At 43.2% G+C, this 72,089-nt stretch overlaps 2 protein-coding genes across 3 annotated transcripts; one reads left to right on the plus strand and one right to left on the minus strand.

Moving 5' to 3' along the window:
- Nucleotides 1-30,400: 30,400 nt before the first annotated feature.
- Nucleotides 30,401-32,248, plus strand: LOC123398668 (the record flags this gene model as incomplete). The annotated part of the gene is made up of 2 exons (XM_045093118.1): nucleotides 30,401-31,434; nucleotides 31,837-32,248. Coding segments are annotated over exons 1-2 (1,446 nt in total), but the record flags the coding sequence as incomplete, so codon positions are not given.
- A 34,221-nt stretch (nucleotides 32,249-66,469) lies between these two features.
- LOC123451796 (disease resistance protein RGA4-like) lies at nucleotides 66,470-71,107 on the minus strand. Of its 2 annotated transcripts, none has more exons than XM_045128337.1 (3): nucleotides 70,030-71,107; nucleotides 67,020-69,770; nucleotides 66,470-66,906 (listed from the first exon to the last, which is right to left on the minus strand). In XM_045128337.1, exons 1-2 carry the CDS (start codon nucleotides 70,881-70,883, stop codon nucleotides 67,634-67,636), a joined length of 2,991 nt encoding a protein of 996 aa, XP_044984272.1. In that variant the 5' UTR covers nucleotides 70,884-71,107; the 3' UTR covers nucleotides 66,470-66,906; nucleotides 67,020-67,633. The 2 variants fall into 2 exon arrangements, with proteins under 2 accessions (XP_044984272.1, XP_044984271.1); XM_045128336.1 differs by having other exon boundaries at nucleotides 66,470-66,912.
- Between the last annotated feature and the right edge of the window lie 982 nt (nucleotides 71,108-72,089).

A 72,089-nucleotide genomic window follows, 5' to 3' on the forward strand; every position in this document is an offset into this window, starting at 1 on the left:
CCTTCAAATAGTTGTAGTGAAACAATTTTGATTAGTTGAAGGGGAGCACAATCTAATTGGAATAGTGTTCCATAATCTGAAAAATCGTATTAGAATCAACTAGTGTTTAATATGTTCCATTGGAATCATAGTTGGTTCCCTTCAAATAGTAGTAGTGAAACAATTTTGATTAGTTGAAGGGGAACACAATCTGATTGGAATAGTGTTCCATAATCTGAAAATCGTATTAGAATCAACTAGTGTTTAATATGTTCCATTGGAATCATAGTTGGTTCGCTTCAAATAGTTGTAGTGAAACAATTTTGATTAGTTGAAGGGAACACAATCTAATTGGAATAGTGTTCCACAATCTGAAAAATCGTATTAGAATCAACTAGTGTTTAATATGTTCCATTGGAATCATAGTTGGTTCGCTTCAAATAGTTGTAGTGAAACAATTTTGATTAGTTGAAGGGAACACAATCTGGTTGGAATAGTGTTCCACAATCTGAAAAATCTGATTGGTTCAATATGTTCCATTGAAATCATAGTTGTAGTGATACAATTATATGCGGTGTTCTTTGATCCAAGGTTATGAAAATTGAATATACCTAGTGATCTCTCTAGGTTCCAATGGATAGCAATACGATATGTCATAGTCATGAAAATTGCATATAGCTAGTGATCTCTCTAGGTTCCATTGGATAGCTATAGTGATCTCTCTAGGTTCCATTGCATATGTTCTATTTGAATCCTAAAGATAATTTTCTCTTTAGTTGTAGTGAGACATGTTTCCTTATTGCAGCAGTATGTAACATTTGTTCCATTTTAATTTATTTCTGTTGCAGGAGTGACAAGCATTGTCCAGAACTCATGGACTTCCTTCACAATGGCATCACTTTTGCTTCCGTTGACATAAGGAACGACAAGCTGAAGATGAGGCACAGCTTCGGTATTGAGATACCAGCTGGTTGCCTTGTTGATCTCCAAACAATATTCAGGCCTCGACATGACAGGACTTCGATGGCTCATATGGCAGTTGCCTTGATCGACGATTCATATGCTGATATGAAGACCAGTTTCCAAAAGTCTCAGCACAAACTTTGGGAGAAGGGCCCACTTGATGATATCAACATTGAGTATGCAGCAAAAGATGCATACGTTTCATACGAGTTGTACCGCAAGATTCGAGTCGTCCACTATGGCCAGCGTCACCTCGAGGAAGGTGGACATTCTGATTTAGATGATTCAGACGAGTAGTGTTCTGAACGTCGAACACTTGTATATATATCTATGTTAGCTATTATTATGTACTGTTTGGACTAGTATCATGTACTTCTTGGACCAATTTATATATGTCTAGTTTCTGTTTGTGCCATTATAGTTTCCAAATTTGAATGGTTTAGCCCTTTCTAACTTCATTTGCTACTTTTGAATGGTTTAGCCCTTTCTAACTTCATGGTATCATGCATTTCGACCACATATATATACAAAAAGTCTTCAGTTCAAATAAGTTCAAAAAATGAAATCCCTTTTGTAACAGATCTGTTTTTGATTAAAACAGTCATTTAAAAATGAAAGACCATTAGTCCCACGTGGCGCGTAGCGGAACCACGTGGCGTGCCGCGGAACCACTTTTGTTGTGGGGGTCGCTTCTCCTTCTTCTCCTTGTGCTAGATATTGGTTATGCACTAGGGGAAGTAAGAGTAGCGACCATCATCGACGGTTGAAAAATCAGGTGAGCTAGTCTCCACCATATATGAGAGAAGAAGAATGTCATCTCTTATTGTGGGGGTCGCTTCTACTTCGAGAGAGATTGTTGAAATTTTGTGATGTGCCTTTGAATGGTGCATTTTGAACACACAAAAAGTATGGAGTTAAAATAAGTTCAAAAAAATGAAATCCCTTTGTAAGAGATGAGTTCTCGTTCGAAACCCTGCTACTCCGAGAGAGATTGTCCGTTTTGTACACGAACTGCATCCAGTTTTTGTCGTAGCCCTCTCAACTTTTTAACACATGCTATGTGGGTGAAATGATGATAGCATGCCAACTTTCAACATTTTCAGAGTTCATTTGTAGTGCTTTTCAATTTCAGGGTCAACTAGCTCAAAAAAAAATAAGTAAATGCACGAAATATACCAAATGTAGTCAGAAATTGTTGAAATTTTTTGATGTGCCTTTGAATGGTGCATTTTGAACACACAAAAAGTATGGAGTTCAAATAAGTTCAAAAAAATGAAATCCCTTTGTAAGAGATGAGTTCTCGTTCGAAACGCTACTACTTCGAGAGAGATTGTCTGTTTTATACACGAACTGCATCCAGTTTTTGTCGTAGCCCTCTCAACTTTTTAACACATGCTATGTGGGTGAAATGATGATAGCATGCCAACTTTCAACATTTTCAGAGTTCATTTGTAGTGCTTTTCAATTTCAGGGTCAACTAGCTCAAAAAAATAAGTAAATGCACGAAATATACCAAATATAGTCAGAAATTATTGAAATTTTGTGATGTGCCTTTGAATGGTGGACTTTGAACACACAAAAAGTATGGAGTTCAAATAAGTTCAAAAAAAGAAATCCCTTTGTAAGAGATGAGTTCTCGTTCGAAACGTTCCTACTTCGAGAGAGATTGTCCGTTTTGTACACGAACTGCATCTAGTTTTTGTCGTAGCCCTCTAATAAAAGTTTGGATAGTCAAAATTATTAATTATGAAAATAACAAAATAATTGCTGCTAAGAATTTTTAATAAACATAGTTTTTTAATTGAAAATAACAAAATAGATAATAGTTTGGATAGTCAAAATTATTAATTATGAAAATAAAAAATAGTTTTGCATTATTTATTCAATTTGAAACACTTTTCATTATCATAGTTTTGTCAAATTCTCAAATATGCAAAAAGAATTTTTAATAAACATAATTTTTAATTGAAAGTAACAAAATAGATAATAGTTTGGATAGTCAAAATTATTAATTATGAAAATAAAAAATAGTTTTCCATTATTTATTCAATTTGAAACACTTTTCATTATCATAGTTTTGTCAAATTCTCAAATATGCAAAAAGAATTTTTAATAAACATAGTTTTTAATTGAAAATAACAAAATAGATAATAGTTTGGATAGTCAAAATTATTAATTATGAAAATAAAAAATAGTTTTCCATTATTTATTCAATTTGAAACACTTTTCATTATCATAGTTTTGTCATATTCTCAAATATGCAAAAAAGAATTTTTAATAAACATAGTTTTTAATTGAAAATAACAAAATAGATAATAGTTTGGATAGTCAAAATTATTAATTATGAAAATAGAAAAAATTGAAACTATATTCGAAATCATAGAGAAAATTCAATCTAAATTCTCATTTGAATTTAGATTGAATTTTCCCTATATTTCTAATATAGTTACAATTTTCAGTGAGTTTAGGCCCGTAAGCGTGCTATAGAGAGGAGCTCGATGGAGAAGCTGCGACAGGGCTTATAAACAAGTGTTAGTCCCCCTCGCTGGGAGAGGTGGGACTAAACTTATCGTACAGCCGAGGAGGGGCTTTAGTCGAGGTTGGAGCCATGCCCCGGGACTACAGACCACCTTTAGTCCCGGTTGGAGCCACGCCCCGGGACTAAAGACCCCTTTTCGGCAGGCGAGGAGGCGGGAAACGAAGGGCTTTAGTCCCGGGTCGTGGCTCCACCCCGGACTAAAGGGGGTCTTTAGTCCCGGTTCGAGCCACGCACCGGGACTAAAGATCCACCTATATAAGCGGGACTTCGAAAAATTCCAACCCAAATCATCCATTTCTCTTCTTCTTCCTCTCGTTCTCCTGCCCGGCGCGGCACAGCGACGAAGTCGACGACGCTGTCAGGCTGCCCGACGTCCTGCTCGCCGCCGCCTGCCATCCTCCTCGCCGTCGCCGTCCTCCTCGCCGCGCGCCGCCCTCCTCCTCGCCACGCGCCGTCGACACCTCCGGCCGGTAAGCCCCCCGCCCCCTCCTCTCCAACACTTCGGCCAGTAGAAGAAAAGAAGAAAAAGGAGAAGAGAAGAAGAAAAAGGAGAAGAAAGGAAGAAAAAGGAGAAGAAAAGAAGAAAAAGGAGAAGAAAAGAAGAAAAAGAAAAAGATTTTTTTTTGTCATTTAATTCCTATTGTTAATAGGTTTGTACTAGATTATTAGGGTTAGTAATATTTAGAATTAGGTTAGGGTTACAAGAAAAAGAAATATGAACAAAAATAAGAAAATAAGATTAGGAAAAATGAAAATAAGAAGAGGAGGAGAAGAAAAGAAGAAAAAGGAGAATAAGAAGAGGAGGAGAGGAGAAGAAGAGGAAAAATAGAAGAATAGGAGAAGTAGAAGAAGAGAAAGAAATTAAAAGAGGAGAGGAGAAGTAGAAGAAGAGAAGAGGAGAAGTACTACAAGAAGAGGAGAAGTAGAAGTAGAAGAAGAAGTAGAAGAAGAGGAGAAATAGAAGAAGAGGAAAAATTAGTTTAGGGTTACAAGAAGAAGAAATATTTTTTTTGTCATTTAATTTTGCTATTGTATAGTGTATATGCTTAAGTGTTAACAGTGTTTCTTAGATTATTGCTTAATTTTGCTATTGTATATGCTTAAGTGTTAATAGTTTAATTTCGCTACTGTATATGTTTAAGTGTTAATAGTTTATTTTTAGCAAGAAAATTAATAGAACTAGTTTATTTTTTTAGTTCATTTTACGATGCCTATCCCGCATCCTCGTCGTCGACTCGGCGGAGGATACCTGCTTGATCAGAGGGGCCATGTCCGGGACTGGGCTCCGCCCGGCTGGTATTGGGAGGTGCTACCTTCCGAGGGGCGTAGGTTGAACCAGCTGAATCTCCGTCGTCATATCTAAACCAGGACGTTGGAATGGAGGTCGAGCGACACAAAGATGAAGCCGATGGGGCAGGAGATAGGTCCAATGACGGAGAAGGTGATAGCTCCACTGATGGAGAAGCCAGTGAAGAGGAGAAGTCCGGCGAGGTATACATATGAAGTTCGACAATCACTTGTAATATGTGAAAAATATTGGAGATAGCTCTATAATGTATACATATACATTCATTTGACGAATGTTTCTCCCTCTTAGGCCTCCACATCGAGCAAAACTACGAAACGAGGCCCGACTGGAAAGTTGGATGCACGGACGCATTACACATTTGAGGTGATATTTCCTACGGGCGAACCCAAACTTCCTAAGAATGCTGCTGACACATTCAAGAAGCAATGCGGAGTTCTCGTTAGGGATCACGTCTCGGTCAGCGTTCGGGAGTGGAACAAGCGCAAAGGGGCAGCCGATAGTGACTATGTCCCCGAAAGGTACAAAGATAATCTTTGGAATGATCTCATGTCACATTTCAACCTGCCAGAATGTGAGAATGAAGACGCCGCAGACAAACTGAGGGCCAAAGTCAAGCAGTGGACTCTGAAGAAGATGGCCGAACTGTTCCGTAGCTGGAAGAAGAAGCTATGGAAAACTATCTGAAGTCAAAGAAAGTGTCAGTATTCGACGGGTATCTAGCCAAGCAGGCGAATCACTGGAAGGCATTTCAAGAGTACAAGGAGTCAGAAGATGCCCAGGCATTATCAGAAAAGAACAAGATAAATGCCGACAAGAAGAAATATCACCACAAGCTGGGGCCAGGGGGCTATGAGACTGCCATCCCAAAGTGGGATAAGAAAGAGCAAGATCTGATAGATAAAGGCATCGTACCTGAACCACTCCATGATGAGTGGGAATTGAGAGCAAGAAATTGGTTCCTTGCGCATGGTGGGTCGTACGACGAAACAACAGGGAACCTCATCTGCAATGACGATCTTAGGATACCCAGGGAGAATTGGAAAAGGATAGTGAAAGAAATTAAGGAGGGACAAAGAAAGTTCACTGCAGATAGAGATAAAGATTTGCTCACACTGGTCCTCGGCAATGACGAACATGGAGGACGAACGCGAGGCTTCGGTCCTTCTTACCCATGGTGGCTTGGGTTTGCCAGAGACCAAGACACTTACAGAAGCCGAGAGAGAGCAAAGAAGCGGCAGCAGGATGAGGAGAATGACAAGTTCAACCAGTTGATTGCCAGGATTAACGAGCAACAGAAGCAGATTGATGAGCTTAGAGGAGTACCGCGCCAGGAAGATCCTGCACTTGATATTACCGGCGCCCCATCTAAGCGGAAAAGCAGCGTGACTGAATCTGAGGCCCCGCCCGACGATGAACGAAGAATGATAGAGGGCGGTCCCGGCTACCCCATGGATGGAATCAAGGAGTCAACATCATGTGAACTCCATCAGAAATTTAAGAACATATCCATGAAGGTGGCCGTCGGACAAGCTTTACCTTCTGGCCCTGATCACGCTGGCATGGCCCTGAGATTCCAGCTGGCTTTGCTAAAGTCGGGGTGGATGAAATCATGACGGGGTTTAATGATATGGAGCTCGACATAGCTGGACCCGAAGATGAGAGGACACTCAGAGAAGTACTAGGTGGAGTCATCCTATGGGACAAGAACTACATCAAGCTTCTAGGCTCGGCCCCAAGGACAACACCGCCTCCGAGTCGTCGCAGGTCACCTACACCTCCATTACCTCCAAGCCCTCCACATGACGTCAGCCAGCACAAGACGAGTCCATCTCGATCACCGCCACCGGACTTGGGTCGTCCGTCTCCGCCGCCGCCCGCACATGATACTAAGCGGAAGCATGCCAGCAAGAACGCTCCGTCGATGATTTCTAAGCGACGGAGCTCCCCAAAGCGCAAACTGTCGCCCCTCCCAAAGGTACCTCATGCTAATCTTCCTATCAAACCTTATGATCGTACCCCCGAGGAAAACGCCAGGATAGCAAAGGAACAGCATGATGCGCAGATGAAAAAGAAGGAACCCGAGCCCCGCCCGGAATACACCGAGAAGCAAATAGCATGGGCAAAAGACTTCATAACCTTCCATCACAGTATGACTTACACTATAAGCCTGATGACTATACACGCACATTGCATAAGGAAGTGAAAAAGAGCAGCTCACGTGCAAGTGCAAGTGGGAGAAAATCAAGTTCAACTACAAGCAAGAAAAAATCAGACGTTCCTCAGGTTGGACAACAGGCCAAACAGTCGATCCCACCCCTCAAGGTGTTAACCGAGAATGTTCCCCCTCCGGTGCAGGGGCAAGCTTTTGAAAGAGCAAAGGAGTTGGCGGATGAATGTGGTATCTCGGTTGAAGATTTGCTGGCTTCCCAAGACGACAGGATACGTAAGGCTGTGGTAGCCCCTAAGCCACAGTTTGTCATGGGAGAGCCTTTGGTCAGCAAAGATGATCTCCCAACAAATATGCGTTACTTGCATAAATGGTACTTAAGTGAATCAAAGAATAGGAGAACGATGATCGTGCTGAGTGTCCCACGGGAGTACTACGGCCGCTCCGAAGAAATCCATATCGACTTTGATGAACTCTTCCAGATATACAATGGCGACGCCCTCGACAAATCGCTTATGAGTTGCTATTGTCTGTAAGTTTTTCAATTCGTTGTCTACATATAACTTGTTTAGTTATTTCAATTCATTGTCTATATATAACTTGTACTCTATTATGCAGAATGAAGATTCTGGATTGTAAAAGTAAGAGCATCCTAAATATTGGGTTTATTGACCCAGATAAAATACATATAGCGACGCTAACTGACAAACCCAAGGAGACGGAGGAAAACCTTCTAAGGTTTCTAATAGATCAAAATTTCTGTGACCACATACTGTTTCCATACAACTTCAGGTGAGGGTCTTTACTCTGTTGTGTCCATTCACTTATAAGTGAAATTGATAAGTTACTGACACACACACACACACACACACACACATATATATATATATATATACATGTGCAGCTTCCATTGGATTCTGTTGGACATTCAAATTGATAAGGGAAGAGTTGATGCCTTCGACCCATTATCAAGACCCTTGGAACAGTTCCAAAGCCTGCAGGACATGCTCCAAGGGTAATTTTAATCATTCTTGCGCTCTATCGGTCTCTTTCGATGATTTTCTGATATATCAATTAATGAAAAACTTAGCAAATCATTATCCTTGTCGGGCAGGGTGTGGAAGCGGTTCAAGTGCGTGACTCCCGGTAACTTTCCTGAGAAGCTGACCTTTAGAGCGGCTCAGGTAAGTAGTAGTATGATATACTTCTATTAATTTTCAATACATTTATGATGCTAGATTATTATTTTGATTATATATATTCTATTCTCGTAAAGTGCGACCAGCAGCCACGGGGAACGCATCTATGCGGATACTATGTTTGCGAGACCATTCGCACGTTTACCTCTGAGTTCAAGGATCACAGATTCGACGTAAGCAATGAACATTCACACCTCTATTTTTACGCGTCATTCTTTGTTGTCATGATTGATATTCATATTCATCTCCTCTTCTTATATAGCACACTGCCATGAGGACGAAGGTCCTACCAGAGCAACGCGCGATTGCTGTTGCAGAGGAGCTTGCGGGATTTCTGAGGACGGAAGCTATAGAAGACAAAGGACGATTTAGTGTAGCTAAGGGCCATTACTGATGTTCGTCCATGTAATCGAATAGACGGGCTCTAGTCCCGATAATTCATATCTCCATATAATTGTATATATATGATCGCTTGTAAGATAAGTTAATCTTATATATATATGCATAATCATTTCTGTTTAAATTATATGAAAACTAATTCCCGAACACCAAACGAGGCATCACGTTAATCTCCCGAACACCTAAACCCTAAAACCCTAAAACCCAAAAATAATTTAATTCAAAAAAAACCCAAAAACCAGCAAAATCTGAAAATCTTTAGTCCCGGTCCGTGTAACGAACCGGGACTAAAGGGCCTGCCCCTGGGGCGCTACGAGGCGCCCACGTGGAGCACCTTTAGTCCCGGCTTGTAAGAGGGGCCGGGACGAAAGGTTAGGCCTTTAGTCCCGCCCCTTTAGTCCCGGTTGGTGAACCGGGACTAAAGCCCCTTACGGGCCGGGGCTAAAGGCCCCGTCCCCACTAGTGCCTGTTCTTCATCTGGAGGGCAGATCTGGAGTCCGTTTTGGGCTCCGGATCAAGGAAATCGTCGCCATCGTCATCATCAACCTTCTCCCCTCTCCAATTCCATGAAGCTCTTCATCGTTCGTGAGTAATCTATTCATAGGCTCGCTGGGCGGTGATGAGTAGGATGAGATCTATCATGTAATCGAGTTAGTTTTGACGGGGATTGATCCCTAGTATCCACTATGTTCTGATATTGATGTTGCTACTACTTTGCCATGCTTAATGCTTGTCACTAGGGCCCGAGTGCCATGATTTCAGATATGAAATTATTATGTTGTCACCAATATATGTGTGTTTTAGATCCGATCTTGCAAGTTGTAGTTACCTACTATATATGTGTTATGATCCGGCAACCCCGGAGTGACAATAACCGGAACCACTCCCGGTGATGACCATAGTTTGAGGAGTTCATGTGTTCACCAAGTGCTAATGCGTTGGTCCGGTTCTTTATTAAAAGGAGAACCTTAATATCCCGTAGTATCCATTTGGACCCCGCTGCCACGGAAGGGATGGACAATAGATGTCATACAAGTTCTTTTCCCTAAGCACGTATGACTACACACGGAATGCATGCCTACATCACATTGACGAACGGGAGCTAGCCACATATCTCTCCTTATAACTGTTGCATGATGAATGTCATCCAACAAATCACCGATCCATTGCCTACGAGTTTGTCCCACTACCATTGTTACTTGCTTTGCTCTGCTGCTGTTACTAGTGTTGCTGCTACTGTTACTTGTTGCCACTGTTACTTGCTCTGCTGCTACTGCTGTTACTACTGTTGCTGCTACTGTTACTTGCTACTGATGTTACTTGCTACTGTTGCTATTTGCTACTACTGTCACTACTATTGTTCCTTGCCACTACTGTTACTCATTACACTGCTGCTACCTGCTACAATACTTTTCTGGCGCCATTGATACAACCGTTAGGAATAGTCTGCCTCGTCAACAGATCGTTGCTGGCACCATTGCTATCATACTACCTTGCTTGCAGATACTAATCTTTTAGGTGTGGTTGAATCTGACACATTCAACTGCTAATACTGCAGAATATTCTTTCACTCCCATCGTGTCGAACCAACAAATTTGGGTTGAATACTCTACCCTCGAAAACTGTCGCGATCCCACGCGCTGGTGGGCTATTGCAAGACAATTTCTAATTGTTGAGCAACTCGTAGCAGCTCTTCTGTGGCTCCGTTGCCGTGGAGGCATCAAGTCAGGAATAGTTGCACGTCAACACATACCTAACCTAACTTGGCTTATTCAGTCGGGATCGTGACTTGTTTCATGGAGAATCCGACAACCGAGCACGTGAGTGCTTTCAATCAAATCTTGCACTATGTGAAAGGCACCATTAATCTTGGTTGCATGTACAGAAAGGGAAAGGAAGGATTCATCCTTCGTGGATATTCAGATAGTGACATGGTAGGTGATGTGGATGACCGGAAGATCACAACGGGCATGGTATTCTACCTTGGTTCGAATCCTATTAGCTGGAATTCTCAGAAGAAAAGGTGGTGGCACTGTCTTCATGCGAGGCAGAATACATAGAGGCAAGCACGGCGGCTTGTCAAGGAGTCTGGCTGAGAAGACTCCTAGCTATTCTTGCAAAAGAGGGAGGTGCAGAAGGTGTCATTGAAGATTGACAACCAAGCTGCAATCTCATTGTACAAAAATCCGGTTCATCACGAAAGGAGCAAGCACATAGATACCCGGTTTTATCACATCCGGGAGTGCATTGAGGAGGGGTTGATCGAGGTTCAACATGTGAACACGAAAGACCAGCTTGCCGATATTCTCACCAAGTCCCTCGGTCGACAGAAGTTCATCGAGATGAGGAAGAAGGTCGGAGTGCAAGAAGTGAAGTCAAGCAACAAGATTAAGGAGGTGAATGTAGAAGTTAATCATGTTGCTCCTGTACACGTAGGATTAGGAAAGAAAGCCAAACCGAGTCCTGATAGTATTAGGATACCTAGTCCTAGTCAATTTCCATAGTCCCTTGTAAACATGTATAAAAGGCACCCTAAGGGTTTTGCTTGTAGATCAAAAAAGTAATAGAAAGCACAGGAACGTGTTCCTGTTTGCAACCACATCGTGAGTTCGAGTGTTTCGTATGCCTAGCTAGCCAGCGGGTCTTCTTGTAACATACGGGTACGTACTAGTCTTGCTGAAGTATACGTGTGTGTAGGCCAAAAGTGGCTGGCCAAAACGCAAAAAGCAGCAAGGCAACGTGCGTATACATCCTCGACGGAAGTACTTGTACGGACCGTAGCCAACAGGGGAAAACTGTTTGACAGTAGTCACCGTCATCTGGGTCCCACGCCGACATGGACTATGGGTCCCGTCCGGCTTCACCTCATCGTGATAGATATTGTGCTTAAGGGCCATGTCACGCCTGACACTAGTAGAAAAAGGGTCTTTTGTCCCGGTTTCGGAACCGGGACAAAAAGGTCGTTACTAATGCTCTTGGCCTTTAGTCCCGGTTCTTAGCTGAACCGGGACAGATGGGCCTCCACATGGCCGGTGCGGCGAGCCCAGGCATGAGGCCCTTTGGTCCCGGTTGGTGACACCAACCGGGACCAATAGGCATCCACGCGTCAGCATTTCAGGTGCTGGTGTTTTTTTTTGAAGGGGGGGGTTTGGGTGGTTAATTTAGATCTTTCATATATTGTGTTAGCTAGCTAATTAATAGAGAGAAGTGTCCTCTATTATCTCCGTGCTTGGTCGACGCTACGTACTATACGTATAGAGAGGACTAGACACGCTAGCTAGTAAGCAAATGAAGGAAACAGAAGATCGTCATGAACATATGCATACATAGAGAAGTGATATCGGCCACCTCTCCTTCTTTGAGAGATTGGTCGAACAACAAGTTCTCGTATATCTATCCGACGCTACTGGCTACATATATACAATATAATTATCTCTTGCAATATAATCTACTAATTAAAATTCAACTGATTAGGGTTCACATGGTATTCTCCGTCTTTAGCGATCACGTGGTCAAGAAAGAATGTTGCCAATTCCTCTTGAATTCCTCGCATACGATCTGCTAGTAGGAGTTTATTCCGCATCCTAAATATCTAATTTGAAGAAGGGGGTCAATACATATATATGAATAAATGAAACTGAACACAAATGATGGTAATAAAATAAGATTGTGAATATTATTATTTACGCACTTCATATTGTTTGTCAGAGTAGCCCTGCTCACACGTCGTGTGGCGGATGGACTCGCAAATGTAGTATCCATAGTAATCATTCACTAGTTCCTGCCACAACCACTTAACAAGAAATAGAGGTCAATCAAACTGATAGTTAGCAAGCATGCTAAATGGTATTGATGAAACTAGCGCTTGAATCACTAGGAGATGCGTGGAACATGCTACTATAGTACTTACTTTCGGGTGTCTAAATTGCAGCTTCTTTGGCAGTCCCGGAGTTTTTGAAGTAATTTTTTTCCAAACCCTGCCACACAAAGAAAACAATTACTTGATATCACGAAATGAACAAAGTTGCCGATATGGTGCGATAATGATCGATTTAACTTACTTCTATAGAATTTCAGTCATGTCCGCATACTCCTTGGGATCTTTTCGTCTCGAGTCTAAGACAGTTACTATTCCCTACTCAAGCTTAATCTCTAGGAGAATATAGTGGAAGCTGCGCACGCATGCATAACTCATCAATTACATTACTATAACCTTGACTAATAAGGGAAACCGAATATGCACAAGACAGTAATACTCACTGGAATTCGTAAGGGAAGAGTATTATAGCTTTGTTTTGATTCAATACAAACGATTGTAGCAGGTTGGCCTCGGTATCTTTGGCCTGAAATTCAACCATGAATGCATCTACGAGATTTGTGTTAATGAACCCAATATCACCGATTTGTCTTTTTTCAATTCGACGATCTTCAATCTGTATATAATATAGTGAGGATAATTAAAAATACATGCAATGAAAGAGTTGACCTATATATAGAGACTTAATGATAGAAGTAGTACTACTTACAGGCAGTAGAAAGTGATCATTAATTTATCGAGGGACAGGAGATTGAAAAACGGGAAGAACTCCTCAAATGGAACATTCAACAGTTCAACTCCAACGAGGTCATGCCCCTCTCTAACTCTCGGCGTCAAAATATTACCCCCCCCCCCAAACTCTCTGCAGATTTTCATGTACCAATCATGGAATCTTCGCATCATCGTTGTTAGAGATCTTTCATCTTTGACGAGAGGCTTCCCGTACACGTATTTGTGTTCGTCCACCTCCAAGAAATCAAAATGTGCATCGTCGGGCAGGTAATCTGTAGGATTGGTACCGGGCAACAAGATCCCCGGATGATTAGCGACGATATCGCTAGACACCTTGAGCGGGGGGAACGATCGGTTCGCTTGTTCACCGAGCTTAGCAACTTCTTTCCCAGCTTGTCGTTCTGCTAACCTTTGACCACTGACAGTACTTCCCGACCTCTCCGCTATGATAAGTTACTTTGTAATAATGCGCTCATAGTTGCCTTTCGCCGGAGACTTTGGTGGTTTCTTCAGGGCAACCAGAGTACGCTTCGCTTTTACTGGATCTATCTTCTCCTCCGGAGGTGGATGTTTCTTTGCTTTCACCCCTTCAAAGAAGTTTTTCACTTCGACTTGCACGATCTTCGCATTTTCCTCCTGGCTCCTCTCTTATGGTAATTTCTCTGGAGTCTTCAGAGAAGGACCGTATTTGTATTGCCTGCCTCTAGCTGTACTGCTAGACGCCGGAGCAGACGGAGCGGCTGCGGCTGTCTTTCCTTTCTTACGAGGCAGAGTAGAAGGAGTACGCGCCGGAGCAGCCGGAGCGGCGGCAGGTCTCTTCCGCCCTTGTTGACGAGGCGGAGAAGGAGGAGGTTGGCTGCTCGGGCGCGCCGGCGCAGGCAGAGTGCCGCCACGCGCCGGAGAAGGAGACTGAGTGCCCTGATCACTCGTCGGAGGAGGAGGTGGAGGAGGAGAAGGAGACTGAGTGCCCTGATCACTCGCCGAAGGAGGAGGCGGAGGAGGAGGCGGAGTGCCCTGACTTGGCGGAGGAGGCGGAGGCGTCCAGTTCAGAAGGTTCATGAGCTCCTTCCGCCATAGGCATGAAGTCTTCAGAGAAGAACCCAGCCGAATCTCCCCTTCGCCCGTAGGGTGATCAAGCTCAAGGTCCTCAAACCCATCCGTTATTTGATCCACCATCACCCTAGCATATCCTTCTGGAATCGACCGGCCGTGGTAGGTTGTGCCGGGTTCAGTAGGTAAAACAGCTCCAACAGCCGCCTTGACTTTCATTCTCATCCATCGCAGCATAAGGTGGCAATGTTGAGACTCCGTGATAGCATCCACGGGGTAGCTAGCAGGAGCCGTGAAGACAGGCTCCAGCTGCTGAGTCTGCTCGGTGGAAGCCACACTAATTCTCCGCTGAGATGGCGGGGTAGCTTGAAGGGAAGCTTCGGCTGGTCGTTTGCTGCGATCTACTTCTCGTTCCTCTAGCCCTTGTACCCTTTCGTGCAGCGCCTGCAGTTGGCTATGCTCCACTTTCTTCCTCCTCTCCTGGCATTTGTAACCCCCTGCGTCCGGAAACCCAACCTTCCATGGAACGGAGCCTGGCGTGCCTCGTGTCCGTCCAGGGTGCTCAGGATTCCCGAGGGCCATTGTCAGCTCGTCCTTCTCTCTGTCTGGAACGAACGTCCCTTGCTGCGCTTTCTCGATATACTCCTTAAGCCTCGTGACGGGTATTCGCAGTTGCTCTTCCGTCCAAACGCACTTCCCTGATACATGGTCCAAGGTTCCGCCAACCCCGAAGAACCAAGTCCGGGAACGGTCTGGCCAGTTCAATGTCTCTAGTTCGACCCCTTTAGCAATCAGGTCATTCTCAGCCTTGTCCCACAAATGTCGGGCTTTGAGGTAGCCACCTGACCCCGCGCGATGGTGATGCTTCTTCTTCGCAGCATTTTTCTTGTTTGTCGTTGACATCTTCTTACTGTTTTCCGATGTCTTGTGGGCCACAAATGCGGGTCAGTGATCTCTGATCTTCTCAAACCGGCCGGTGAATTCTGGTGTAATTTCTTTGTCGACAAACGATTTCAGCTCATTCTTCCACCTTCTAAATAGTTCTACCATCTTCTTAAGAGCATGAGACTTGATCAATTGCTCTATAACTGGCTTCTCTTGATCCTCCTCTAGCGGTAGGGTGAAATTTGCCTTAAGTGTTGTCCAAAGATCTTCTTTCTGCATATCGGAGACATAAGACACCTCAGGGTCTTCCTTCTTAGGCTTTAACCATTGCTGGATACTGATCGGGATCTTGTCCCTAACAAGAACCCCGCGCTGATTAGCAAATGCTTCCTTTGTCCGGTACAGTTCAATCGGCTTGCCATCGCGCGCGATTGCTGTGATCTCAAACCTTTCATCCGAGCGCAACTTTTTCTTCGGGCCTCGTCTCTTTACCGAAGTTGTGCTCGATCCGGAGGGCTAGAAAAAGCAGAAAGACGAAAGTTAATTAATATGTGTACATAAGAAAACAATGAATGCATCAATTAGCTAGTCAACACAGGCTTAACGAATATATATACCTGGCCGGACTCGGTTCGGTCACCGGAGCCATCATAATCATAGCCTTCTTCTTGTATCGGCATTAATGGGTCACCGGAGCCATCTTAATCATAGCCTTCTTCTTCACCCTGTCCTTCCAGACCATCGGTGTCGTTGAGAAACGACAAGACGACATCACTTCCTTTAGCGATTATTTCCCCCAACATCTCTTCTGTTGCTTCGTCTCGGGGGTGCTCCATAGTTTCTGCAAATATTTACAACATGGCAATTATTATTCAAACATGACAGATGGATATATTAGTGGCAAACGTAGAACTAGCTAGCTAATCACAATAAGGAATCATATTAGTGGCCTCGCGCTGCTTCTCTAGGGTTTGGGGTGGCCTCGGCAACGCTTCAAGGGTTTGGGGTGGCCTCGACAACGCTTCAAGGGTTTGGGGTGGCCTCGACGACAACGCTCTTTTAACTTGGTAAATTTGGGTGGCCTCGAGAGAGTTTGTCGGGTAGGGGCGCGACGGGAGGGGGTAGGAGAGCAACATCGTTTTTCTAGGGTTTGGGTGTCCTCGAGAGTTTTGGTCGAGCGAGAGGGCCGGGGGGGGGTGCTCCCGTGGTATAAGTTATCACGGTCGAGAGGGGGTATATATATCGACCGCCCCTCATGTCGAAGTTATCCGGGAGGGGGTTATATCGACAACGACGACATACATACATGGGAAAATAATGTTATCGGGGAGGGGTATATCGACCCCCCCCCCTCGTGTTGAACTTATCGGGAGGGGGTATATCGACAATGACATACCCGATAAAAAATAAGAAGACAAAACAATAAATAAAAATAGGAGAAGAAGAAAGGAATAGAAGAGAAGCGATCGAAGAAAAAAAAGAAGAAAAAAAAGGAGAAGAAGAAAGGAATAGAGAAGAAGAAGAAAAAATTTTCTTCTTCTCCTCTTCTTTTTCTTCTTTTTTCCTCTTCTTATTTATTTCTCCTCTTCTTCCTCTCCTATTCTTCTCCTTTCTTCCTCTTCTTATTTTCCTTTTTCCTCTCATTATTTTTCTTCTTCTTCCTTATCTTCCTAGCGGATAACTTCTATGTGAATATGCGATATAACCCCCTCCCGGATAACTTTGACATGAAGGGCTTGGGAGCTATGCGGAGGAGGGAGCGGCGATGGCGTGGTGGACTCGGGGGATCGCCTGGTGCGTCACCAGAGCCATCACAAATACGTTGTTTATTTATGGTGTCACAATCCCCACGTGGTGGGATTAGCCGCAAGCACTGCGTCGATAGATAGAGATGGCGTAGGTGCAACATGAGGTTATTGTGTGAGTGATTGAGTCATGCAGTAGCAACATACTTTTATCAAGCATTTACACTTTCTATGTTATATCTTATCTCACATTCTAGATTTTTGAAGTGTCTTTATTATGACTTTGCAAGAGGCTCTATACTCTACGCCAACTTGGACCGTCATTTCACTTTTTCATGATCTTGTCTTCGTTTATTTGGATGCCTTATATTAATCGGCCTACTAACCATTATAGAACTAAAAAGGTGTGTTTCATCAGCACCTTGAAGCACTCGGTACACATTCAATTTGATGAAAATGAAATAAACATGTAGATGTGAATATGCAACCAATGAATTTTTTGGTAAGTACAAAACATACACATGACAACAACAACATTTAAGTGAAGTCAAGTTTTCTAGAGAAAGCCTTCAACATAGTCATAGTTACATACAATGAAGGAAGCTCATCAAATTTAGTTACCAACATATACTATTGTATTACACAATTATTTATTCCTCTAGAAATGCATACTTATAGAAGCAGAATAGGTCAACATCATATTTGAAGATTTTACATATAGTAATATTTCCCTTTCTCCTAAGACACAAAAGTTCCTCATTGAAACTAAAGAAGAAGAATCAAGAATCCCAATGGACAAAAGTTGTTCCATGATAAAACAAATAGTAAGCACCGGATTAATGGTTGACACTTCCGATCAAACTTCACGTGTCTAAAACCAATCATATGAACGTGTGACATGGTTGGCCGAATTCGATATTGTCGCCACTTATCCTTTATATTTTTCTAGCTGAACAAAGATCTTGCGTACAACTAATATACAAAAAATGCATATAAAGTAGACGACCATGAATTAGAAATGGTTGTACGTGTGTTATCGAACATTTAAAGATATATCTAATTGTAGAAGCTTGATATAACTCACCAACGTGTAGATTATATAATAAATATGATCATAGAAGTGACCTTAACTCGAGTGATTTGGCGAAGAAATGGATATATATGATCTCGGATGCTAAATCTATATTGGAAATGTGTGGTCACTAAGACCTACCAACATCAAGAAATTAAGTTATGTGACAAAGTTTGAACCATTGAGTAATGTGCCATAATTTCTCTTCTTTGTACAAATAGAAATATGATTTAGAAGTTAAATTGACAACAAACACTATATATAGAAGTTTGTATTACATAACTGCATTTCGGATGAACTAACTGTGATAAATGCCTAAATCTAAGAATATATCACCAACTTCTCCCATAAATTAAAGAAGTAGAATCAAGAATCAGAATTGATTGAAGTTGGTCCTTGACAAAACAAAGAGTAAGCACCATATTAATGTTTGATGCTTCTGAACAAACATGGTCAAATTCGATATATAGTCACCTATCCTTTTTTTTATCTGAACAAAACATCTTGCGCATAACTAATATACAAAAAAGATAAGTACAACATCCAATAGCTTCTGATTACCCTCCAGATACAGAACATGAGCATCATTTCAAGAACAAACACCATTTTATCAGCTAATACAACCAAAGATTCAAAGACATTTTCATCCCAATCATAATGAATCACTAGGGGAGAGCTACTGCACATCATGGGGGCACCTGAGCGTGGGGGTGCACGGCACCGGCGAGGGGAGAGGATGGGGCGCCTGAGCGCGGCGTGGAGAGAGGAGGGGCGCCAGAGCGTAGCCCGACGGGAGGAGGACGGAGCTAGAGGAGGAGAGGGAGGAGTGGCGGTGGATCTCACCGTGGGAAGCAGAGGAGGGCCGAGCTGCTCGTCGGCGGGCAGATGGAGGAGGCGCACGCGGCCGGCGTAGGTGGCGGCAACGACGAGGACGGCTTCGGGGGCGGCAATGACTCCGGCAGCGTCGGGGGCAGGGGCGGCGTCGGCGTCAGGATCGAATGGAGAGAGGGGGAGAGATCAAAATTTCTAAAGTACCGCTTATATAGCCCCACCTTTAGTCCCGGTTGGTGGCACCAACCGCGACTAATGGGGGGCATTGGTCCCGGTTGGTGTCACCAACCGGGACTAAAGGTCTCTTTTCAGCAGCCCGAAGGGCGGGAAGCACAAGCCTTTGGTCCCGCTTGGTGGCACCAACCGGGACTAAAGGGGGCATTGGTACCGGTTGGTGCCACCAACCGGGACCAAAGGTCTCTTTTCAGCAGCCCGAAGGGCGGGAAGGAGAGGCCTTTGGTCCCGGTTGGTGGCACCAACCGGTACCAATGCCCCCCTTTAGTCCTGGTTGGTGCCACCAACCGGGACCAAAGGCCTTGCGCGGTGCGGTGCTATGTTTAGTCCCACCTCGCTAGCCGAGAGGGGCTCAGAGTGGTTTATAAGCCCTGCCGAACCAACCACTTCGAGCTCCTCTCTACTGTAGTCTTACGGGCCTAAAATCATTTTATGTGCTTGTGGGCCTATTGGGCCTACTGCGGGCCTACATCCTGGACCTTGTAATGGGTTTCTAGTCGTATGCACGCCGTGGTGGTCGTGAAGGTGGCACTTTTTAAAAAAAAACAGTTTTTTGCTTTCTTTTTTGTTTCTCATTACTTATTTATTTTCTTTTATGATAATTCTTTTTACTATTAAAGTTTGTAACAAAATTCTAATTACTTATTTATTTTCTTTTATGATAATTCTTTTTGCTTTTAATGTTTTGAACAGAAAATACTTTGATAATTTTAGTTGCATAAATTCTATATAATTTTAGTTTCAATAATACTAGAGGTTTATAAAAGCTTTTTAGTTGATTCCTTTAGTACCAGTTCTAAGGCTCTTACAAAGGCATTTTATATGGTACAAGTTCTAAGGCTGGGGCCCCACGAGCACCTTTTAGTACCGGTTCGTGGCATGAACCGGTAAAAGAGTTTTTTAGTTGATTCTTTCTGCAGCTGTTTTTTAGTCCCACCTCGCCAAGCGAGAGGCACTCGCAGCGGTTTATAAGCCCTAAGTATAGAGACGGTGAAGGGAGAGGCGCGGTGCTCACCTGCACGTTGCTTAGCTTCAAGAAAGTTGGAATTTGGCATGGTATCATCATTTCATCCACATAGCATATGCGAGAAGTTGAGAGGGTTATGGCAAAAACTGGATGCACTTCGTGTACAAAACGGACAATCTCTTTCGAAGTATCAGGGTTTCATACGGAAACTCGTGTGTTACAAAGGGATTTCATTTTTTTGAACTTATTTGAACTCCATAGTTTTTCTGTGTTCAAAATGCACCATTCAAAGCCACATCATCAATTTACAACCCTTTGTGACTTCATTTGTTATTTTTCATGCATTTACTAATTATTTTGAGCTATAAGACCATGAAATTGAAAAGCATTTGAAATGAACTCTAAAAAGGTTCCAAGTTGGCATGGTATCATCATTTCATCCACATAGCATGTGCGAGAAAGTTGAGAGGGTTACGACAAAAACTGGATGCACTTCGTGTACAAAACGGACAATCTCTTTCGAAGTATCAGGATTTCATACGGAAAGTCGTCTGTTACAAAGGGATTTCATTTTTTTGAACTTATTTGAACTCCATAGTTTTTCTGTGTTCAAAATGCACCATTCAAAGCCACATCATCAATTTACAACCCTTTGTGACTTCATTTGTTATTTTTCATGCATTTACTGATTATTTTGAGCTATAAGACCATGAAATTGAAAAGCATTTGAAATGAACTCTGAAAAGGTTCCAAGTTGGCATGGTATCATCATTTCACCCACATAGCATGTGCGAGAAAGTTGAGAGGGTTACGGCAAAAACTAGATGCACTTTCTGTACGAAACGGACAATCTCTTTCGAAGTATCAGGATTTCATACGGAAACTCATCTGTTACAAAGGGATTTTATTTTTTTGAACTTATTTGAACTCCATAGTTTTTCTTTGTTCAAAATGCACCATTCAAAGCCACATCATCAATTTACAACCCTTTCTAACTTCATTTGTTATTTTTCATGCGTTTACTGATTATTTTGAGCTAGAAGACCATGAAATTGAAAAGCATTTGAAATGAACTCTGAAAAGGTTCCAAGTTGGCATGGTATCATCATTTCGCCCACATAGCATGTGCGAGAAAGTTGAGAGGGTTACGGCAAAAACTAGATGCACTTCGTGTACAAAACTGACAATCTCTTTCGTAGTATCAGGGTTTCATACCGAAACTCGTGTGTTACAAAGGGATTTCATTTTTTTGAACTTATTAGAACTCCATAGTTTTTCTGTGTTCAAAATGCACCATTCAAAGCCACATCATCAATTTACAACCCTTTGTGACTTCATTTGTTATTTTTCATGCATTTACTGATTATTTTGAGCTATAAGACCATGAAATTGAAAAGCATTTGAAATGAACTCTGAAAAGGTTCCAAGTTGGCATGGTATCATCATTTCACCCACATAGCATGTGCGAGAAAGTTGAGAGGGTTACGGCAAAAACTGGATGCACTTCGTGTACAAAACGGACAATCTCTTTCGAAGTATGAGGGTTTCATACGGAAACTCGTATGTCACAAAGGCATTTTATTTTTTTGAACTTATTTGAACTCCATAGTTTTTCTGTGTTCAAAATGCACCATTCAAATCCACGTCATCATATGATTTCTCACTTTTGCCCCTAAATATCTTGCTAGGTGCTCAAAATTGCACATTTTGCTGTCATTCTGTGTTGAACTACCAGGCATTGGTGACAATTTTAACACAACACATGATATACATTACATCTGGGGCACAACATTACATTTGCTCAAGTTCACAACAGTGCACAAACGATAGAATTACATCTAGGGCACAACACACTAGCAGAAACATAACACACACACTGCCACTTAATTGGATTGCTTAGACCAAATAGAAACTAAACAAGCCACAATGCTGATGCCAAGAACAAAGAGAAAACCAATTGTTTCCATGAGCTCATTCCTTTTCTTCAACTTCAATTGCATTTTCTTGTTTTCATTGTTCAGATCCATAACCTTCTTCTCCATCCTACTAGATTTGATCCAACTACGTTCAAGGCCATCATGGAGCTCCTCAAAAGCTTGCCCCACTAGCTCAGTGAGAGGGGAGTCAATCCAAACAACCCAATCACACTCATCAGGAAGCTGTTAAATCAGAGTTCACATAATTAGGTGAAATTCATAACTTTGTAATAAATCGATGAAAACAGAGTACCAAATGATGTTTTGAGGAATTACATCGAGTGGACAACCCAAAAACCTTCTTCCCGTGCTTGCTCCACCCCAAGAAACACGGCGAGCGGGAATTAGCCTATGCCCCGTGCAACGGTGATTCGAGCGCTCCTCAAGGCCGTAGAAACTTGGATTGGGAATGAAACACTCGGATTGGAACTGCACAATCCCGCAGCCATCCACCTACGAGCCAGAAAGGCGCATATTACGGCCCATGCCGCGAAACCCTAGATGAGAAATCCCAAATCCAATGTCAACCGAAAATCCAAATCGACTTACCTCACTGTCTGCGGAGGAGCTTGCAGACGACATTGCGGAGGTACACATGGATGTGCCCCAGCGGTGAAAACGGGGACGGGGCATGACGGACCGCTAAATCTAGATAAATCTCGGGAAAAATGGAGCTCTGAGGTCGAGCTTCGAGAGGAGAAAGCTTAACTAGTGTGGCTCGGGCATTTCATCGAACACCTCATGTGCATAGGAGGTGAGCTAGAGCACCCAAATGCCCTCCCCTCATCGGCCAGAAAAACAAAGTGCTCTCCGCGGTGATGGGTATATTTAGGCAAATTATTTGTCCCGGTTCGTGGCATAAACCGGGGCTAAAGCCCCCCCCCCCCCTTCTAAACCGGTTCAAGGCACGAACCCGTACCAATGGATGTGGGCCAGGAGCGCGGCCCATTGGTCCCGGTTTGTGCCTAGAACCGGGGCAAACGGGTCCAAACGAACCGGGACCAATGCCCACGAGTCCCCGGCCGGCCCCCTGGGCTCAAGAACCGGGTCTAATGCCCCCATGGGTCCCGGTTCATGAAGAACCGGGACTAATGGGCTGGCCAGGCCCGAACCAAAGCCCTGTTTTCTACTAGTGTTGGCTATTTGTGCGCACAGAGGTGTCGCAGCATAGCCATTGTTGCCAATGATGCCGGTTTGCAGCCATTTCGTATCAAAAACATCGCACAGGAGCAATTGACCCATACAGATCCGATGCATTACTATTGGGTGTCAATTGTCACTGATGATTATATTTTAAATCCATTAGACCCTATTTTGGCTCCAAGAGATTGTTCCTAGCTTCGACCATATAACCCGAGATAAAACGACATATTTCTTCCCAAGCCCTCGGCCATCTCCATGATCGTCATTTTTAATCTCGCTCCAGCATTCTCATAGCATTAAAAGCCTACCATCTTGTCTTATCATCGCATGTCACCTTTTTAAAACTTCAGCGTATATGAAATGGTACACATACTGCGAGAGACGGTGGCCTATTGTATGTCTGATTGACAAATGAAATGGTTCTCAGCTACATCAAGAGATGATGGCGTACTAAATTCTTATTTGACAATATACAAGAAGTGAAAGAAACATGTATTGTAGTGTCAATGTTTGTTCTTCCTATTCTGGACCGCAACAAAGATAAAAGTTGACAATAGTTTTGCTGTTATTGAAGGTGATAAAATTCAGAATTTGCTCCCCAAAGCACAAGGGATGCTAAGAAAGTGGTACCTTGTTGATCAGCCCGTCATCGATCACTGAGTCACCGATGCTCTTCAACAGCTCAAACACCACGCTGACTTCGTTGATGCTTGTTAGACTTCGTATTGTATTCAGATAGGGCTTTTACATACCGTGTATAACCTGTATCTGTAATACTCTTTGACAATATACAAAGAGTAGAGCCGCACCCTTTGAGGCGGCTGAGTCCATCAACCATCGTAACCTAAGTTCTACATGTACAACAACAAGTTCACGAATTAAGGCAATGTCTAATTTCCTGTGCCTCTGAAATTCTGATCCTCGTATAATTCTTTTGAACTATCTACATTCAGTAAGTTCATATTCCATGTTTATTTTATCAATTTATCTATATCACATGAAATATTTTTTAGAGTGGTTTTTCTACACCCCACCATGCTGCACCCCCACTACAACCCCTCAAGAAAAGATATCAGAACATTTCAAAAAATTCTAAAACTTTGTGGGCATGATTATGAACAAACGTTATAGGTGCTTGCAAAATGTGATACTCAAATAAAATTTGGTGAGTGTTGTATAAAAATAACAAAATCTCTAAATTTATTCAAAATGTATGCGCACCGTTTGAGCATATTTTGTACATTTGTTCATTTTTTTTAGAAAAGGAGGCATCGCCCAGGCCTCTGCATGCAGCCCTTTATTAAATAAAAACGAGCCAAATCCGCAACGAGTACAACAAAGTTCAGAGTAAATAACAAGAACAAATCGATACAAAGCGCCCCAGCAGCGACAGTATAATAAGTAGATGTCTAGCCACCTATCCTATTAGCTTGTCGCCATCCAAATCGGTTGAAGATAACCTGTGCTACCATCTCCCAACGGGTACACCCAGTAACCATAAGCTCCATGGAATCCGCAGGATTGAGTAAGGACCACGTGCGGGTCAGTGCGGTAGCCCTGTATATAACCTGCAAAAAATGTATAGATGTGCATCTGTTAAAAACTAAATCATTCCTGCAGTTCCAAATTGCCCATAGTAATGCGCATGCTCCAACCCGGATACTCTTTGTCAAATGACCACCAACTCCCTCAACCCATGTCCCAAACAACGTGTTGACACTAGTGGGAGGGGTGATATTAAAAGCAATGTGTATAGAACGCCATAAGATTTTAGCCATCGGACATTGGAAAAAGAGGTGCTTGATAGTTTCCTTGTTGTCACAAAAGTTGCATCGCTGGTTACCTTTCCATTTACATTTTGCCAAGTTGTCTTTCGTGAGGATAACACCTTTGTGAACGAACCACATAAAGATCTTTATCCTCAACGGAACTTTGACCTCCCAGACCTGCTTGGATCTTGGAATGTACCCCGAATCAATAAGATGAAGATACATAGATTTTACTGAAAATGATCCATCCTTAGTTAGCTTCAGAATATTTGAAATGTTTTGATATGTTTTCTGGAGGGGGTGTAGCGTGGTGAGGTGCAGCCACTACTTTCCCATTTTTATTTTGGATGCACCGCATGAAAAAAGATCGTTAGTGGCATTTCAAGCTTCCAGGATGGAGTTAGTTCAAAAATCTCCTGCCTCCTGGGCAAGACTAACCCAGAATGCAAAACACAATGGAACTACATTGGTGATGGGCACTTGTCCTACTCAACTTTATTTCCCTACAACAAGATTTGCACGGAACCATAAATTCTGCCAAACCCCACACTGATAATCCCACTTCCTTGCTCGGTAAAATATTTTTCACTTTTATGGCGTTGTGACTCGGTACAACTTGTTCTTTAGGGCATGATTTGTCCCCTCTTGTGATAGAGTTGAACACCGGTTGAATTCATGTTTCGGGTTCTTGTCTTATAGACAAAGATTTGTATATGCAAATAAATTTTGTCCTTTGGGGGTCATGTCCACCTTTTCGTTTGCTCCCCATAAATCAAAAATCAAAAATCAAAAAGAGCATATGCATATTTTATGGACAAAGTAGGATGCAACACAAGAAAATTTCACTAGCTGCATGGAGCGGTTTTTGTAGGCCAAAAGATAAAGCTGGTTTGTGGATTGTAAATCTTTAATTACAGAATGATGCCCTATTCTTGAAATAGGCTTTCGTCATGCTTTATAAATAATGCAACCAACCAGTACATAGAGCGAGTAGCAACAAAACAAAATAAAAAGTTTTCTGGGGCCCCAACACAAGCACACCCAGATAAAACATAAAAGAAGGAGAAAAAGGAGCACCAAATGGCCACACATTATGGGGTCGCCGGTGAAGATAGGCGACGAGCCATGCCATGTTGTGCATCCAACATCTGGCCCAGACAGTTGCGGTTCCGCTGCCTAGCTAGCGGGCACCAATGTTGCAGGGACACAAGAAATTCGAAGGAGGAGTTAGAGGCCCGTCGAAGGAATATCCGCTCGATCACCATCTTATTACGTGTCGTCCAAAGATTCCAAGCTAAAGCCACAAAAACTAGCCAAAATAGTCGCCTCTTCCTCCTATTCTCAACAACTCATACATGGAGGAAGCTAGCTAGGTCCAAGCCTCCCAATTCGGCCGGAGTGTCTTCCTGTCAAAGCTCCAAACCACGCGAGCCGTCGTGCAAGATAAGAGAAAGTGAGCCCCTGTTTCTGGAACCCAACAAATGGGACATAACCCATTATCCGGTCCATGCCTCTTGAGCACCTCCATTCCCGACGGGAGGCGATCCCTCAACAATTGGCACACAACAATTATGATCTTCAAGGGGAGAGGTGCCTACCTAAGGGGCGTGACCAAATTAATAATTGACATATGGCACAACGCATGGTAGGCCGATGCCATGAAAAATCTCCCGAGGGAGTTAGGCCGCACGATGCAAAGTCCGGATAGCCCGTGAGCCCGGGATGGAAGGTCGCCTGCAAATTGGACCACTCTAACACCTCTCTAGGCCCCAAAATGGAATAAGATGTTCCATTGCCCATTTTAAAGAGGCGCGGAGACCAAGAGCAATGGATCTACACAAATGGGAAACCGGTTTGGAAACGTCGTGCATAACGAGCCTTCGTCAACCCAACAATCCAGCAAAAATATGGTCTCGTCACCATTGCCAATAGAGAAGGACAGGCCCAGGAGAATCTCAAGCTTAATCTTCTGGATCAACTTCCAGAACTTGGGAACTCTTTGCTCACGCGCAGGAAAGAAGCACACGCCCCAAGGGTACTTTGCATGAAGAAGCTGCAACAAAGGGGCCCCTCCCCTCGGATGATCCACCATACCCACCTAAGAATGAGGGCCCGTTTATACGATGTGAGGCAAAGATGCCCAACCATGTGGTAGTTTTATCACTCATTCATCACCTGCTAGAAGAAACGAAAGAGGTCCTTAACGAACAAACTATGCACTCCCTCTGGTAGAATATATAATCGCAAGATATACATGGGGAGGCTAGATAGGTTAGAGTCAATCTGGACCATCTTACTTCCCATGGAAATAAATGCCCACACTACGGTTTGGCCCGTGTTGCGACCTTCCCCATAAGAGGGTCAAACACACTCAGGAAAACCCTCGAGTCAGACAAAGGCATCCCCAAATACTCTATGGGGAAGATGACCAACCTACAATTCAGGTTATCCGCAATGCACTCCTGTTTGGCCTCAGAATAGCCCAGCACTACCACTACTCTTGTCAAATTTATCTTAATCGTAGACATGGTTTCAAAGCAAACAAGGAGGAACTTAAGGTTGAGTATGTCCATGTCAAATCCCTCTACGATAATCATGGTATCGTCCGCATACTGCACGGGTGTGACCCCATCGCCAGTGATAAGGCGACCTACCACCCTTTTGAGGTGCCGGTGCATCCAAGCCTTGCGAGGATGGTTGCAAGGGTGTCAATTGCGAAGTTGAAAATGAAAGGGTAAAAAGGATCCCCTTTCCTAACTTCCCTCGAGGAAGAGAAGAAGTAGCCGACCTTCCCATTAATGTTGATGGCCGTGCTTCCAGTTCTTACAAGGTGCATGATCCAAGAGCATCAACGGTCATCAAACACGTGCACTCAAGCACCAATTGCAGGAAGGACCAATCGATCGATGATCATACGCCTTCCGTAAGTCCAACTTAAGAAAGACGCCCTTATGATGACGCATCCTAACCTCTTGGATAATTTCATGAAGGGTGAATATCCCATTGTAGATGCGGCGGCCCTTCAAGAATGTAGATTGGAAGGGGTGTGAGAGACGATGTGCGATAGGTTTCACGTGCAACACACATACCTACATAAAAAATGCACAAGCACATTAACAACCATGACCGGCCTAAATTATCGGATATCTGTTGCTCCAACTATTTTGGGATGAGTGTAATGATACCAAAGTTCTGGCGTGCCATGTCAAGAGTCCCATTGTAAAACTCCGGAAGAAGGCGACCGACAAACCATCCAGCCTAGGCATGAGCCCGCCTTCATGGTCGCGGTCGCGCTACCAACCTCCTCCGGAAAAAATAGGTGTGTCAGCTCCCCATTCTAAGAAGCAGAGACCATGGCCTCAGTTGGCCATAAGTCCGCCGATAACGAAACCCCACCACGAGGTTTTGTCGTGAGGAGATCCTTTTAGAAGGAATAGATGTGGGATCAGCATCCCCCTTTAGGAGCCAATTCTACCCCTCTACGTTGCCGGAATAGCTCCTTCCCCTCAAAGATCTCCATAAGGGAGACTTCTAGGTTATATCTCTGTATCCACTCATGGATAGAGAGACCAACACTATCAGCACTCACATCGAGAGACTTAATCTAGTCCAACATGGAACATTAACGGTGCAGGAGTTTGGCACCCAGATTGACCCCCGAAACAAATGAATTGGTGAATTGATTTTGCACAATGATACCAAATATCAACCGCACAAAACAGCCATGGTGAAGTCGCCTCCGCCTCCACACACCTAGCACGAAATATTCATATAATGTTTTTAAACAAATAGGGCCCATTGAGTTAAGTCCATTTGGCATTCTTGTTATCAGCAATACCATGCACGCCCAAAAATTGTACATATCCCTCTCGCGGAGAGAAAGATCGACAATTGGATGCCTAAGGATGGTCTACGAAAAGGTTAACTCCCCTTTGCCCTCAACCTAAGTATTTTCGTGTTCGACGCCTTACATGTGTAGCACTAATTAATGTCCCTCTAGCTTTATTCACTCCCTTTTGGAACAGGTTTATGTAGAACTGCAGCAGTCATGAAACAATATTGAGGTTAATGCAAGACACATGAGCTGATTAATGGAATTATATTTCTGTTCTGGGTGCTTCACTTCAGCTAGCCACTACAAAGTCGTGTTTCAATGCATGCAGGCATAAACTACGGAAAAGCAGGTGCCTCAAAACAAAAAGTTTTTGCGTGGCTGCTTTGGTGAACATGTTGAACACATGAGATACAGTAATGCTACACGTACATAAGTTTACAGGACAGGCAAGTGAATTTTGATTGAAGATTAAGGGGGTGGAGCCCCACTCCCCTTGAAAATCAGGAGGGAGAGGTTAGTTAGGAAGGAAAAATCCTAGTCAGCGTGTAATGGTGTGTAACTCTTTGTATGTTTAGCATTTTTGCATAAGATATGATGTGATGAAGACATTGACACTTAAATTCTAGTCTAATTGTGTGTTGTGCTCTCACAATTTTCATGAGTCGGATACTACCTTTTTATGAGTGTTTTTCTCAAAAATGTTGGAGAATTGCAAAAGTGGCCAAGACCCATGGATTTTCCACGTCCGACTTCTTTAACAAAACCAAGTTGCTTTTTCAAGGGTGCTAATTAATATCGGTCGATATTCCTTCCATTCTCACCCTCTAGCTCAACTATACTGTTGCCTCTACAATGTTAAGGTACAATCAATTTCAAATTGGTATTATAACTTTTATTCAGTATATTCAGATTCATGCCTACATTCTCAATCATGTTAATTTTGAGCGGGTGTCAAGCGGAGATACCCTCATGGACTGGTGTGCCATTGGTGTTTTGCGACCCCTTGACTCTGTCCAAAGTGGAGCGACAACAAGGACATAACCAACAAATCAATAGTTTTCGTTTCTTTGTTTAGTACAGCTTTTCTAGCTAGATTTCTAGAACATTTTTATTAGATGCATCTTGAGTCTCCATATGGCTATTATCTTATATATATTGGTGTTGGAGTGGCATATATGGTTACAATCTCTCTTCACTGGTAGAAAAAGAGGCTTCCGTCCAGCCCCATAAGTCGCGACACTGTAGGAACCGCGACTAATGATTTCTTTAGTCGCGGTTCGGCAGACGAACCGCGACCAAAGGCCTGGGCCAGGGCGCTCGGTGGCCAGCTGGTGCACGTGAGGGGCTTTAGTCGCGGTTGGCCAGGCCAACCGCGACTAAAGGTGCCCAAAGGCCTTTAGTCGCGGTTTGCCATGCCAACCGCGACTAAATCTCCTCCCCTATAGATACCAGTTCAGCACACTCACTTAGCCATTTGGTGCCACTTCTCTTCACAAGCTTCACAAGGGGGTGTAGGTTTGCTTTTGGTTCCTCTTATGCACACAAGGTGTTTGATCAAATGCCCCAAGAGCGCGAAACAAACATGATATGAAGTGTTGGAGCCACACTTGAGGTTCCTCATTTATTTTTTCCTCCTCGATCGCGGTTAGCAACTTGAACCTTTCATGCATGTGTGTCATTAATAAAATATGCATGTGTGTTGTTCATTGTTTAATTTCTATTGTTTATAGCTAGTTAGTTTAACAAATGCATGATGGTTAATTATATATTTTATATTATAATAATGCAGATGAATCGGCAATGGATGTACGGTAACCGACTCTCCCGCGAGTTCACTACGGGTTTGAAAGATTTCCTCGTAGTGGCTAATGCGAACAAGCAGAAGGGTTTTGTTATCTGTCCATGTGTTGACTGTAAGAATCAGAAGGGTTACTCTTCCTCAAGAGAAGTTCACCTGCACCTGCTTCGGCACGGTTTCATGCCAAGCTATAATTGTTGGACCAAGCATGGAGAAAGAGGGGTTATAATGGAAGAAGATGAAGAAGGGGATGATTTCATGGATGAAAGCTATCTTGCTCATTTCGGTGATACTTTCATGGAGGATGCTGAAGGTGAAGGGGAAGGTGAAGGGGAAGGTGAAGGTGAAGAAGAGGCACGTGATGAGACCGTTGATGATCTTGGTCGGACCATTGCTGATGCACGGAGACGCTGCGAAACTGAAAAGGAGAGGGAGAATTTGGATCGCATGTTAGAGGATCACAGAAAGTCGTTGTACCCCGGATGCGATGATGGTCTGAAAAAGCTGGGCTGCACACTGGATTTGCTGAAATGGAAGGCACAGGCAGGTGTAGCTGACTCGGCATTTGAAAACTTGCTGAAAATGTTGAAGAATATGTTTCCAAAGAATAACGAGTTGCCCGCCAGTACGTACGAAGCAAAGAAGGTTGTCTGCCCTCTAGGTTTAGAGGTTCTGAAGATACATGCATGCATCAACGACTGCATCCTCTACCGCGGTGAATACGAGAATTTGAATGAATGCCCGGTATGCACTGCATTGCGTTATAAGATCAGAGGCGATGACCCTGGTGACGATGTTGAGGGCGAGAAACCCAGGAAGAGGGTTCCCGCCAAGGTGATGTGGTATGCTCCTATAATACCACGGTTGAAACGTCTGTTCAGGAACAAAGAGCATGCCAAGTTGTTGCGATGGCACAAAGAGGACCGTAAGTCGGACGGGGAGTTGAGACACACCGCAGATGGAACGCAATGGAGAAAGATCGACAGAGAGTTCAAAGATTTTGCAGCTGACGCAAGGAACATAAGATTTGGTCTAAGTACAGATGGCATGAATCCTTTTGGCGAGCAGAGCTCCAGCCATAGCACCTGGCCCGTGACTCTATGCATCTACAACCTTCCTCCTTGGTTGTGCATAAAGCGGAAGTTCATTATGATGCCAGTGCTCATCCAAGGTCCGAAGCAACCCGGCAACGACATCGATGTGTACCTAAGGCCATTAGTTGATGAACTTTTACAGCTGTGGGGCAGACCTGGTGTCCGTGTGTGGGATGAGCACAAAGAAGAGGAATTTGACCTACGAGCGTTGCTTTTCGTAACCATCAACGATTGGCCTGCTCTTAGTAACCTTTCGGGACTGTCAAATAAGGGATACAATGCATGCACGCACTGCTTACATGAGACTGAAAGTGTACATTTACCAAATTGTAAGAAGAACGTGTACCTTGGGCATCGTCGATTTCTTCCGAAAATTCATCCAGTAAGAAAGAAAGGCAAGCATTACAACGGCAAGGCAGATCACCGGCCGAAGCCTGCGGAACGCACTGGTGCTGAGGTATTTGATATGGTCAAGGATTTGAAAGTCATCTTTGGAAAGGGTCCTGGCGGACAATCAGTTCCGAAGGGAGCTGACGGGCACGCAGCCATGTGGAAGAAGAAATCTATATTCTGGGAGCTAGAATATTGGAAAGTCCTAGAAGTCCGCTCTGCAATCGACGTGATGCACGTTACGAAGAATATTTGCGTGAACCTCCTAAGCTTCTTGGGCGTGTATGGGAAGACAAATGATACAAAGGAAGCACGGCAGGACCAGCAACGTTTGAAAGACCCTGATGACCGGCATCCGGAACGGTTTCAAGGTCGTGCCAGCTACGCTCTGACCAAAGAAGAGAAGGTCATCTTTTTTGAATGCCTGAGCAGTATGAAGGTCCCGTGTGGATTCTCGTCCAATATAAAGGGAATATAAAGGGAACGATGTTGTAGATCAGCTGTACATGTTGGCCAAGACACCATCTTCGACTATAACGACTTTCCAAGGGTACGAGATAAATGGGAATACATTTTACACGATCGCCCAAGATAAAAGGAGCACCAACCAAAACAGTGGTGTCCGCTTTGATGCAGCAACCGAGAATGGGCAAGAGGTCACATATTATGGTTACATAGAGGAGATATGGGAACTTGACTATGGACCCTCCTTTAAGGTCCCTTTGTTCCGGTGCAAATGGTTCAAGCTAACAGGAGGTGGGGTAAAGGTGGACCAGCAATACGGAATGACAATGGTGGATTTCAACAATCTTGGTTACCTTGACGAACCATTCGTCCTAGCGAAAGATGTCGCTCAGGTTTTCTATGTGAAGGACATGAGTAGCAAACCGAGGAAACGGAAAGATAAGAAAACGATCAGTACATCATGCGATGATCCAAAGCGCCACATTGTTCTTTCAGGGAAAAGAAACATCGTGGGAGTGGAGGACAAGACAGACATGTCAGAAGATTATAATATGTTTGCTGAAATTCCGCCCTTCAAAGTGAACACCGACCCAAGCATTAAGTTAAATGATGAGGATGCTCCATGGATACGGCACAATCGTAAGCAAGCAGGGACACAAGGGAAGAAATGATGTGTAATAATTTATTGTACCAAACTTTGTTGAATGGATCATGTGAATTATATTACCCGTGATGTGTTTGGTGTCCATTTTCGAATGATTCGAGATACCACTGATGATACATGAAATTTGGAGTGATTTAGTCATACTCCTGCCTAGGCGTATAATATGCATACTCGTAGTCTTCATAGCCGCCGTCGTCGTTGTACTGGTAGTCGTCACCTTCTAAGTTGCCGCCGTCGTCGTCGCTGCTGTCGTCGCTGTCGTCGGGCGGCGCTCGTGGCTCGAACTGAGGGTAGCGCAGGCGGGGGATATCGCCGGCCGTGATGTAGTCCATGACGCTCTGCAGAGTCCGGCCGTACCACCATAGCCGACGGCCGGCCTCGTGGAAGTTCCCAGGAGGCATACCGTCCTCCTCATACCTGGCGAGCGCCCTCACGCCGATTGATGAAGAAGGCGTCCCAAGTATGCTGGTTATCGGGATGCCAGCGGGGATTCATCCGCTGCTCCGGCGTGAGGTCGAGGTAGTAGTGGTTCGTGATGGCCGCCCGGCGCGCAGTACCCTGAGGGACGGGAGGGACCGGCACGCCGCCGGCGCTTAGGCTCCAGCCGGTGGGGACGCGGTAGCCCGGTGGACAAGGGTAGTTCGAGGCGCAAAGCTCCTCCACCTGCTGGTAGGTTAGAGTGGGTGCGGTGGAAGCCATGAGAGAGTGATGAGAGATTGTAGAGATGTGATAATGCTGGCCAAGCCGGGCTACATATATGTAGTGAGAAATGGCGGGAAAAATGGGAGCGGGAAGACAGGAGGCGGGAAGAAAGTGGCGGGAAGAAAGAGGCGGGAAGACAGGGAAGAAATGGCGGGAAGAAGAGGAATCCAGAGCTGGTCATCTAACCTTTAGTCCCGGCTGGTTGGTGCAACCGGGACTAAATGTGGTTTTTGTGTCATCTAAGAAAACTGTCGGTGGGATAAGGACGTTTGGGTAAGCTTTAGTCCCGGCTGGAGGGTGCAACCGTGATTAAAGCTGTCGGCAGGATAAGGACGCGTGGGTAGCGCACGACGCCTTGTCGGAGGAACAAGACAAAGCAGAAGCGGCGCCGTGCCTATAAAAGGAGCATCGATACGCGGGAAGATAGAGGCGTCAAGAAATGCCTATAACATTTTGAATTGAATTAGTTTTATTTTTCTTAATTTTTTGATATATTATTTGTATTTTTAACATTTTGAATTGAATTAGTTTTATTTTTCTTAATTTTTTGATATAATTTTTGTGTTTTTAACATATTGAATTGAATTAGTTTTATTTTTCTGAATTTTTTGATATATTATTTGTATTTTTAAGATATTGAAAAATAAAAGTATTTTGAAAAATACCTTTAGTTGCGGTTGGCCAGACCAACCGCGACTAAAGGTCGTTGCGCGCGGGAACGAAAAAACCCTTTAGTCGCGGTTGGTTTTGCCAACCGCGACTAAAGTTTACCTTTAGTCGCGGGTCGCCTCCCCAACTGCGACTAAAGGGTGGGGGGCTATAAATACAAGGGCCTGCCGCCGTCTTCTCCGATTCTCGTCTTCTCCGATTCTCTGCCGCGCGCGCCGAAGGCCTGCCGCCGTCGCCCTCGCCCTCGACGCCGCCCGCCGTCGCCCTCGCCCTCGACGCCGCCCGCCGTCGCCCTCGCCCACCGCGCGCGCGCCGCCTCGCTCGCCCGCCCTCAACGACACCGGCCGGCCTCGGTACTGCCGCCTCGCTCGCCCGCCCTCGCCGCCTCGCTCGCCCGCCCAACGCCGCAAATTTCTACAGAGTTTACAGAGTATAAACTTTGTATATACAATTCCAAACATATACAATACAAAAATATAACTGATGGTGTATCCAATGACATGCATTTCGTAAGTTAATGGACATAATTTGTGTGTAAACAAGGTCAAAGTTTGTGATTTTTGACTTCATCTTGAGAATAGAAGACGTCGGGAAGAAAACGCTCAGTTGATGCGACCGCTAGCATCCCACGAAGAGAAAACATATTGTCGAGCCCTATGATTTCTCGATGCACCTGCACAGTCCCGGGTCTCATACTCGTGTGGTTAGTACACACGGCAGTGATGAGAAAAAAAGTATGGTCTAAAACGTATAATCATTTGAATTTACATAAAAAATGACTTAGTTTAACAAAAACGGTAAAATAACTTAGGGTAAGAATTAGTTTAACAAAAACGGTAAAATAACTCCCTCTCCGTGACGCCGTCGTCTGCCGCCCCGTCTCGCGCTCTACCGCGACACCCTCTCCCACCCCTTCCTCGCCCCCTCCTTTTGCCACCGCCCTTTCGCCACCGCCACCGCCACCGCCCCCCTTCTTCACTTAATTAATTTGTTTTTACTACATGTTTTCAGGACTGACATAATGGCGGACGATAGAGCTGACCCGATTATGGACAACTATGATCCGGACGGTGAAGCACATATGTTCGGCATCATAAACGGCGATATTCTATATGTGCCGACCGGAGAAAAAGAAGATGATATCTCTTCTTATCTGAACCTTGACGGTGAAGATGAAGGGCGCCGTCAGCAAGATGATGCCGAACAAACGTCGATAAACGACGATCTTCAAATGGAAGTAGCAACCACCTCCGGCGCCGAGGTATATATATACATTGAGCCTCTGGTGATACAAACTAACTGATTTGAATAAATATGTGTGTACTAACGCGCGCGACTCTCTTTCTTATTTTAGCCCTCGGCCGGATCGTCGAAACAATCGAGTACGTCGTCAAAGCGTGGCGCAACCAAGACGATGAAACAAGGAGAAACATGCACCATCGAGGTTGTCGACAGTGCAACCGGCAGGCCGCTGGAGCCCCGCAAGAACGCCACCAAGTTTGTCAGCCAATGCGGAGCCGTTGTTAGAGACAACGTCTCGATCACCGTCCAGGAGTGGAATGAGCCAAAGAAGGCACGAATTGCTGGTTTCACTTTTGTCGATAAGAGAACAAAAAAAGATTGCTTCAAGAAGCTTATGGAACATTTCGTTCTACCTCCGGAATACAACAAATTCGATGAGGAGGGTAACAAGATTGAGGAAAACAAGGAGAGGAGGAGGCTAGTCAAACAGTTCGCTCTTCATAAGATGGCCGACGCATTCCGGAAATTCAAGCAAAATCTAGCCCATGACTTTGTCAAGCAGAACAAGACTCCGGATTTCAAAGGACAATATGAGAAACTGAAACATGATTGGCCAGAATTTGTGAAGCAAAAGAAATCGGAGCAGTTCATTCAAATATCAAAAAGAAATAAGGAAAATGCGGCTAAGAAGGAGTACAATCATATTATGGGGCCAGGAGGGTATCGCATTTGGGTGCCTAGGTTGGAGAAGATGGAGAACGAGCTGAGGGCGCGAGGAATCCGTCCAGGTACGGAGGGATGGGACCAAAGGGCCAAAAGCTGGTGGTACGGGCATGGGGGAACGCTGAACCCGGAGACAGGGGAGTGTGTTTACCGGGGCAAATTAATTAAACCCACCCAAGCCCTTATTGACGCAATGAGGGATGCTCAAGAGGGGAAGATCAAGTTCAACAGAGAGAACGACGCGCTGACAAAAGCCCTCGGGAATCCTGAACACGGAGGACGTGTACGAGGCATGGGGAACATTCCGTGGAAAATAGGGTTCCCCCAGAACGATGACCCGTACGGTTACAGAAGCCGTAAGAGAAAGATGGATCGGGAAGCAGATGTTGTGGCGCGGTTGGCATCGGAAATGGATGTGATGAAGAAAACCGTGAGTGTACTATTAGCCGAAAGAGATGTAGCTCGGGCGCAGCATGAAGATCATCCAGCGGATCTCGGAAGCCAGCAGCGGAGAAGCAGCGTGGCTTCCACGGAGGCCCCACCAGCTGGTGCAGATGCACCGACGATCGAAATTACTGCACCGGAGCCTCTGGTGGTCGAAATTACTGCACCGGAGCCTCCTCGCTACCCCGTGGACGATATAAAGGAGATGAAAGAATGTCATCTGTATTATCCTATCGGGAACATGTCCATGAAGGTAGCCATCGGCAGTGCTTTACCATGTTTACCTGGAGCACTCCACCACAACAACCCCATTCAAGATGGCTATGCTCGTGTCACGGTGGAGGACATAGTCCAAGGGTTTGAGGACCTGGAGATTGACATTGCTACACCTGAAGGGGAGAAAAGACTTGGAGATGTCAAGCGCCATTTCATTCTATGGCAAAAGAAGTTTATCAAGTTTCCAGGCGAGGCGCCAAGGACAACAAGTCCACCCCCCTACGGTGGTGGTGGTGGCGGTGGCGGTGGTGGTGGTGGTGGTGGTGGTGACGGTTCACCTACACCTCCGTCACGTCAGCCGACGCCCCCCAGTCCACAACGTCCGGCGGGTGATCAGACGCCGCCCCCCAGTCCTCGTCCGGCGGGTGATCAGACGCCACCCCCCAATCCACCTCCGGCAAAGAAGCAGAAGCAGTCCTGGATTATTAACCCGGACCCTTATGTACCTAAGACCACAAAGGTACCGGAGCCATCACTGAAGCCTCTCCCCACAAGGCCTTGGGAACGTAGTGCCGAGGAAACTGCCGCGAGGGCGGCTGCTGATCATGAGAAATGGAAGGCGGACTGCAAGAAGAAAAGAGAGCCCGAGCCCAAGCCAGTATTTTCTGATGAGCAAAAGAAGTGGGCTAAGTCATTTTTGAGCACACCGTCCCAAGCCGCGAAGAATCTGCCTGACGACTATGCACGTGAACTTCGTAGGCAGGCATTCATGTTGAAGGAGAAGAAAGAGCGGGCGGAGAACCAGGAGAACAAAGCCTTGGAGGAGGCCGAGAAAACGGAATTAGAAAGTAAAAAAAGCGGGAAACGAGTTGCCCAGCTCGGGGAACAAAGTAAACAATCGATTGCCCCGCTTATAGTGAAAGCCGCTGGTCCGGATGACCCCGATATCATAGCAGCTGCGGCAGCACATGGATTGACTGTAACGAGTGCCAGAGAACAAGAGGCCAACTTAGGTATTACTCTTCGTGAAATGTTAGGCCTTGATGAGGCGCCAGTGAAGGAGGTAGTAATTACATATGTGAAGAATGGGCCTCTCGTCGAGCCTGCGCAGGAAGAGGATCTACCTCCACAAATGAAAGGTCTGCTGAAATGGTACAAGGGTTACATAAAAAATAAAAACGCCAAAGATTATATTTATGCGGAAGTTAGATATGAGCATCACTTCAAACATTACTATGTACAAATTCATCTGAGTGAATTGTTCCAGCTTTTCAATCTGCGCGAGCTCGACAAATCTATCATCAGTTGCTACGTTCTGTAAGTGATTTATTTATACCCCATCTCGTTCATATTGCCTGCACTATATATATGTCGTAACTATATTGTTGTGTCCGCTATTATACATGCAGAATGAAGATTAAGGAATGCAGAGTAAGGAACATCCATGATGTTGGGTTCATTGACCCACACATCGTTAATGGATATGTGTTGGAGCATCACCCCGCCGACATGGAGGCAGACCTGTGGCAGTTTCTTACAAAGCAGGAACTCAAAAGTGATATTCTATTTCCTTACCATTTTGGGTGAGTGTTTCTGTCTTGAGCACATTCTCTTTTGTTTACTCCATGCATGGTATGTGGCCGGCTAATCGATGAGTTATGCATGACGTACTGTGCATGTATCGTGTCCGCAGGTTCCACTGGATTCTGCTAGTAATTAAAGTTGACACCTCAGAATGTCTCGTCCACGACTCTCTGAATATGGATCCAAAGCTTTGGGGCGGCATGAGAAGAATGCTGCAGAAGTAATTATTTTCATTCATTTGCGCTCTATATCGATCGGCCTATTTCGTTCATTTCCTAATATCAAGTAACTAATAACTCTCTTGTTCATTTAATTTTCTTTGCCTCGTAGGGTTTGGAGACGGTTCGTAGATACAAAGGTCGGTGAATTCAAAAAAGAGCTAGAATTCAAAAGGTCAAAGGCTAAGAATGGTGGGGATATTCAGCCAGCGGGGACCAATCTATGTGGATACTATGTCTGTGAGATGATCCGGAGATACACCTCTGAGCGGGTTCCGAGTGATACCAATGCTCAGCGGAATAACCTCCGGGTGATGCTTAGTCCAGAAGCTCGCTTCCGACCACTTCAAGAGGAACTAGCTGGATGGTTCAGGAGGGAAGTCCTCCATCGTAAAGGAGAACACCATTACGAGGACGTAGAACTTTATATGCATTAAATTATGTATGGAAACTTGTTCAAAATTGTATATGGTCATCCGATGATATTGAATATATATTGTATATTCCTCTTGAATTCTTTTTGGTTCTAATTTCAAATTTGTTTGAAATTGTACATTCATATGCATGTATGTAGTACCGTAGAATATGTGAAACTCCTTCAAAATTAAAATAAAGCACAAAAGAAATAAAACAATACAAATTAAACAGAAAACAGGTTTAGGGGGGGGGGGGCTAAACCCTGTGGCGGCCTTTAGTCGCGGTTGGCCAGAAAAACCGCGACTAAAGGTCCTCCGCCCCGACGGCCGCCTGGCGCCCACGTGGACGGGCCTTTAGTTGCGGTTCTTAAGCAACCGCGACTAAAGGGGGGGGGCCTTTAGTCGCGCCTATTTGGTCGCGGTTGCGCAACCGCGACTAATGGCAGTTGCGAACCGCGACCAAAGGCCCTTTTTTCACCAGTGCTTTTTTTTTGCGGGCAGACTACAATTTTATATATATGCTTGTTCTCAACTTTCTTAAATGGCACAATCTCATTGCGTCAACAACATTAGGGCGTACTAGTTCATAAGAATCGAGAGGCTAAAAGTACAATCGGACTACAAGATTGCAAGCATATGTTCAACATTCGTCGATCTCACTCATTTTGTTCTGTGGCAACACTCCCGTCATCAATAATATCAATCAAGTTAAGCAGGCTTCACATCATCATCTGGAACAGCAGGTAGGTTCGAAAGTTCCTCTGGCGAAGATGGACCAGCTGTCTCCTCCGTGTCCATAGCTTCAGATCCGCCAATGCTAGCTTGCAGCTCATTTGGATATAATCTCTTTTGTAAGTATTCACGACGGTTCTTGACATGATCCCAGCACATAGCATAGCCGGGGTGTGCAAGCTTGCGGCAAAACCACCCTTTGCCATTACTCCGGTTACACCGCCGTACTCCTTCCGTGACTGGCTTGGGAAAGAATTCCTTTAGTGGCTCATCACCTTTTTCCTTGTCCAGCACATCAACATCTTCTTCCGTATCTTGTACTTCATGAGCACTAGCATATATCCAAGCACAAAACCAAAGAAACAGAATAAAGATCCATAATCAACATGAAATGTACACATATATCATATCCAACAAGCACAATAGCTAAAGTACAGAAATTCAAATCACATGCGTAAGCATACCATTGATGCCATCACGACGGATCGAAGCTAGAGGATCAGATGAATTAGTAAGTCTTTATTTCTATATGTTCATCAATAACTTGATATTTACAAAGAGATGATCTTGTATGCTGATGGACTTTTAATTACACCAAAAATGTTTCTGCAACATAGCGGATAGCGTTTCTACCGCCAAAAAAAAAGGAAGGTTTAAGTTTGCAACAAAATGAATTGTACAACATATGCATACAGAAGAAAAAAAAACTGTGCTGAAAGAAGCTTCCTACAATTTTGCAATCTGGGTTAACGCACAAATTTACAATGCACATCCATATATAAGCATGCCGAAACATGGGAAGACATTCACCAGGTGTTTATGCCAGATTACCAACGCCAAAACATGTTTCCGCAGAGATATAGACTACTACCATTAACAAAACGGCTAATGGGACTTCCCGAAGTTAAGGGGAAGTGCTGAAGCTATCAGCTGAATACGAGGGACAGATCAAAACTCAGTGATTTCGCAAGAAATATATAACTACAGCAAGAGAAAGGTGTAATAGCTCTCGGACGCCTAGACACCCTCTATGAAGAGTAAAATTTAAAAAAATAGCAAACAAAATTAAAAAAATCTGAAACTTTGCAACATCAAAGATGGTCGAACTTTACAGGTTCTTGCGAAGTTTCATGCCAAAATATCGTGTAGAGAAAGGTGTACATATGAGTTTCAGATTTCAGTGATAAAAGTGCTTAAAACTTAAAGAACGGAAAAACACGAGTGTAGAGATCCTCAAATGGTTTTTTGGCATGAACTTGCAAGCACCTTCAAAGCTTGATCATCTTTGATGTTGCGAAGTTTTAGATTTTTTTTATTTTGTTTTCTATTTGTTTTGACATTACTGTTTATAGAGGGTGCCTAGGCACCCCGGAGCTGAAAATCCACTCTCCTACACCAAACGATTATGATGTACGTACATATAATCAGGCATATCGGATTAATGTTTGCGTGAGATCATGCTTATGTCGTGGATGCCTAATTAATATCTCGCTAGACATATATACGTGGTAGCTAATTAACACGAATGCATTTCCTCTCTGCAGTGTAATCCACGTCTAATCTAGAACATATGAAACACCAGAGCCGGGTAGCACAAGTACCTGGACTCTATCAGGCCAGTAGTCACAACCTCAGAAGAATCCTCCTCCCAATCCATGTCCAACTGGAAACATTGGACGCCCATGCACGTTAAACTCCAAATCAACATCTTATAACCAAGAATGGTCGCAATTTTTACACCACCGGAAAGAAAAGAACAGAATGATATTACAAGATCAGGTGTTTCGATGTACCTGTACGGTAGATTCATCTGGGACTGGATTATGTTCCTCCTCCAGATCAAAGTCCTCCGGGTGCGCGCTCTCGCCCTCGGGGCCGGTGGTTTTCCCCAGCAGAAGCAGGTACTCTGCCACTTCGTTTTCAGTAGACGTGGAGAGGACGGATCCATCTAGCTACAAAATTGCTCGTTGGTGTGGTGTGCTGAGATCCGAGGAGAAAGATAGCGAGAGCGGAGATAGGCTGGAGGTGGTGCTGAAGTAAATGTTTGCCTGAGTTGGCAAGGTGACAGCGCGCATCTGATTAGCCTATCATAAATAGAGAATTTGGGTCGCGTTTCTTGCCTCTTTTACACTTCTGACATTTTATATCAAACTTTAGGGATTACTATTTCTTACAGGTCCGTATTTGAGGGTATGGAACAGGCCCCCCAAATAACTCTCTTAGGTGTTCCTAAATTATTGTCTAAGAGCATCTAGTCGAATTCCTCAAAATTTTGTCCCATATAGAGCAACTCTAGCCGACCCCCTCCCGTTTTTCTCCTCTAACCGATACCTAGCCGAAACCTAGAGGAGATTTTTTTACTCTAAGCAGTGTGTGATCCTTATATTTACTCGGCCTCGTGGCTCCGGAGTAAAAATAAAGTCCACCTATCTCTCTCTCCTCCCAAAATCTCGGCCACTCAATCTCATCCGCACCCACTCTAGCGCTGGCCCGTCGTCGATATGAGCGGATCGCACCCTACCGCTTTTCAGTGCCCATCCTTAGTGTGGATCCGCGCCGCCATGAGCGCTCATGAGGCCGTAGAGCTACTTCATGCACACCGCCAGCGCAACCTCTTCCTCCCACGGACGCTTGCCTAGCTTCCGCTACCTCCCGCTGTCGTCGTCATAGAGGCAATACATGGGCGTGTGACAACGGAATTAGGGATCCTGGGTGGCTGAGATAACCGAGTGGCATACCCACATGAAATCTGGATCGCATCCTGCCAGGCCGCTCAACAGGCGGCCTTGTCATACGACATGATGTCGGCCCGCCTGCACAGTGTTGACGGCTATTAGAATGTTTGTTTTGGGGAGCTGTCACAATCGAAGACCGTCGACCAGCGGGAGATCTCCACAGGGGAGAGGAGGTAGGACCGGGAGACCCACGAGCGCATGGCGATGGAGCAGGCGGATAAGAACTACATGGCAGAGATCCTCCTCCGCTAGCAGGAGCTAGTCGTGGTGAAGCGTCGGTTGTTCAAGCAGTTAGTGGCCAGGGGGAGGGGACTTCATCACTCTGTCCAGCAGCTCCGACTCTGACGGCGGCAACGACGGCAATGACGGCCTTGACCCTATGATCGGTGGGGCCACCCGAGCAGAGTTACAAAGCATCGAGGAACATGTCGATAGAAAGTAGTAAGTTTTGGTTAGTTTAGTCAAAATTTCGATAAGTTCATCTTAATTTCCATGTAAAATATTCTGAATTGGCACCTAACTTTTATTAAGTTTTATGTACTTATTTGAACCCAATTTGTGTTTTCTGCACCAAATTTGAGCTTTAGTCACTCAAATTTGTTTTACTCCGCTAAATGTTAGAGACCCGTTAGAAACGACCATTTTTTGGAGGAACAAAAGTGCTCCTCTAAAGTATACTTAGTCATTTACTCATTTAAATTTTAGGGGTAGGTTAGATTTGCTCTTACAAATGATCCTCGTATCCTTTAACTCCTTATATCTTCTTTGTTAAAAAAAGGTTCCTGGTCGATCCCTTAAATTTTGCGCCCTAAAAATAGTTTCAGACAAGTTTGTGTAACACGAATTCCATAAAGGTAGTAAATGCAAAATAGATACTATCATAGGTTCATCCTACATTGCATAATATGAATTTAAGATACTCGATTCAAACAAAATAATAAAACAAACTATACTAATTTTACTTGCCCTACTCCACCACTATTTCGGCCATCGCCCAATCCACGCCTAATCTTTTTGCCATAGAGTGTCACCGCCATGATGTCGTACACCGTTGCCACCATCTCTACGGATTGGAAGGTCCCTAGCCAGTACCTAGTAGCGGTGCATATTTCCTTGATCTCGGGCACACAAGTCCCCCACGGTTGCTGCCACATGACGTGGTACTTCTTCTGCGACGGTGGCGGTAGGTCGATGAAGGACCGCGAATGGGAGGGGGCACCGTCGCGGCCTTGGCTGCGCTGCGAATTGGCGGAGCGACCTTCGACAAATGGATCCCGCCATTGGATTTGGTGGTGGTGGTGCGGTGGCTTTAGGAGGGATCTGGGAGGGCCGATAGAGTGGATTTTAGTGGCAGCAGCAAAGATGTGGTGCGTGGGGTGGAGAGGGGCGGCTGAGAGGGGTCGATATTTTTTTGAGAAACAACACATCGCAAGTAAATTTAAGGGTGGGTCAATGCGAGGAGTACAAAATATACTCCCCTAGCCTTCAAGAGATCGGCTAGGTCCGATGCATGCCCTTAAAACCAGTTTTTTACCATCTTAACGGATTTTGAGAATTGGCTAGAGATGCTCTAAGTGTTAGCTAGTAGCCTAGTACTTCCTTCGTCACAGTTTACAAGGCATAAATTCAAAATCGTTGGGACCAAGATGATGTGGAATTGACTCAGTTTCCTTTTGTTGGTGACTAAAAACTAGCAATGTATAATACCAAGACGTCTAATTAGCTGAGAATTTAATGTGTAGTTAACTCCTTCATGCATGCAGCTGTGGAGACCGGTTCACACTATGCATGCAGCTAGGGGTACTACTAATTAGCTAGGAGTAAATGTTACGCGCCATAATTTTGTTTATTGTAAAAATACATGTAAATTTAATTGTGTCTACTAAACTGTGACGGAGGGAGTACTAGTACTTCCTCTAAAAAAGTTGAGACTAGTACTATTTCTTGTGTGAGCAATATCCAACAACGAAACAGACTCACATCTCTCTCTCTCTCTCCCAAATTTGATCACAAACCCCAACAAAATCAACTAGTTTCTCAGATAATTGCTATCATTTTTTCATCTGAAATAAACTCCATTCTAATTCTAATTAAAGGTGTAAAATTTTAACCTTTTACATACTTTTACTTTGGTTTTAGTTATTATATATGGTTCTTTGATTTGTATCGTTTCTCAGGTGAAATACCCTTTTACTTATTTTTACTTTAACCTTTGAGTTTTCTTTTGTCTTTTGTCAATATGTGATTTTAAATATGTCTAATTGTTCCTCCTTTTCTTATAGGACGGCAGATCCCTTTTGGTCTCTCGAGTCAATAAGAAGTTGGATGAACAGTCTTCAGATGCTAATATATGACTATTGTATACTTCACTCTCGCCCTCTCCTATACCTTGGCCTCTGCAATGTTATCCATATAACCATTTCACAATTGTTTTATTCTGTGTATCCATTTTCATGTATATATTATATTCTCGGTCTAGTTTATTTGAGGTGGTATAAAAGCTGAGATACTCTGCTGAGCCAGGGCGACATACTGTTTTGCAACCCCATGACTCGGTTTAAAGAGAGAGCCGAGAATAATAGATTGAATCTAATACTTGCGGCAGCAGTGACATAACCAAAAAAGCAATAGTTTTATTTTCGTTCCTTAGTACTCCCTCCGTCCGGAAATACTTGTCTTAGAGATGAATGTATCTAGACTTATTTTAGTTATAGATACATCAAATATATCAATTTTTAGGACAAGTATTTTCGGACGGAGGGAGTACCACTTATTAGATTTTTAGAACATTGACATGTGTACATGCAGAGGCGGGGATAATCTTCCTTAAAAAATGGTTTTTGTTGTGTGAAATATGACGCACACGGCACAACACACATGCAGAATCTTAAATCTCTGTTTACGATGAGACACCACAACACAAATGATTACTTTTTCTCCTCTGTGTGTGATGTGCCTTCCACATGATCGATAGGCTGATTAAGATGGACTCAAGTTCTTTTTTTTCCCGTAGTACTAGTAACGACGAATGGTAGCAACAATTTGCCGATCATCTCACTCAGGTCGGTTAGAACCAACACTCCTAGCAACAACAATGTCAATGAAAATGAGCTAGGCAGGGCCGTCATCATCATCTGGCACAGCAGATGGGCCAGAAAGTGCCTCCAACGAAGATGGATCGGCTAATCCTCCCAATCTATAACTTCAAACCTGAGAGTGCTAGCTTCCGGATCCTTTGAATGTAGTTCCTCTTTTAAGTGTTCAGGGAGGTTCTTCATGTGATGCAAGCACACGGAATAGCCTGGGTATGCAATCTTGCTGCAAACCCACCAACGGCCATTATTCCGGTTACACCGCCGCACTGGCTCCGTGATTTTCACTGGCCCATAATAGTATTCCTTTAGTTGTTCACCGCCTTCTTCGTTGTCTAGCGTATCAACTTCTTCTTCCATGTCTTGCGCTTCATGAGCACTACCATATCGAAGCATAAAACCAAATAAACAATTAATTTAAAAATATCCACACTAAATATAAAAAATATATCCAAACACAAAATATAAAGTGCAGAAATTCACAACATATATGCATCAGCATACCATTGATGCCATCAGAGGATGGAAGACGGGCGCATAAGTCAATTAGTGACTCGACTCTTACCAAAGCAAAACATTTTTCCACACTCATATAAGCTAGATGACATTCCATGATTTGATGCGAAATCGATTGCAATATTTTATCAATAAATTTTGGTTGCATGAAACATGAATATTTGGATTAATAATATACGAACTAACTAAAATACAAATTATATATTGCACTTGATTATTGTATAGTAAAAACATATTTATTGAATATAAGTAGCATTATATATTGGAAAACAAATCCCTGCATATTGTGATGGGCATTTGATGAGGTAGCATGTGTGATGAGATGAGATGTGTGCATGTTAAAATAATAGTAGTGCAGATCAACAGGATAATGAAAAACTTTTTTCCATCCTTGTGATGTGATCTTTTGTGAGTTGACATGTATGCATGTTTAGATAAGTAGACATAGCGTGGATCAATTACTTATAGGACTAGCTAGTTCCAACAGAACCGCTGATGGGATTGCCCCAAGTTAAGCCGAAGTACTAAAGCTATCAGATGAAGACATATATATACCTAAAGCAGATGACTATGATGTACGCATCTAATCAAACAACTCTGATTAATCATTTCGTAAGATCGTGCTTATGTCTATGCGGCCAAATATACATATACCTTTCCTTTCTGTAATCCATGTCTAATCTAGAACTTATATATGGGAAATGAAACGCTAGAGGGGAAGCACTAGTACCTGGAATCTATCAGGCCATTAGTCACGACCATAGTCTTGTCCCCATCCATGGTCACCTGGAAACATTCGACGCACATGCCCGTTAAACTCCAAATCGGCATCTTAACCAAGAAATTAGTGGAGGGGTCTGGAAATTCTTGCACCACCGGAAAGGAAATTAACATCAATCTGATATTCTCGGGGATGTTTGTATGTACCTCTACGGTAGATTCATCTGGCACCGAATAGTGTTCCTCCTCCAGATCCATGTCCTCCGGCTCCGGGTGACCGGCGGTTTCCCTCAGCAGAAGCAAGTACGCTGCCGCTTCGTTTTCAGTGGGCATGGCAGTGGAGGACGGATCCATCTACTCGATTAGTCGTTGGTGTGTCGTGTGATGAGATCCGTGGAGAAGAGGAGCGAGAGGGGGGATGGGCTGGAGGTGGTGTATGGGGGCGTCGCCTGTGCCGAATATATAGTGGTGGTGTAGTAAATGTTTGCCTAAGTTGGATGGTGGCCAGAGTGCATCTGATCAGCCTATCATAAATACAGAAATTGGGTCATTGATGTTTCAGATTTTTTTTAATCAAACTTTAGGTCCCGTATTTGTGAGTATGCACAGGGCCGGCCTGCAAACAATCCTCCACAGGGCCCCCGATTAATTGTCTAAAGTTCACAAAAAAAAAATGAGTGAATTCCAGTTTTTACCCCTTGCTTTAAAATTCTTGACACTAATTACCCCATTTAATAAATTTTCATCTAGATTACCCCATTTAGCAAAAGTTTTGCCATTTTTACCCCACTAATTTTGTTCAGAGCCATCTGCCAGCTAACTCCCTGCCATCAGATTCCTCTTGGCGTTTTTTCCAATCCCTGGACAGGTCACTTGGTTTAGCTACACCTGGTTTTTTTCTCACAGCTGTCACGTGTATGTGTGCACCACATCGTAGGAAAGAGGAACAATTATCTTGAGCGGTCAAGTACGTTCAACTTTGCACTGTATGGGTTGTGGTTCGTAGGTTTAATGTGATGATATTTTTGTTTTCTTCCTCGTTGCAAAACATCACAGGAAGCATTTATTTTACGCTTTGGTAAATCATCAAAAAAGAACATCATATTATATTTTACAGATCTGCAGTCACTAGTAGAAAAAGGGGCTTCCGTCCCAGCTCAATTTACACATTAGTCCCAGTTCCATTACGAACCAGGACTAATGTTAGCATTAGTTCCAGTTCGAACAGCAAGGGCGCCAGTCGGTCATTAGTCCCGGTTCAAAAGGGACATTTAGTCCCGGTTCGTGTCTCGAACCGGGACTAAAGGGTTTGGAGGCTTTAGTCCTGGTTCGTGTCTTGAACCGGGACCTTTAGTCCCGGTGCGAGACACGAACTACGAACTGGGACTAAAGGGGTTTTGTATTTTTAGTTTTTCCTGTTTTTAAATTTTATTTCTGTTTGTAGTTTCTGTTTTAAATTGCTTATATCTTTTAGGATATTTAAATTTTTTTGAGTGATTCTTTTTGCATTAGATTAAAATTTTGTCTAGTTTCTGTTTGTGCAATTTTTTTTTAAATTTGAATGGTTTAAATTTGAATTTGTTCAAAATTGCTTCAAACCCAAATTGTGAATAACTTGAGTTTACAAATAGTTTTTAATTTAATTCTTTTTTCTCCTAGTCATCTGTTAGATTGTTATCACAGTAAGATTTATTTGGTTATTTTTAGAATAATTTAAATTTGGATTTTAATTAAAACAATATTGTTTTGCTTATATAGTTGTTTTAGTCATTTAATTGTTGTTTTTTATTATTTTTAGTTAGTACTTTCTGTAGATTTTAACATGTTATTGTATGGTGCATATTGAATACATAAAAAGTCTGGAATTAAAATCATTTTAATAAAATGCCTTTGTAGCAGATGGATTTTCGTCTGAAACCTTGATACTTCGAAGGATGATCCATTTGTACACGAAGTGCATCCCGTTTTTATCGTAACTCTCTCAACTTTTTAGCACATGCCATGTGGGTGAAACTATGATACCATGCCAACTTTCAACCTTTTCAGAGTTCATTTGTAGTGCTTTTCAATTTCAGGGTCAATTAGCTCAAAAAAGTAAGTAAATGCATGAAAAATATCAAATGAAGTCAGAAAATATTGAAAATTTATTATGTGGCTTTAAATGGTGTATTTTAAACACACAAAAAGTATGGAGTTCAAATAAGTTCAAAAAATGAAATCCCTTTACAATAGATGAGTTTTCGTTCGAAACCCTGATACTTCGAAAGAGATTGTTCATTCTGTACACGAAGTGCATCCAGTTTTTGACGTAACCCTCTCAACTTTTTAGCACATGCTATGTGGGAGAAATGATGATACGATGCCAAGTTTCAACCTATTCAGAGTTCATTTGTCGGGCTTTTCAATTTCAAGGTCATTTAGGTCAAAAAATCATTAAATGCATGAAAAAAAGCAAATGAAGTTATAAAGGGTCGAAATTTAGGATGTGGTTTTGAATGGTTTATATTGAATGCACAAAATGCATAAAATGTCTGAAGTTGAAATAAGTAAAAAAATAAAATATCTTTCTAGCAGATGGGTTTTCGTCCGAAACCGTGATACTTCGAAGGAGATGGTCCAGTTTGTACACAAAGTGCATCCAGTTTTTGTCGTAACCCTCTCAACTTTTTAGCACAAGCTATGTGGGTGAAATGATGATACCATGCCAAGTTTCAACATTTTCAGAGTTCATTATAGTTCTTTTCAATTTCAGGGTCATTTAGCTCAACATAGCAAATAAAGTTAGAAAGGGTTAACTCTGGCTTGGTTAACCTTAGTTGTGATTCTTGCGGGGACGGTGCTAACAAATGTAGTCGACGGGTATGATTGGACTCTTGGCTAAAGGGGGATTCTAAAATTTTCAAACTCTACCCTCCCTGGACCGTCTTTTTTAGTTTTGTAGAAAATAAACAAAAATGCTAAAATCTTGAAAAAATAAAATCCTTTGAGATGTAGTTAGGTTTTAGTGCCTAGTTGGTATACAAATTTTGACATATGAATTTTGACCGTTTTTTCAAAAAATAGAAAAATGTAAAACGGCCATAACTTTTGCATACGATGTCAAAAACAAGTTTAATATATCAAAAAAAACTAGAGAAAATTGGGAATCGATTTCACCGGGGCTTGCCCGGTGAAGTTTTCTCAGATGCTCAAAATTCCAAATGTAAAAAAAGTTATGGCAAAAAGAAGTTTTTTCCATAAAAATAAGAAAAAATAATATTATTTAAAATCTTTAGGTTGTTTTCATTGAAATTCACTATTATTATTACTTATTTTGTTTATTTTAATAATTGTTTGAATTCAAAAAATTAAATCATGTGACATGACATCAAACCCTAGGTTGTTTAGGATTGATAGCTTACTATTGTCACGAGAACAACAAGTGCAGACTTGGCAACTAGGGGCGATAGAACCAGAAAGTTAAGCGTGCTCGGGCTGAAGCAGTGAAAGGATGGGTGACCGACCGAGAAGTTAGACGATTTGAAATGATAATCTACGCTAGAGTAGTGAGGATGAGTGATTAGAGATTAAATTGTCAAATAAATCAAAGATTTAAAAATTGAAATAAAACATAAAAACAAATCAAAGAATATTCAAAAATAAAATTTGAAAAATAAATAAAAAAGGTACATTTTTGGGTCAAACAAACAAAATAAACAGACGGATCCTTTAGTCCCGGTCCGTGTTAAAACCCGTGACTAAAGGGCCTGTCCCTGAGGGCACCTTTGGTCCCGGCTTGGAACAGGGCCGGGACTAAAGGTTAGGCCTTTAGTCCCGCCTCTTTGGTCCCGGTTGGTGAACCGGGACTAAAGCCCCTTACGGGCCGGGACTATAGGCCCTGTCCCCACTAGTGAGTGCTATTGTCGAACATGTGTTGTTTAGTGGGGCTCCAATGATGTGTGCCAATTTAAAATCAGTACTACTCCCTCCGTTCCTAAATATAAGTCTTTTAAAAAAAATCACTAATGGTCTACATACGAAGCAAAATGAGTGAATCTACACTCTAAAGTATGTCTATATACATCTGTATGTAGTTCACTAGTGAAACCTCTAGAAAGACTTATATTTAGGAACGGAGGGAGTACAAGTTATTAACATAATTGGATGGGATTGTTTGCTTTAATAGAAATATATGCTTGGGCACTTAGTCTTGACTCTCGAGTAAAACCCGATTGTTGCAAGAAGGTTTTTAAAAGTTAAAATGGGATAAACACAGTCAAAATTGTCACTATATGGGGTAATCTGGATGAAAATTTGTTAAATGGGGTAACTAATGTCAAAAATGCTAAATTAGAGGGTGAAAATCGGAATTCACTCAGAAAATTTATCTAAAGCGGCAGTCCGTCCATTTACTTATACAAGACCACAAACTAAAATTATAGGTATATCAAGATAAAAATTAATGATTACTTTGCAAGCCAGTTTGTCTTCTCGTTTACCGGGTTAATTGGTAGGACACATGCAAATTACTACTTCCTCCGTCACAGTGTAGAAGGCGTGTTTGGAAATTCTCTGAACCTAGATGGTTATTGATTGACCGTGAGATGGATTGAAAAATAGTATTCACACTATACATGCATATAGAAGTAGTATAATGAAGTATTAATTAGCTGCTAGGAGTAAATGCAATGCTCCTAAGCCTTGTTTATTATTAAAATGCATGTAAATTTAATCGTGTCTTCTAAACTGTGACGAAGGTAGTACGAAAAAATGAGTGGGCGCCAGAAAGGCCGTACTACCTCCGTCCAAGTGTATAAGGCATGCACGTAGTTTTAGGTTATCAATTTAACTAGCTAAATATATATTATATGTAATAAATAATATACCATTAGATTCATGTGGGAATGTAGTTTCTGAATATGTAATTTTTATCACATATAATATATATTTAGTTAGTTAAACTGACAACTTAGAACTATGCGCATACCCTATACACTTGGACGAAGGTAGTAATTGAGAGTGTCATTCTCATCCATTGCATGCATGCAAGTAATTAAACCATGGGTTGCTAGTACGAGCCAAAGTCATCAATTTTTGCTTCCGTTACTTTTGGTGGCCTTGCGTAACTGCAAAATCTGTTTTTCAAAGTGCCCTTGGATATGGGCGTACATCGATCATATAGCGCTGGAAACAAGGTAATTCATGATTGGCCTTACTTTTCTTTGGACGTATGAATAATGAAGCATTCGCACTAAACATGCATGTAGGAGTACTATTTAGCTACTAAGAGTAAATGTAATACGTTTTAAACCTTATCTATTATGAAAACATACCTAAATTTAATTGTATCTTATAAACTATGACGGAGGAAGTATTATTGTGGTGTAGGCCCTTTGCCCATCGTCCACCATCGCAGCACGTCCGAGCATGTTAAGGAAGGTCTGTTGTTTCTCCACAAACCGCAACCATCTGAGCAGAGAAGAGATCGCTTCGACACAACGCACTTCAAGAAGATGGGATCCAAAGGTGACTAGGCGGTGGTTGGATCCAGTGAAATCGGCACCAGTGGAGTTGCATGAGAGAGTAAAAGCATATGCAGGAAATGGGTATGTGTTTGATTTTTTGCATCCATCGAACGAGGAAGGAGAAGCTCAATATAGGCATTGGCAGCCAGCTCGGTGGTGACGCGGGGTGGCGATGGGAGGTGATGTGTCGATGGCAAGAGAGAGAGAGACGTGGATCGGTTCGTTGTTGGATATTTCTCACACAAGAAATAGTACTTGTCTAAACTTTTCTAGGGGAATTACTAGTATTAGGCTACTAGCTAACACTTATAGCATCTATAGTCAATTCCTAAAAAGCCATTAAACAAGTTAAAAAATTGGTTTTAAGGGCCTACACCGGACCTAGCAGATCTCTTAAAGGCTTTAGGGAGTGTATTTTGTACTCCTAGCATTGGCCGACCCTCCAATTTACTCGCCTCGTCCTGTCTCTCTGAGCCGCCCCTCTCCAACCCAACACCGCATATTTGCCACTGCCACTAAAATCCACTCCGTTGGCCCTACCAGAACCCTTCGGAAGCCACTTCACCACCGGCATCGAAGCCAATGGCAGGATCCATTTGTCGAAGGTCGTCGGGGCCGCGACGGTGCCCCTCCCTATCCTGCTCCTTCATTAACCTACCGTCACCGCCGCAGAGAGAAAGAGGGGGGAAATTGTTGGTTGGGACAGCTAAGAAGCTAAGAATGTGTTGTAAACTATATTTTTTCGTGAATACACAAAACTTGTATATCTTTTCATTGATAGAATAAACGAGAATGAGTATAAGCTAGGATAAAACACACGCATGAACACAAGATGGAGTCATACTGTGCCCAAAGTAAAGAGACAAGGATATACTCGGTGTGAACAAGCAAACGACATAAATAGGGAAATTTTACGGCAAATTGCAATACATGAGAGCAAGTGTATCCAATGGATGATATCAATTGGGTCTTATTAAAGTCCAAGGGCATTTTCGACTAAAAAATATTTGTATTAAGGTGGCCCAGTTAAGTCCAGAGTATTATTGTTCAAAAATTTCGAATTAATAATTACAGTAACATAACACTGAATTATAACTAAGCATCTTCGTCCTCGTTCATGGTCATTTGAATTGCCGTTAGAGAGGTTCGTCAACTTCTCTCGAACCCTAGCCTCCGGCGAACACATCGCCGCCCTCGATCACCGTCGTGCGCCACGCGCACTCGTCGTGCCACTCCCTCCTCCTCCTTCTCCTCCTCCACCCCATTCCTCGCACGCGATCCCCCTCGGTTTATGTGGCGCCAGATCTTCCGAGGAGCCGCCTAATCCCCTCGTTCCCCGATTGGACGCCCCTTCCCGACGCGATGAAACCCTACCGCCGAGGATCCTCTTCATAGCGACGACGCACAATAACGATGAAAAAACTCGTACCGAAAATACCCCTAAAATTTGTACCGAGAATACCCATGAAATATTTTGGAGGGAAAACCTGATAAGTTCAAAAAAATAATTCTGACAATGCCCCTCGAGCTCCATTATAATACACATGACGTCATGGTATTGCATTGCCTCTGGACCGTCGAATCCGCTTAAACGGACGGTCGCATCCACAAGTCCATCACCGAGGACGCCACAAGCACATAACACGATGCCTTCAAGAAGGATAATGACGATGTTGCGCCACCGCCGTGCATCCAAAGAATTAGACCTAGATTTTCCCCTGGCGCTTGAAAGGTGCGTAGAGAGGCCATGACAAAGCCTCGAAGGAGGGGGCGGCACTCGCAAGTGTCATCGCTACCAGCACCAGCAATCGGAGCAGGGATTTCGCCTTCGCCTGTTCTAAAAAATCCGATATATGTAGGGTCGTAATCCAGGAGTCGGAACTCAAGCATAGGTTGAATACCACCACATGAATGGGAGTCACGTCGAACACACAAGCCTTCGGCCTCACAGGGACAAGGAAGCGAGGTGTCCGGGGTTGGGGAGGTGGTGCGGTGAAGGCGGTCGATGCAGGGGACACGATGGCAACCAACGATGCCGATAGGCCAAGAACTGAAGAAGACGCAGATCCGAGCCATTGGGGCCGAGGCTGCCATGAAACCTGAAAGCTCAAGAGGCTGGAGGAGACATATCATGTTGATTGCGGAGGCTGGCGCCTGCTATTTGTAAACTGCATTGGGATTTTTCCTGAAGAGGAGATGAGATGCAATATTGTAGAGATAAGTATTTCCTCAGTAAGAACCAAGGTTATCGAACAAATAGGAGGACCACACAAATGCCCGTCTTCAGCATCTACACAACAAAATAGCAAACATTTGCACCCAACACGGACAAAAGGGTTGTCAAGCCTCTTGAAATCGTTACTTGCAAGCGATAAGTAGTAATGATAGATAGATAATATAAATATAAAATAAAATAACTATAAATAAAGTGCAACAAGAATTTTAGTGTTTTTATAATTTTATTTATGAAGAACTGGGGGCCATAGCTCTCGTTAGAGGCTTCTCTCTCGAAGAAAGCATAATGTGGGTAAACAAATTACTATTGAATGTGCACACGTATAGCAAGATGATGTCTCCTCCTTGATATAGCAAGGACAAGGGGTAATTAAATAAGATTAATCTTGGCAACATGACGGGCGTGGTGATGGAAGTATGGTGGGATTCCGATAGAGTTTCGCTAAAAACTATGCGGAGACGAACGATCATATAGGAGAGAGATGGAGGCGGCTGCCGAGGAGAAGGTTGTGTGTTGGCACTGCCTTGAGCCCCTCCTTTTATACGTGTAGGGGCACAACATGGCCCCAACTAGAAGTTTCTAGGCCGGCGGCCAGAGGGGGAAGACTTGCAACCTAAGTTCCCCCTATTTTTTCATGGATTTTGCATTATCCCTTTGTCGTATGTGAATGGACCTTTGGGGGCTAATGAGCCTTTCCCAAGTAGACATATACACCACCCTTGAGGTTGTGCGCGACATCCGACATAGATGTGCCCCACTAGAAGACCATTGCTACCTCTTGAGCTTGCGTTGGTTTCCTTTCAAGGGAAAAGGGTGATGCAGCGAAGTAGACAAGTATTTTCCTCGGTTTGTTGAGAACCAAGGTATCAATCCAGTAGGAGGAACAAGCAAGGCCCCAATAGTAGTACCTACACAAACAATCAAACTCTTGCACCCAACACTATAAAGGGGTTGCCAATCACTTCAGAGTTATTTGGCAGGATGAGATCTGATAGAGATAGATATAAAAGATTACGGAAACAAAAATAAATAAATTGCAGCAAAGTATTTTTGGTTTATAGATCTGAAAATATAATATGGAAAATGGACCCCGGGGCCATAGGTTTCACTAGAGGCTTCTCTCATAAAGAAAAATAATACAGTGGGTGAAAAATTACTCTCGGGCAATTGATAGAAAAGAGAATAATTGTGAAGATATCTAGGGCAATGATTATGCATATAGGCATCACGTCTGTGTCAAGTAGACCAAAACAATTCTGTATCTACTATTATTACTCCACACATTGACCGATTCCTGCCTGCATCTAGAGTATTATGTTCATGAAGAACAGAGAAACGCATTAAGTAAGATGACATGATGTAGAGGGATGAACTCAAGCAATATGATGAAAGCGTCATATTTTTATCCTCGATGGCAACAATACAATATGTGCCTCACTACCCCTACTATGTCACTGTGTGAGGACACCGCAAGATTGAACCCAAAACTAAGCACTTCTCCTATTGCAAGAATTACCAATCTAGTTGGCCAAACAAAACCAATATTTCGAAGTGACTTGCAGAGATATGAAATCATGCATATAAGTATTCAGAAGAGACTCAAATAATATTCATAGATAATATGAATATAAACTCACAATTCATCGGATCTCGACAAACACACCACAAAAGAGTATTACATGGGATAGATCTCCATGAAGATCATGAAGAACATGGTATTGAAGATCAAAGAGATAGAAGAAACCATCTAGCTACTAGCTATGGACCCGTATGTCTGTGGTGAACTACTCACACATCATCGGAGGGGCAATGGAGTTGATGTAGATGCCCTCCATGATCAATTCCCTCTCTGGCAAATTACCGGAAAAGGCTTCTAGATTGGATCTCTCGGGAACAGAGGCTCCCGACGGCGTAAAAGTATTTTCGTGGCTCTTTTTGGCGATATGGGAGTATTTGGGAATTTATAGGCCAAAGAATAGGGTTATGAGACCTACAGGGGGCCCACAAGCCAGGGGGCGCGGCCACCCCCCCCCCCCCAGGGCGCGCCCTGCAGGCTTGTGGCCTCCCGACACATGCCCTACCCCCTACTCCAAGTCTCCTCAGTGTATTCTGGTCCAACAAAAATCTTTCCGGAGATTTTGTTTTGTTTGGACTCCATTTAATATTCTTTATCTGTAATATTCAAAAACATGAAAAAAACAAAAAATGACACTAGGCTCTAGATTATTAGGTTAGTCCCAAAAATAATATAAAACAACATATTAATGCATATAAAACATCCAAAACAGATAATATAATAGCATGGAACAATCAAAAATTATAGGTACGTTGGAGACGTATCAAGCATCCAGAACATCTCCTAATATGGTGATGAGTTATGATAATGATGTGTTGTTATGTCATTAGGTGGAAGAAGATGTATTAGATTATAATATTGATGGATCCAATTAACCAAGTTGAATTAGTAGGATGATATGATGTTAGGACGGTGCACAAGTGTGCCTATCATTGTGCACTTGTGTGTCGTCCCAACTTCATATCGTCCCACTAATTCAACTTGATTAATTGGATCCATCCAATTTAATCTAATGGGTGTTGCATTCACTACCTTTTCGTTGTTGATGTATAAGAATTATATACAAGTGTACAAATTAAAAAGAATACAAATACATAGTAGTGGCAGGGACACTAACATGTGTTGTTGCTGTTTAGCATTAGCGCGTGTATATCAACCGCTACTGCTATCGCCATTAGTAGTAGTGTTGTCTGTAAACGCATTACTGCTAAATATTAGTTGTAGCGTCTTAGGAGTAGCGCGGGCAGCCGCGGTATTAGTAGGCGAAAAACCCATGCTACTAGTAAGGTTTTCCTAGTACTGAAAAATCCTGAACTTCTCCGGTAATCCTGAAAGTACTTTCCCATATATATATTTTTAGTTGTAGCGCCTTAGGAGTAGCGCGGGCAGCCGCGGTATTAGTAGGCGAAAAACCCATGCTACTAGTAAGGTTTTCCTAGTACTGAAAAATCTTGAACTTCTCCGGTAATCCTGAAAGTACTTTCCCATATATATATTTTTTATGTCTGGACCATTTCGAAGCTCTTCAAATATACGAGGTCCCATACAAAACTCTAAATCATGATACAATATCATCATCTTAATATATCACTTGTACCATAGCGAGATCTACCATAAGGGTGTGTGATCATATGGGTTCGAGAACATGCAGACATTATCGAGACTTCTCTCCGATCAATAATCAATAGCGGGGCCTGGCTGCCCATAATGACTCCCACATATTCAACGAAGATCTTTATTGGTTTGAACTAAAATGTCGAGGATTCAGATAATCATGTATATAATTTCCTTTGTCTGACTATAGGTTAGTTGCCGAGATTCGATCATTGGTATCACCATACCTAATTCAATATCGTTATCGACAAGTCTTTTTACTCATTCCATATTACAACATGCCCAATACTGAACCCATTAGCGACATGCGTGAAAGCTACATAAGATGTTGTATTACGGAGAGTGCCTAGAGATATCTCTCCATGACATGGAGTGACAAATCTCAATATCGATCCATGCAACCCAACTAGTACTTTTTGATATACGTGAAGAGCAAATTTGATCACTCGGTTATGAAGTGATGGTTGCATTAGTGGCGGGCAGACGCACGCCAGTGGTACATATAGTCCTGTGGCGGGCACCTAGTTCCTACCTATCACAGCAAGCTATTTCTTCCCTCCACACATACCATAGTTGTAGTGGTGGTTCTGCTATAGGGCTTGCCACTAGAGCACTTGGGTAGAGTATTCCAACTGTTGGTGTTGTGCACACATTACTTCAAAAGGCGTAGTCATATGATTCTCAATATAACTAAACCAGACTAAATAAATTTTGGAATCAAACAACCAAATAATTAACTAACACTTCAAATTTGTTCGACTCAAGAAACAAAGATCAATGTATCGATCACATGCATCTTAACATACTAAATTAACTAACATTTTATTGACTATGTCACTCCCTTATCCAAGCCTGTGTCAGATCATGTCTCATGTCTCATTTCTATTGTCACACACATTCCAAAATCTCCTTTGTATATATTTGAAAATTTCTAGTTAGAGCATAGTAATTTCAGTCATACATTATCCAATATCTGGAGTCACACATTACAAGAAACACATAGTGCAAAGCTAATTACTGCGAAGTTCAAAAGATTAAGAAAATGATTAAAAATTGGGAGCAAAAGTATCTCAGACCTGGCAGCAATTATTCAAGCAAAAAACGCATTGATTATGATGTGGGATATTTTTGAAGAATACAGAGAACTCACTTTAATGGAATGTAATACGAGAAATATGCTTAAAGATCATGTGCTCAATTTTTTTTCCTATTAGAGAATTTATTGGAGACAAAAGGCAACAATTAGGTGGGTCAAATTTGGGGATGAAAATTCCAATTTTTTCCAGGCCAAGGATCCATTAAATTCAGACACGACATCATTCACACTCTAAAAGATGATCAAGGGCATGAGTAGTGTGGACATTGTCCAAAAGCTGCCCTATTATGGAATTATATCAAAGAAATACTTGGGTAATCAACACCAACCTGAGACCCATTAAATCTTCTATCTTTAATATAGAGAGTAGATGGATTAGGGGAACTTGAAAGTCCATTCACAAAGAAAGAAATTGATGAGGTTATCAAGCAACTACTAAGTGACAAAGCACCAGGGCATCATGGATTTCATGGAGACTTTACTAAAACTTGTTGGGACATAATTCCAGAGGAGTTGTATAAATTAATTGCGGATTTCTATGAAGGAAATATTTCCCTCGAGAGCATCAATTCTTCCTATATCACCGTTATTCCCAAAAAAGGATAACCCCACTAGAAGAAATAACTTTAGACCTATTTCCTTGCTCAATTGCACTATCAAAATTATCACCAAACTTCTGGCAAATAGGCTCCAGGGCATTGTGCTCAAAATGGTCCATGTCAACGATTATGGTTTCATAAAATCAAGAACAGTTCATAACTTTCTTGGTTGGGCATTTGAATACTTACATTCATGCTTAAATTGGATTTTGGAAAAGCAGTTCCTACAATTGAACATAAATCTATGATTGCTATCATGGAAGCTAGAGGATTTGGAAAAATGTGGATACATTGGATGGATATGATTTTCTCATCTCGCACCTCATCAGTCCTGCTAAATGGATTACCTAGGAAAGTCTTCTACTGTAAGAATGGAATTAGACAAGGAGGCCCACACTCTCCCATTATTTTTTATGCTTGCAGACATCCTTCAATCAATATTAAATGGAGCAATGTTAAATAACATCATCAAAGTTCCAGTACATAGTCAAGCATGCCCTCAATTCCCTGTTGTTTAGTATGGAGATGATACGATTTTGGTGCTGCCCGTATACCCAATTCTACTAGCCCGATTCAAAAATTTACTCATGCACTATACTCATTTTACAGGACTCAAGGTTAACTATATAAAATCTATGATGGTGCCAATTAATGTGCAAGAAGATCATGCCCAACATTTGCTTACCACATTTGGGTGCAAACAAGGCTCTTTTCCTTTCACTTACTTGGGGCTGCCAATGAGGAGAAGCAGACTGAAAATTGAGGACTTCAATCCCATCATGCAAAAAGGTGAAAGAAGACTAACTGGTTTTTCCACCCTACTCTCATATGATGGAAGAATTTTGCTTATTAAATCAGTCTTCTGTGCCCTACTAATTTTCTTCATGTGCACTTTGGCATTGCCAGTTGGAGTAATTGAACAACTCAAAAAATACCTAAGAAATTTTCTATGGAGAAAATTTGGAATGGAGGACAGAGGAACTGCCTTGATAGCGTGGTCTAAGGTTTGCAAACCAAAAGAGCAAGGAGGACTGGGAATTCTAGATATTGCAATTCGTAATAAAGCTTTGCCCAAGAAAAATATCTCAAAAATTCTTAATAAAACAGAACTCCCATTGATAAAGTCGGATTGGGAATAATACTATCAGAGCTATATTCCCACTGGTCAGCCAGAAGGATCATTTTGGTGGAAAGCACATCTCTCATTGTGGAATGAATTTAAAGTGCACTCTACCCGCAAAGCAAATTCTGGAAAAACAATCCTTCTTTGGAAAGATACTTGGGAAGAACAACCACTGCAACACAAATACCCAGAATTACACTCTTATGCTATCAATGACAATATTTCAGTTCAGGAGTACTTCAGTAACAGAACATTTTCATTTTCCCATGTCTGTGGAAGCTTTTCAACAGCTAAACATTCTAAGAGACAACATGCCTCAACTGGTCCCAAATGAAAATGACCCTTGGTATTTTAAGGGATTTGGAAGAATCTATTCACCTATGCAAATGTATAAACAGTTGATGGGAAAAAGGAAGGGCGTCCAATTTTTGTACTCATTTGTACCAATTCTAGTAGATTAAAGCACAAAATTTTCTACTCGCTAGTGGCCCACTGTAGAGTTAACACAAGAGCATTGCTGGCAAGGAAAGGGATGCAACTGTATGACCCCCATTGCCCTAACTATAATCAGCAAGCTGAAGAAACACTACTACATCTGCTCTTTGACTCCAACTTTGCAAGAGAATGTTGGAATTATTTGCTGCAAGACAAGAACAGAGGTAAATTTGTCTATGAGGAAACCATGTTGGCTATGGACATGTTGCCCAAAGCTTTTACTGCAGAAATTGTTATGCTGGCTCGCTGGAATATTTGGATTCAAAGGAATGGGAAAATTTTCAGAGCACAACAGTAACCAATTCAATCTTGAAGATTCTACCTTAAGAAGGACCTTAAATTGCTGAGATTCAAAATAAAAGAGAAGCATGCTCAAGCTTTTGCTCACTCGATAGAGAATAAATTCTGACATTATGTCCCTTTTCCTAAAAGTTGGAATTCGATAGCTCTGTTATTTTTTGAGCTTTTCCTTTTTTCTTTTATATCTTTGTAACATATCTCTTTTTTATTAATGAAGAAAATACCGTAGAACAATTGTTCTATGGTTTGGGGCTAAAAACAGTTTATCAACTAATATATTCATGACTTAGAACATATTTATAAACATTGTCAATGACAACCATCATCTGAAAGTCATTGCGGTTGGTCTTCCTTATGGTGATTATCACCAGGGTGTCCATGCTCAGTTCTCTCTTTCCAGTCAATGAACTCCCGCCACCCGGACTCATAGAATGATATACGTCCATGTGATTATGTCTTGTATTGAACGCTAGTGACACGCCCTACTGGTCCATGGCGTACTCCTGCAGTGCCGATGGTGGGGATGTCCACTCTGGAAAACATCTTCATAGATAACTTCTGAACTCCCCATCATTAGGAGCAAATAGAGAGCATACAATGTTTGACATCTCACCATACTTGGTTATGAAGAAAAAAATATGAAAAAATACAAAACATCTCACGATGACTTTAATGACGACGTTGGTTTTAGTTAAATGATGCACAAAGGGCTTCCCCATGAAGGCCACACTCGATGATAATATTGTGGAAACATTCATGGTCTCATCGAGAGTCAGCTTCCTCATTTTCAATAAAAAAAAGTGCATAACTGAATGGACCATCGTCAACATTGTCGTCGTCATTTTGGTTGTCATCATCATCCTGGTTTCCTCATCTTCGTGGTTGTTGTCGTCATCTTGGTTGTCTCCATCATCCTGATGATCCTGGCTATCGTCATGATCCTAGCCAGCGTCATCGTTGTCGCTGTTGAAATACATTGCTCTTAACCTAATGACCGCTCCTTTTAAGGAAAAGGATATCTGCTATCCTCTGGTGAAATTATTATGTGCAATGTACTGCTTCCACCCTTTTCCATATATGATGGTTCTATCTTTTCGTTTACGCGCTTAAGGTTTGAATGTGCGACCATTATCGTCGTCAAAGTACTTAATGCAGCAATTAATCATTGTTGAAGTGGGCCCTTATGTTGCATGAGATACACTATGCAGCAGTTAATCATTAACAATAAAATCAGTACAATAATTATAAAAAATGTTAGAATAGAATATTAATTGAAGTTAAAGATTGTTGCCACAGATTATTTTAATCCGTTCGTCCAGAAGAGTTTGAAATCTACTCCATACATGGACATCTGCAAATATGGCAGACCTGACCCCTCATGATCCCTGATAATAATTATGAAGCACTTATCGATTTTAAATGGTTGACATGGATAGTACTTACGAAAATAAGTATGGGAAGAGGAACTGGCTAAGAAGGGTTTGAGAAATTTTGGCATGATGTTTGCTAAATAATTGACATATTGCGTGCCAGAAATTTGACGAAACAAAAAATAAATTAACGTTTTGCAAAAATTTGCAACTCCTTTTGAATTCTCTGTGAATAACATGACGCCTATGCACTTCTCATATGTTAAAACTGAGAATGCACTGAGAAACTTGCGTTTTATGATATCTTTCAGAATTATTCACCTAGTTTTTGAATTATTCACTAAGTAGCATTGCTATAAATTAAGTAGTAGTCCTTTCAAAACAGTCTTTCGGGTACGTACACGTACATGCATGTCCAGTGGGATTACAACCGGCCGGCCGGTGCATGGCTAGCATCGAAGGTTTGAACTTCCCTTGAAAAAGAAGACGATTTGACTGACGGTAAAACTGACTGCGGCCGGTTCGTATTCCGAGGCTGCTACTCGCTCTGTTATTAAATATAAGACTTTTTAGACATTTCACTATGGACTACATACGGAGCAAAATGATTATACTCTAAAATGTGTCTGTATACATCCGTATGTAGTTCATAGTGAAATCTCTAAAATGTCTTATATTTAGGAACAGAGGGAGTACTTGATTTCTCCACTCCAACGAGCTGCACGCACGAGATGTGAACGCTAAGCAGGTACGTACGCACGCACGCGATGTGGACGCGAAGCAATTTGTACTTATAAAGCACCCCTCCAATCCATCTGCTCCGACCTTGATCTTTGATCATGCGAGATCAAGTGATCAAGAAGCCGAAGTCATGGACGCGATCCTAGCGAGCAGCAAGCGTCTGTGTCAGATGGTCTTCGACGCCGGCCTGCAGCCCGGCACCGAGGAGCGCCTTCGGATGGTGCTGGCGGCCGGCGCGGCTGAGTGCCTCTTCAACGCCAGCTTCCTCCGCTGGTTTGAGGAGGCGGTCGTCGGCTTCCTTGAAAGGCTCACCGTCGTCACCGGGACGGCGGACGAGCTCGCCGCGCGTCTTGGTGCCATTCGCCCCGCCTCCAGTCTCCCTGCCGCCCTCGCCGGCCTTCGCGGCGACGAGCTATTCCGCGCATTGCGGGTGCTGTGGCTCCCCGCCACGGCCTGGGAGGGCGTCCACCATTCGGGTCGCGCTCGCCGCACAACGCCTCGCCCTGCAGGAAACCGTAGACGGCACCATTCGCATCTATGGGCAGATTGTCTACGAGGGCAAGAGCACAGAGTCCATCTATGACGCAACCATGGAGGCCTTCGTCCGCCGCAGGCTAACCCTTGACAGCATTGTCGAGAAGCACATCAACCTTGCCGCCGCTGCAACAGCTCCTCGTCCGTCCACCACCGCCCCGGCGAACTAAACTGGAAACGATCACTGTCTTCAGTGTCTCCTATATATGATTGCTACTATATATTGCTGCCTCATACTGTCGCCGATTGGGTCCAGAGCCCAGAATATATAAGAAATCTATCCAGTGCTACTAATATCCTATTCCTAGCTGGATGTTTGCCTGTAAGCACCGTTCTTATTAAAAATATTTCTATCACGTTATTATCTAGCTTACTTACAGTCAAAGGCGGAAGACGAACAAAAATTAAGGTGTGGCACACTCTCAAGTCATTGTTCCCGTCTATTCATCTGCCTCATCCTGCCCGCCGTCGCAATGCTTTCTAGGGTTAAGGTGCGTGCTTGTGTAGTTTTTGTTTTGAGAACCGCCCTCTCAGCATTTTATTTAAGTGTTACACAGATTTGCATCCGATTGTTCAATACCAATGAGACAAGCATGGATTACATCAAGAGAGAAAGAGCTCACACCAATTTTAAGCGCGATCTAAGCGCCTGCATGAGCAGGTGTAGTTTGTCCCTGGTTTTGTGCGTAAATAGCCTTTTGTATTTTGAGACAAGCACGCTATGGCTTTCATCTTTTGAGGAACAAAAAAGATCAACGCTATGGCTCATCGTGTACTCGCTTAGTGGGCTAGTGTGCGTGGCCAATTATCAGCGAACAGCCCTTTCGTTCTTGTAGCTACCTTGACCTAGTGGGCTGAGTGTGCGTGGCCAATTATCAGCGAACAGACCTCTCCTTCTTGTAGCTACCTTGACCTACGTTGGATGTCAGCGAGAATTTCCAACGATGGGAGAATATCATACGAAGACCAATATTGAATGAAAACTTCGTGGAAACCGTATTTTTATGTTTCAAATAAATCTGAAAAAAATATGTGATGCTAAGAGGATGATGTTTTATTGCCACACAAAATTTCAAGTTGAAACACATTACGAGACATGAGCTAAAAAGACAAATTTCAGCCCTGAATAGTGGCATTACTATTTGGCACTATTTAAAGTTGATTTTGTCTTTTTCATAGTTCACATATAATAATGTGTTTCAATTTGAAATTTTATATGACAATAAAACATATTCCATTAACATTCCATATTTTTTTCAGATTTTTTTAAAACTTCAAAACATAATTCTTTTTTGGTTTTTACCGGTTTTCACTGAATGTTGGTTTGGTTTCCATATGATATTCTCCCATGAAAAGGAACGAATACCATAATTTCATGAAAACCATGAACCTTAAACCCTAAAGCCTGTTCTCTCACCTTGTGTTTTCAGACGAGTCCTTAAAGCCCGTTCTATCGCCTTGAAAAGTGTTTTCAGACGAGTCCTTAAAGCCCGTTCTATCGCCTTGTGTTTTCAGAGCAGAGTTGGGACACTTGAAGGCTGAGTAGCTCTGCAGCTATGAGGGTGATAAATTAAGATAAGGGGCTGTTCGGATGCTCTCCGCGGAGCGGAGCGCGTGGAGCAAGCTTTTAGAAGCTCCGCAGATTAACACTGCATGCCACTCCGCTCCAGCCCGGAGTTGAGGAGCGGAGCGAGGCCGAACGCTCGAGTTGAGGAGTGGAGCGAGGCCGAACGCTCCCTAAGCCTCGCCTCAGTTGCATAGTCCACGTCAAAGATCTTCGTAAGCAGATCCCAGGAGTTAATCTTCCATTATAAAAAGAACGTGTATCAAAGATTTGAAGGGAACAATGTACCAAACTTTCCCTAGAAAAAAAATAAAAAATACTGGAGTAATAATTAGCCCGAAATGACATGGAAGCAAGAATGATTAGAATATCGCACAAATTATCATCAATCTTGTTAGTCAAAATTCTTCTTTTCTCTCGTGTTTTTTTTTACTTTCTTTTAATAAATCACAGAAGTTCACATGACAACAGCAGTTCTGCACCTATGCTTCTACATCATTTTCTTTATAAAAAAGATCTGTTATCTCAAGTTTCGACTGAGAAATGTGGTCTAGCACTTGATGATAGTCATCAGCTATTTGTAATCTTGTAGTTAGGTTATGGGCCACTACTGACATCTTATCTGGTTCTTCAGCAATAATCTGTCATGACCGGCATGAACAACTGTCAGACTGGATATCTCCATCTCAGGGGCCACTCTACAAGTTTCATTTCAATTGGATGCAATCATCAAGCACTCATAATTATTAGTGTGTACCTCACAAATAGAATCGGACCTATTTCGCGCTTGCCTCTTATCTTTGCCACTAAAAACAGGTGTGGGTGGCAGCATATACTGTGATGTCTCCAAGCATACCCAAGAGACCTGCTAACATAGTCCCCAACAAGTGGCAAACAGATGGCCCCAGAGAAATCTAACCAAGACCACACTGCCTGCCATTGCACTTATAGCATTGCATGTTCTGTGCTCACGGCCATGTCCCTTGCCAACCTGTCATGATAGCTGCACCTAAACTGCAGCGTTCCCTTCTCTTCCTTCTCCCGCATCTCTATAAATTCATCAGCTTAGCACCACAAATCACCTCATCAGTTTATCCAGAAAGCACAAGCTAAAGCGGCATCACTACACCTAGCCAAGAAAGGAGGAGATAAACACAACATGGTTAGTGCCAAGAGACTTTCTCATATGGCAACGAAGTGGCAGAAAATAGCGGTCATCGGGCGGAAGAGGCTCACCTGGACCACGACAGCAGCCAATGACGAGTGTAGCGCCGCATAGCCGTCGGTGGCGATGAAGGGCCACTGTGTGGTGTACACCGTCGACAGGGCACGGTTTGAGGTGACACTGGCATACCTTCGGCACATCGATCTTCAGCGAGCTTCTGACGATGTCCCAGGAGGAGTTCGGCTTTGCAGGCGGTGATGACGGGAGGATCATGCTGACCTGCGATGTCACTGTCATGGAATACGCCATGTGCTTCCTCCAGAGAGATGCGTCCACGAAAACCATGAAGGCATTAATGAGCTCTGTCGCGAGGATGTGCAGCTTTGAAGACAGTGTGGTAGGTGTAGGGCTTAAACTCCAAGTAGCTGCTTGTTAGTTTCTGAAGAACAGCCAGTGTAGCTTTAGCCCTGCTCTGTTTCTTGCATGATGTGAATAACAGTTGCAAGTGGTGGATTGAACATGGAAACAAAGATTATCTTGCAATTTGCAACATGGTGAACTTCGTAACAATATAAAACCACACAATACTACGGCAGCACATCCTCTATTCTTTCTCTGATTTGTGTGTCCAAGCAGAATCATAACCGTAGCAGTTGGCTTCACTGAAGTAGCATTTTCCTCTGCCTCAGTGACCAGATGAGGAAGTTGATTGGACGATCACTTGAAGCCGCGAAGAAGACTCTGATGAAAGTTTCATCTTCTTGAGACTAGAATCCAGACCGTCATCTAAACTTGGTTGGACAACACATATTTTCCGCTTTTCCCTCACGGCAGAAGCTTCTTCATGCCCCTGTCCCTCGCTTTGCACTCGAACACCACTTTTGTGCAACATGAGTCTCGGCCTATTTGGGTGGTTCTTTGTTGCTTGCTCCCAGTCTTTTCTTGTTTGGTCAGGAACTCCAGAGTCAACCGTAACCTCCTTGAGATGTTTGAGGTGTCTGATTTGGATGCCTGAAAGACCAACTAGACCTGGGCAAAGCAGCTGGAGCGAGACGAGGTTTGGCAGAGCTCCATGTTCGATTGCTGCCAGAGATGAAGCAAAACTTTGCACAGCAAAGCACAGACGCCGCAGGCTTGGGAATGCCCCTGATTTCATTTCAAATTTCTCAAGCTCATTTGCGATCAACTTGAGGTAAAGCAAGTTTCTCAAATTGATCAGAGACGATAGAAGACCCCGTGTCAGAGTAGCTGATGAAATACACAGTTCAGTGAGACCTGACAGCAAGGGAACAAATGGGGGTAACTGGAGTAGCTTGCCACGTAGCTTCAATGACCTTACATCATATTTGGAATCTTCAGGGCATGGCTCAAAGTCAAGCGAACTCAGCAGGTCTTCTGAATAGTCTTCTGAATCAAGTGATAGAGAGCGGGCGCCCACACTGTCCATGGGGACTTTGGTGAATTCCTGAATGGCCACAGAAAGATCAGTGGTGTAGTTACTTCCATTTGCAACTGGCCCACACCATATCTTGACCTTTCTCAGATTTCTCATGTGAACCATCAGTTCAAGAAACCCCCGCCTCTCGTTCGTGACAAATCCAGCTAAAGTCTTCAGGTTGCTCTTGTTTCCAGACAAGAACTTCATTGCTTTGCTCATCTTGTTTGCATTGTTTAGATCATCTTTGTCAACTGTAAACTTTCCGAACAGATGGGCTAAGTGGTACAGCATAATGGCCTCAATGGGCACTGTCTTTATCTTTGTTCTCCTTAAATCCAGGGTCTCTAAGCAATGCAGTCCATCGATGCTGCTCGGAAGCTTTGCAATCGTTCCTCCAACACTTAGATATTTCAGATGCCATAGCTTGCCTATGTGCTTCAGGTGACTATCTTCCAGATCATTGCATTCTTCCAGATCCAAGACTCGTAGCAATTTGCACTTACGAACATAAGAAATAGCATCACCTGCTTTTCCAAAGACTGTCAGAGATCGAACACGAGACAAATCCTCGTCGGAGGCCTCACGACCTGTCACATTGCCACCATGGATAGAAAGGTGGCAGGCATTATTAACATAGGCATGGGGTCTTGGATGATCACGAGATGATGTCGCGATGAACCCCTGTGACATGGACTTGTGCAGCACGAACTCGTGCATGATGCCATGAGTCATGCACGTCTTGACCTGTGCATTATTCCTTGTATCGATGGACTGTATGATATTCCGGTCGAGAAGCGCCTTGAAAGTCTCATCCGCAATGTCCTCCTCGCTGCGAAGAGAATCACTCCGTGCATATCCTTCAGCTAACCACCTCCTGATAACAACTTTCCTCTTGAGGGGACGGTTGTTTGGGAATACACCAAGATATAGCAAGCAGGTCATAGCATACACAGACAAACTGTCATAGTTATGCATAAGCACCTTTCTTAGTTCCGTGAAATTAGCATCGCCATGCTTCTCCCTCAGATGAGAACCCAGGTTGCGGCATAGGTCTGCACATTGCTCCCCTGTAGGCTCGTCTGAGCATTTCAGGAAATCAGAGACACTGACGAGAGCAAGTGGAAGACCACCACATTTCTGCAGCAGCGTCATCGACCCCCGCTCCAGCTCAGGTGACCGTACCTCCTGAAGAGCTATTTTCTTGGAGTCCTCTTCACCAAGTGTGTTCATTTGGTACACATAACCATTGCCATGGCTGCATCTTTTAGCCGTGGACTGAATTGTCGTGGTGAGTAGGACTCTGCTGCTTTTACCGTTGTCTTCGAAGATGGAATTTATAGTGCTCCACTGCTCCATCCCAATGTCATCTATGACAATTAAATACCTAGCAATCAAATTGGGAGATGAAAAACAGAGGTTAGAAGATGAGTAGTGCATATGCAATATAGAAATTCAGAAGAAATTGCAGAGATATTAGATCACCCAAATTCTGATTTTACTAAAAACAATCTAAATCATTTGGGAGCAGCCTATGAAATTCGATAGTGAAGATCCCCATAATTTCACCAGATCCCCAAATTCAGATTTCGATCTACGGAGTAGATTATTTGGGAGCCGAAGTAAAGAGTAGGAAAGGTGCACACCTCTTATCCGTGAGGTATTCCTTGAGCAAGGCTTCAATACGTTGGCTATCATCAGCAACAACAACATCCATGGCGTCTTTGGGGCGAACTTGCTGGAGTACGTCGCGCAGGATCTCACTGACCCCGTTGCCGGTGACCTCCGGCGACCACCGGCCGGCGGAAACCCAAGCACGGCAGTGGAATTTCTCCACGGCGAGAGGGGCCTTGTACACCTCCCTGGCGAGCGTGGTCTTCCCCAGGCCGCCGAACCCCACCACGGAGATCACCCTCAGCTGCTCCGGCTCGCCCTCCACCTCGTCCAGCATCGAGAGGAGATCCTCCACCGGCCTCCCGATGCCGACCGGTTTGCGCGCGACGCGGCACGACGGCGCTACCGCCGGGAACTCGTGGCGGCAGCTGGCGGCGGCGGGGGCGGCGATGGAGATGCCGACGACGCGGTCGTGCGCCTGCTTGAGGCGGGCCTTGAGCTTGTGGATCTCGTCGGCGAATCCCGAGCGGCTCTGGACCTTCTTGAGCTCGTGCGCGACCCGGCGGACCAGCGCCGCTCCTTTCCCGCCGCCGCTCGGGCGCGGCCTGCAGGTGAGGCGATGCACGATGCGGTCGATGCAGTCCTGCGCGTCGTGCGCCAGGCCGAGCATCTCCTCGCTGTAGATCCTGGCGACGGCGGTGCGCTGCTCGCCCCGGCCCAGGGCGTGGAGTCGGTCGTCCATGGCGGCGGCGATCATCCGGACGTCCTGCTGGATGGAGAGGGTGTCCTGCCGGAGGCCCTTCTGCTTGTTGTACTCCTTCTCCAGCACCTGGAAGAGCTTCCCCATCACGCTCCTCAGGAAGGCGCTCGCCGCCGCAGACTCCATGGACGTGGTTCCAAAGCTCGATCCGCTCTACAATGCCACCGTTGACTCACTTTTTGATTGAGCGGAGAGAGTGGTGTGGTGGCACAGTGAAATTCCCTGGTCGTGCGTCATACAGATACCAGTATGGGTGTGTTTGTTGATTGGGTGGTTGTAGCCTGCCCTGCATCGCATGAGGATGACCTTGGCATGGGTGGATCTCCGCCGCTAGCCATACCTGACCAAACGCAAACGGCAAACAGACTTGGGACGACTACTAATCGAGTGGTGATGTGCCGACCGGAAGCTCCTATCCAGCGGTGCAGACAGCGTTGTTAGCATGGGCCGGTCCACTAGAGTGATGACTATTTTTTTCTTTTTTGATTTTTATTACATAAATATATATATATAATCAAAAAGATTTACAGATTTAAAGAAAAAAAGTTCATCCCTTTGAAAAAAAATCGTATCTGTAAAAAGATTCATCGATTTTGAAATGAATTATTGAAAATGAAAAAAAGTTGATTAAACTTTTAAAAAGTTACACGAATTTGAAACAAGTACATAACAATTCAAAAAAAGTTCATGTATTTTATAAAAACGTTCATTGAACTGAAAAAAATGTTCATAAATCTTTAAAAAGTTCATTCATTTTCAAAAATATGTCCATCAAGTTTCAAAAAAGTTCATCAATATCCAAAAGAGTTGATCAATATTAAAAGTTATTTGTTGAAATTTTAAAAAAAGTTCATCAATATTTTAATAAGTTCATACAATTAAAAAAACGTCACAAGCGCCTAGATGAGCCGGCCAGTTCGAACACCACATGCGTAACAAAAGTGCACATTAACTCGCGCATGTGGCACCAAATAAGAAATGTCATGCCGGCTCACGTGCTCGGGGTGATGGTCCAGGCACTGCATGGGGGCTAGCTGGGCCGGCACGCGGCACGCCCAGGCAAGCCGGCCCGTTCGGCACGCTGGCCCTTTTTTTACGTTCACTTTCAATTGTTAGTCTAGATTTAGTAGTTAATTATAATTATTATTATTGATTATTATTATGTAATGTATGTATGTAAGGACACCAGATTAATTAATGAAATCTATGTTGTTCTCATCTATATGTATTATTTTTAAAACTTTTTATTAAAATTTTGTATATATATCCGATCTATTTCCCACCCAAACACCCCCAAATCAATCCTCAATCATCCGACTCCGCCGCCGCCGG

The sequence above is a fragment of the Hordeum vulgare genome, chromosome 5H, assembly GCF_904849725.1.
Source record: "Hordeum vulgare subsp. vulgare chromosome 5H, MorexV3_pseudomolecules_assembly, whole genome shotgun sequence".
In the NCBI taxonomy this organism is placed as follows: Eukaryota; Viridiplantae; Streptophyta; class Magnoliopsida; order Poales; family Poaceae; genus Hordeum; species Hordeum vulgare.

Coding starts and splice junctions, on each gene's coding strand:
- LOC123451796 (XM_045128337.1), bottom strand. CDS start 70,883: ATGGAGTCTGCGGCGGCGAGCGCCTTCCTGAGGAGCGTGATGGGGAAG. Junction 69,771..70,029: donor GAATACCTCACGGATAAGAG/GTGTGCACCTTT, acceptor TTTGATTGCTAG/GTATTTAATTGTCATAGATG.